This window comes from Pistacia vera, unplaced genomic scaffold, assembly GCF_008641045.1.
Source record: "Pistacia vera cultivar Batoury unplaced genomic scaffold, PisVer_v2 Contig503, whole genome shotgun sequence".
NCBI classification, from domain to species: Eukaryota; Viridiplantae; Streptophyta; class Magnoliopsida; order Sapindales; family Anacardiaceae; genus Pistacia; species Pistacia vera.
Window position 1 is genome coordinate 882609 of NW_022196339.1, and position 72089 is coordinate 954697.

The 72089-nt window shown below is 36.0% G+C and overlaps 1 protein-coding gene and 1 pseudogene across 3 annotated transcripts; both read left to right on the forward strand.

The window, feature by feature from the left end:
* The first annotated feature begins 6273 nt into the window (after positions 1 to 6273).
* LOC116105683 lies at positions 6274 to 7664 on the forward strand (annotated as a pseudogene).
* A 16080-nt stretch (positions 7665 to 23744) lies between these two features.
* LOC116105728 (serine carboxypeptidase-like 1) lies at positions 23745 to 30411 on the forward strand. 3 transcript variants are annotated; one of them, XM_031392139.1, is made up of 14 exons: positions 23745 to 24032; positions 24137 to 24282; positions 26802 to 26875; positions 27188 to 27310; positions 28053 to 28155; positions 28250 to 28287; positions 28388 to 28489; positions 28972 to 29058; positions 29144 to 29305; positions 29472 to 29543; positions 29622 to 29743; positions 29936 to 30049; positions 30146 to 30200; positions 30297 to 30411. In XM_031392139.1, the coding sequence occupies exons 1-14, from the start codon at positions 23914 to 23916 to the stop codon at positions 30378 to 30380; spliced, it is 1401 nt and encodes a 466-aa protein (XP_031247999.1). In that variant the 5' UTR covers positions 23745 to 23913; the 3' UTR covers positions 30381 to 30411. The 3 variants fall into 3 exon arrangements, with proteins under 3 accessions (XP_031247999.1, XP_031248001.1, XP_031248002.1); XM_031392141.1 differs by having other exon boundaries at positions 29625 to 29743; XM_031392142.1 differs by lacking the exon at positions 26802 to 26875 and having other exon boundaries at positions 23894 to 24032.
* Positions 30412 to 72089: the final 41678 nt, after the last annotated feature.

The following is a 72089-nucleotide window of genomic DNA, read 5'->3' on the forward strand; positions in this document are numbered from 1 at the left end:
AACGTGAATTATAAAATAAGAAATCAAAATAGTAATTTTTGTAATTATATCTCTATTAAGTTATAATCTCTTTATAGTAATAAATTAGTTTGATCCCACCATTATAACTATAAAGAGATTTTACTGTATTTTTTATATTTGTTATCAAACTTATTATACATCATTAATCATTTATATATGCCACTTTTTGTCACCATTTTTTTATTAAAAAAATAATCCATTTTTTTTATCATGAATCCTAATAATACATTTTTTTTTTTTTTTTGTCTCCATCAAGTTATATATAACAACACTTATGGTAAATTTATCAAAATTAACATAATTTATTTTCAATAAATAAATAAATATTACGTTTAGATAAGTCTTTTTCAAGTTATAGTTAACTTAAATCAACACGTTTAAAATGTATTCAACTTGGTTCAAATGAGTTCTACATTTTAATATTTCAATAAATGGATATTTCTGTCCACCCCTACTTAGGACATAGGAGCTAGTAGTCAAACTTATGTATAAATCTTAATTGGGTTATTGATTTTTTATTCCAATATTTCGAAAATAATTTTTTAAATTAGCTTTTGGTTCAATAAAAATAGGGCTAGGTTAAAACTTTTAAGTAAGGGATTTGGTATATTCCAAAATTAAATGAACGATATGTATATATATGAGATTATATATTTTGAGTAGATAAATCCCTAAATTATATATTAGGATTTAATTTCCATTATAATTGTTACTATGTGAATATTCCTTAACAAAAAAATATAATATATAGATCAGGGTTATTTTAGTACTATGTTTCCTATATTAGTAAGATTGCTAAATTGATAAAGGAGACATGCTATGGAGGAAGAGAGAGGAAATAAAAGAAGTAAATCTAAGGATTTTAGGGAAACTAATCAATCACTTTAATTAGGAAATAATCTCAAGGTTGCCTATTCCTTCTTAGATTTCTTGTCTCATTAAACTCTCACTTCGTTGAATAAAAACAGGTGTTTTTTATGTTGAAAAAATTGATGTTAAGTTAAACTAACGATTAATTTACGTCATCCATGTTATTGTACCAAACAAAAGTGATATAAAGTTAGGCAAGTTTTTGATAATGAAAGAAACTTACGCACCCACTGATTCAAAATTGATGTTACTTTTCTACATTCAATAATATACGATAATAACTCTGAATAATTTTTACTATAATATCCATATTTGTGCATTAAATTCTTTGTTATGAGTGATAATACAAAATATGATGACTAATTTTTAATCCTTGTTAAAAGAGATTCAAAATTAAACGGTGAATCTCATCCGTCCCTACAGATTGTTGAGTTTCAAATACAGAAACCCTTCAAAAATTTTAATAGTTTATCGTTGCAAGATGTGTGAAACTTAAAAATCTCTTTGGTAATGTATAAGATCAACCCAAAACTTAACCAATAAATTGGAGATGCTTAATGTACATCTTTGTGTCATAAAAAATGAATAAACACATTTTATATTATAAGGTAGTGGGGCTATGACAAAAACCCTTTACATTGTAAAAGCTGGCCTTTACAATAGTGGGAATTTTGTATATGTTTTGGCTTCAAAACGATCATGCTTAAAATTTACATAAAATAAACAAATTTAATTATTCGATTAGGAATATTTAACTATTTAAGATATTTAAAACAACAGTAGCTAACATTATACTAACGTACCTTTCAGTTGAATGAATGAGGAGTGAGGAACGGCACAAGCAAGAATCGCCGAAATTTTTATTATTTAAAAAAAACACGTGAAAGATGTAAAGCACGTGTGGTTATTGAAAAAGTTTTATATTTGGAGGGATGTGTGAGCATATAAGAGATTCTTGAGTTTATCTTTTTATTTTGGATCCCAAATAAGCACGAGCTTAATTTTATGTAAGGCAGAAAAGAAACATAGGCCCACTCCTGCTCCCACCAATTAGATAAACATAGTTTGCACGCTTAATTTAGTGAGGTTCTTCTTGTTTTTTGTTAGATTTATAATTGCGTCTCTGCGGCCTATCATTATATTATTATATAAGGAAACGAAATGAAGAAGAAGACGAAAGTTAAATGTCTGTACCAAATATCACGTGCATCTTTTATTGCATATGAGATTCATTAATAAATTAACTTGACAAATTTTTTTTATTATATTTAAACTTTTAAAATATATTGTTTTGAATTTTTTTAACTTATATAATTAGAGATATATTATAATTGTTTTTTTTTTTTTTTTTTTNAACTTTGTTAAGGTTATTAATTTAATTTTATAAAAGTACATCTTTTATTGCACATGAGATTCATTAATAAATTAACTTGACAAATTTTTTTTATTATATTTAAACTTTTTAAATATATTGTTTTGAATTTTTTTTAACTTATATAATTAGAGATATATTATAATTGTTTTTTTTTTTTTTTTTTTGGGAAAGTGACTCATAATTACAGTATATACGAGTATTTAAATCATTTTAGAAAACCAAGCTAAAGTTAATGGTATTTTAACCTTAAGTGTTCTTTAATTGAGAACTAAAAAAAAAAAAAGTGTCCTTTAATAGTCAGCTTCTTAAAATGGTATCCTTTAATTTTTAAAATGGTCCCCATCTCTACCTTACTGATAGAAACGGAAGCATCCATTGCCGACTTAAAATCGTACGGCGCCTATAATTTTTTTTCAATTCTATTTATATTCTTCTTCCTTCTCACTCATTTTACATTTTAATTTAAATTTCATTATGCGATTTTCTGTTTTTAAAGATGACTGGACAGTGGACAAGATGAAATGAACAAATTTGGTTTTGAGTTTGACTCACTCATGGCTGTGCCGTTTATCTGATTTCTGCCATGGAATCTGTAAATTTTATTATTGTGCATGAAAAACAGAAAAGAAAGGACAAGCAGAATTTTAAATGTGATAAGAGAGTTGTATTTATAGCACGTGCAGTGGCCTACCATTGCCATCAGTTTCAGCTCAGTTGCAGGGGTCCATTGCAACTTATTGAGGGGCAGAAACTTGAGAATAATTAATCTACTGGGGACGACAGTTCTGGATTGCGTGTCCCTAACTCTCGTCTTGATGCAAAAAGTCTTCAAATTTAATCATTATATACATTTTTTTTTATAAATTAACTCCTCTTCACATCCCCTAACATTTGGTAACATTGAATTGACATTTTTCATTGTTAAAAGATTATAGAAGGAAAAATATAAGTAACTTTTCATGTTTAAGGGCACTTTTGCAGCTGCAGTTGAGATGGACTTCTTGTATCACTTGCAATTTGAAGGTTAGCCTACAATCAATTCTGGCCACAACTTTCCTCATTCTGCTTAAAAGAGAAAAAAAGTCGACGCAATCTATGAATTACGGCGCAGAACTTGGAGTGGAGTGGAGAGGAGAGAAATACAATTCCATCACAAGCTCTTCAAGTCTTCATTATTCTTCACTCTTTATAAAATACTTCATTGGCGTTGTGCATAGATTTTGATTCTCTGTTATGTGACAAGCAATTTTGGTGATGGTAAGATTTGGTCAAGTTAGGCATGAATCAAACTTTTAAGTGTGAGGTTCGAGCTGTGTTAACTATACCCTGAATTAAACGGACATCCAGGAACGAAACAATCACTGCCCAACCCTTTTCACTGTAGCCATCCAGTAACATACTCTATCATGGAGACATCCTAAAAGCAGCACACCATGTTCAAGGTTCAAATGTAAAGGCCTAATAATGCTGCTATAATGAAGCTTCCTCTTTGGAAAATAACAGTCATTGTCCAATCATCTTCTTGATCTTTACTAAGTTAAAACTTATATGTGATATATTTATAACAAAATGGAGAAGAAAAAAGAGAGAATGATAGATATACATTACTACGTTGGAAAGTGATTCATAATTGCAGTATATACGAGTATTTAAATCATTTTAGAAGCTAAAGTTAATGGTATTTTAACCTTAAGTGTTCTTTAATTGAGAACTAAAAAAAAAAAAAAAGTGTCCTTTAATAGTCAGTTTCTTAAAATGGTATCCGTTAATTTTTAAAATGGTCCCCATCTCTACCTTACTGATAGAAACGGAAGCATCCATTGCCGACTTAAAATCGTACGGCGCGGCGGCGCCTATCATTTTTTTTCAATTCTATTTATATTCTTCTTCCTTCTCACTCACTTTACATTTTAATTTAAATTTCATTTTGCGATTTTCTGTTTTTAAGGATGACTGGACAGTGGACAAGATGAAATGAACAAATTTGGTTTTGAGTTTGACTCACTCATGGCTGTGCCCAATGGCGGATTTTATTAATGACGAGTGGGGACCACGGCCCCCACTCAAACTTTAAAAAATTTCATATTTTATATATATTTATATTTACTTGCATTTTGCCCCCTATAGAACTTTGATATTTTGGGAAAAGAACAGATTTTGATTTTGATTTTTGAACTCTTACTGGTTACCAGAGCAACAACGCACGCCAACACTTCTCTTCCCTCTTTCTCTCATGGTGCAGGTGCTCTAAAGACTAAACTCTCAAGTCTCTCTCACCGAACTCTCTTTCTAAGTCTCAACCAACACTACTTTTCACCAATTTATCAAAAGGTAATGTCCCTAATCCTGAATCCCTAATTTTCTCTATTCAATCGACGTTTTCCAGTTTCAGAACTTTTGTTATTGCATTCTTCCAATAAAATTGAGTATTATATATTTAGAATTTGAGATTTGAAGTATAACTAAACCTGAATCCTACTCCTAATGGCCAACCAGAGTCGTTGAATGGGCCCTTATCATTTAGCCAATGCGGTAATGCCTAGACGTCCCCACGCCTACTCGTGAATTTTGAGAGACAAGGGTGTTCCTGTAAACCTATTGGCAACCCACATTAGCTGACACCAGCCATTAGAAGTCCCTCTACAGACTGCAGTACCTTTCCCCTGGTGTTTCTCCCTTATAGTCCAGTAAGAGACTAAGAGTAGTGTCAAAGAATCCAAGCCTGAATTTCCTATACAGTATAATATTCTTAATTGAATAATTTTATGAGATAATGTTATCCATAAATCAAATTGAATGATTTAGTGATGATATCTTTATGTTCATGAGATGACAATGAATTATGTGGCTGTTTATAATTAGGTTGTTTGTTGTTGATTATTGTTTATGTTTAGTAAAAAAAAACTGCACAAAGTATATATATATAAAAAAAAAACCTATCATTTTGCTGTATCAAATAAATTATAAGTTATATGGTTTGTGGTCCCTTATGTTTGTTTGTGGTTTGTGGTCCCTTGATGTTTGTTTGTGGTTTGTGGTGCCTTAATGTTTTCTTTATTGCTTCTCTAATGTTTGTAAGGTCATCACATGTTTATTGTTAAACAAATTACCAACCAATTTCAAATATTTTTTCTTGTTGCAGGAAGATCTTTGTCTATTCTTGAAAAGAAAATGAGCACTGAAACAATCCATAGTTGTGAGAATACTTGATACATATATCAGAACATTGACACAAATAAATACAAACATGATCCAGGGACCACAAAGCACAAAAATGGCAAAAGTCCATTGACTTGCATTAAATAAAATACATAAGATTTTTTCAAAACCTCAATGCTCTCTTTTGCCTTCTCCTTGAACTCAATGCAAATGTGCAATTGAAAGTTATACCAAAAGATGCAACAATGATAACAGGTTTATGTTACAAAAACTTATTATCAACATAAACAACAAAAACTTATTACAAAAGCTTACTAAAACTTATTATTAACATAAACAACTAATTATTTCTAGAACTTATTACAAAAACTTATTATCAATTACAAAAACTTAAAAGATGCATATTTAAGATTTTTAATCAAGCACAATGAAAAAAAGGACAAAAAAATATTAGTTCTTTGTTGACAATATCAAAAACTTTTTAAACTTTATAAACATAAACAACTAATTATTTATTGTTTGTAAAGATTAGCTTGAGAAATCATTGTTTATGTACTTTTCTTTCATCCTCATTAAATTACTTGACTAAATCAAATTTTATAAAAAGATTTGACTTCTTTTTTTCTATAAATATGCATGATTCATGTTAAATGAGTCTAAAAGGAATTCAAACCCACAAAATATCACATTCTTATTGTCTTTCCATTACTATGTATGTAAATCACTATGGGTTACTATGTATGTCTTATTGTCTTTCCATTACTATGTATGTAAATCACTATAGGTTATTATTCTTTTACAATTTCTTATTGTTTTATTTGTTTAAAACTTCTTATTAGGTATGCAATATGGATGAATTTCTCAAAAGAAAATCAGCAATAGACCAATCATCCTCATCAGTCCAAGAAAGTAAAGCCAATGATAAAGAAAATGATCCATTAAAAGAAAGTCATGTAGAACTGGAAGCCATCTTGAAAGATCTTCCATCTGATCCAGCTCTACGGCCTAAAATCAATCATTATCATCCTAATTATAGGGATGCAATTTGAAGATTTTACTTGCAAAAGAGTTGTTGCCAGTCTCGAAATCATGCATTTCCATTGACAAAATTTGGAAAAGGATATCGTCGATTTAATCCTGCTTGGTTTGATGTGTATGACGATTGGCTTGAGTATAGTGTGACCAAAGATGTTGCATTCTGTTTGTATTGTTATCTTTTTAGACTTGCCATTATAAGCCAAGTTGGTAATGACGCTTTCGTTAGTGAGGGATTTTGTAATTGGAAGAAACCAGAACTCTTTCAAATTCATGTTGGCCAGCCAAATAGTGCTAATAACCAAGCACGACAAAGTTGTGTGAATTTAATGAATCAAAAGCAACATATCGAAATGGCTCTATCTAAGCAATCAGATCAAGTTAGGATTGAATATCGAACTAGCTTGACTGCATCCATTGTTTGCATTAGATTTCTTTTGCGTCAAGGGTTGGCATTTCGTGGTCATGCTGAAACTGAAGACTCGAAGAACCAAGGTAACTTTCTCGAACTTTTTCATTTTCTAGCTTAGCATAATGAACATTTTAAGAGTGTTGTTTTGAAGAATGCACCTGGGAATCTTAAATTGATAGCACCGGTGATTCAGAAAGATATTGTGAATACTGTGGCAAATGAAACCACGAAAGCTATCATTAGTGATCTTAGAGATGACATATTTTCAGTTTTGATTGATGAGTCTCATGATGTGTCAATTAAAGAACAAATGGCTATTGCCATACGTTATGTAGATAAAAAGGGTCATGTACTTGAGCGATTTCTTGGCATTGTACATGTTAGTGACAAAACTGCAGTATCACTTAAGATGGCTCTTGAGTCATTATTTTGTAAGTATGGATTGAGTTTGACAAGATTACGTGGACAAGGTTATGAGGGGCAAGTAATATGCAAGGAGAATTTAATGGTCTGAAAAGTTTGATTTTCAGGGAGAATGAATATGCTTATTATGTTCACTGTTTTGCTCACCAACTTCAGTGAACACTAGTAGCCGTTGCAAAAATTCACATTTCTGTTACTTCGTTTTTCAACTTGGTTACTAATTTGATAAATGTTGTTGGAGGTTCATGCAAGCGTGGAGATATGCTTCAGGAAAGCCAAGTTAATAAACTTGTTGAACCGCTAGAAATTGGTGAAGTTAGCAAGGGGCGAGGTTTGAATCAAGAGACAAAGTCTAAAACGAGCTGGTGATACACGTTGGGGCTCGTATTATTATACATTGATCAACTTAATTCTTTTGTTGTCCTCTATGGGTGATGTGCTTGAGGTTATTGAAGAAGATGATTTAAATCCTGAACATTAGATTTAATCTATTCCTTTGATTTTGCATTAAACTTACATATGATGAAAAGTATATTGGAAATTACTAATGAGTTGTCACAAGCATTGTAGAGAAAAGATCCAAGACATTGTAAATGCGATGACCCTAGTCAAAGTTTGCAAACAACGGTTACAATTTTTGAGAGATGAAGGATGTGAATCTTTGTTGAGTGAAGTTTCTTCATTTTGCCAAAAGCATGATATTGCCATTTTGAATATGAATGATATGTTTGCAATTCGAGGGCGACCACGACGGAGAGTTAAGCACATGACAAATTTGAATCATTATCGAGTTGAATTGTTTTATACTGTGATAGATATGCAACTTCAAGAACTTAACACTCGTTTCACCGAGGTTAGTACTAAGCTGCTTCTTTGTATGGCATGTTTAGACACAAGTAATTCATTCTCTGCCTTTGACAAGCAAATTCATCATAAGAACGCATGTCAATAACATAAGTCTCAGCTTGGTTCTCAAGTACCATCAACTCAAATGCAGAAAAATCAGATGGATAAAACTAGACAAAACGGTTCTCAAGTACCATCAATTCATTTGCCGCAGTATTCACAATATCTTTCTAAATCACTGGTGCTATCAATTTAAGATTCCCAGGTGCATTCTTCAAAACAACACTCTTAAAATGTTCATTATGCTAAGCTAGAAAATGAAAAAGTTCAAGAAAGTTACCTTGGTTCTTCGAGTCTTCAGTTTCAGCATGACCACGAAATGCCAACCCTTGACGCAAAAGAAATCTAATGCAAACAATGGATGCAATCAAGCGAGTTCGGTATTCAATCCTAACTTGATCTGATTGCTTAGATAGAGTCACTTCGATATGTTGCTTTTGATTCATTAAATTCACACAACTCTGTCGTGCTTGGTTATGAGCACTATTTGGCTGGCCAACATGAATTTGAAAGCGTTCTGGTTTCTTCCAATTACAAAATCACTCACTAACGAAAGCGTAACTACCAACTTGGCTTATAATGGCAGGTCTAAAAAGATAATAATACAAACATAATGCAACATCTTTGGTCACACTATACTCAAGCCAATTGCCATACACATCAAACCAAGTAGGATTAAATCGACGATATCCTTTTCCAAATTTTGTTAGTGGAAATGCATGATTTCGAGGCTGGCAACAATTTTTTTGCAAGTAAAATCTGTTAGGAAACGACCCGGTTGCGCAGCGGAAAACAAAAATTTTACAACCACGAATCGTTTCTTAGAACCCAAAATCAAGGCACAGATTTTACAGTTTATGCATAATAAGAATCTGCAGAAAAATATAAATCCAAAGGTTTAGATTCATACCCACGTTTGGAGGCTCCACCAATGTTGTCTCTGAATGTGTTTGCTACCGATCCAAGTATAGGATCGAACCGTAGAGGTCCACACGAAGACAATCAACAAGAACCAAGGAGGGATTTGCTAGATCCTCCTTGGCCTTAAGAAATCAAAGAACAACAAAGTGTTTGTTTCAATGGAACAGTAAAAGTGGCGTGGGAGAGTTTTGGCTGGAGGTTTTCTTTTCAAAATCAATGAATGAATAAAATAACACACCACACTTTCCAACTAAAACCCTTTTCCTTTTATAGTCTTATTTAAGTTGCCCTATTCCCTATGGAATGGGCTTGGGCTACAACCCACACACCCCAAATTTGCCACACATCCCAATTAGATATTTTAATTTAATTCATCTTATTTCAATTAAAATCAATAATATTTAATTAACATTTAACAATAATGATGATTTATTAAATATGTGTGAACACACATTTAACTGTAATTTCACTTATTTATTTTTAACAAATTAATAAAAGGCTACGACCTCAGCAAATTATTGCACTGTGAAATTAACAAAATCCCTTTCGCCTAAAAAGACAAACGCCCTTCCTTCTTCTTGGCTCTTAAATTATCTTCTTATGTGTGTGACCCATAGCTTCTCATCATACCGGTAGTGTATAGTTCCGATTAACACCAATTAATCGTCTCACTAATACACAGACCAAGATTGGCCCCTAGCAAGGCATCATGGCCACCCGATAGATCGGATTCAGCAAAGTAGCTACCTGTCAACGATATGGTTACCGTACAATACGATCCTTTCATCATTCGTTATCTCGACGAGACGAAGCATAGAAATAGTGTCAACCTTCGGTTACTCTCGATATTTATATTCAGTTTCTGAACCAATGACCCGTATTAATCTGATAGCAACACACTCAATCCCACTGACCACAGTTTCAGTGTCATTGCCATATGAATTGCGCCGTGATAACTTCTCCGTACCCGGGAGTATGAATCCTTTGTCAATCCACCTAGTCTTGATACACTCCTTGAATAGCCAATCACCATCGTACTGACAGCTCTGATAGAACTGCGTTACTAGTAGTGTCAACTGTACCAATCGTGCACAAGGCGCTCCGGTGATCTCAAGTCTAGGATCACATCACCACCATTCGTTAGAGGATTTATTCCATAGACACTGGGGTTACCATCCATATGGAATCCTCTGGTGGGTCAGTCCGTGAACTTGCTGCGGTAATCCCCTACAATAAGCACCCATGTGTCGCACCAGGTTGTCACCAAACAACCTTGACAAGTGAGATCAGTCACTGCCTTTCGACAGGGTCGTTCAACACTATGATAGCCTTACCGTATTATCTGTGCCCTTACTTCAGAATATACTGGGCTACGGACGTTTCTAGAATGGCCACCATATGTGCTCATAGGATTCTCACTATCAAGATTTGAAACCTGATACCCTGTCACAGTCTACCATTCTAAGGACATATATCAATACATATTGCAATAATATGATTTACGCGATATAGAATAAATGCCTTTTATATTGATTAATGAACATTATTACAAAGAGTCAATTCCACAATAACTGATTGGCTCTAGGGCATCTACTCTAACAAGTCTTCGAATTGCATCCTTATAATTAGGATGATAATGATTGATTTTAGGCCGTGAGCTGGATCAGATGGAAGATCTTTCAGGATGGCTTCTAGTTCTACATGACTTTCTTTTAATGGATCATTTCTTTATCATTGGCTTTACTTTCTTGGACTGTGAGGATGATTGGTCTATGCTGATTTTCTTTTGAGAAATTTACCATATTGCTACCTAATAAGAAGTCTTAAACAAATAAAACAATAAGAAATTGTAAAAGAATTAACCTATAGTGATTTACATACTATAATAAGACAATAAGAAATACATAGTAACCCATAGTGATTTACATACATAGTAATGGAAAGGAATAAGAATGTGATTTTGTGGGTTTGAATTCCTTTTAGACTCATTTAACATGAATCATGCATATTATAGAAAAGAAGTCAACTCTTTTATAAATTTGATTTAGTCAAATAATAATGAGGATGAAAGAAAAGTACATAACATGATTTCTCAAGCTAATCTTTACAAACATAAATAAATAGTTTGTTTATGTTTATAAGTTTAAAATTTTTTTATATTGTCAACAAAGAACTAATATTTTTTGTCCTTTTTTTCATTGTGCTTGATTAAAAACTTAAATATGCATCTTTTAGTTTTTGTAATTGATAATAAGTTTTTGTAATAAGTTCTAGAAATAATTAGTTGTTTATGTTAATAATGTTTTGTAAGCTTTTGTAATACGTTTTTGTTGTTTATGTTGATAATAAGTTTTTGTAACATAAACCTGTTATCATTGTTGCATCTTTTGATATAACTTTCAATTGCACATTTGCATTGAGTTCAAGGAGAAGGCAAAAGAGAGCATTGAGGTTTTGAAAAAATCTTATGTATTTTATTTAATGCAAGGCAATAGACTTTTGCCATTTTTGTGCTTTATGGTCCCTGGATCATGTTTGTATTTATTTCTGTCAATGTTCTGATATATGTATCAAGTATTCTCACAACTATGGATTGTTTCAGTGCTCATTTTCTTTTCAAGAATAGACAAAGATCTTCCTGCAACAAGAAAAAATATTTGAAATTGGTTTGTACTTTGTTTAACAATAAACATGTGATGACCTTACAAACATTAGAGAAGCAATAAAGAAAACATCAAGGCACCACAAACCACAAACAAACATCAAGGGACCACAAACCACAAACAAACATAAGGGACCACAAACCATATAACTTATAATTTATTTGATACAGCAAAATGATAGGTTTTTTTTTATATATATATATACTTTTTGCAGTTTTTTTTACTAAACATAAACAATAATCAACAACAAACAACCTAATTATAAACAGCCACATAATTCATTGCCATCTCATGAACATAAAGATATCATCACTAAATCATTCAATTTGATTTATGGATAACATTATCTCTTAAAATTATTCAATTAAGAATATTATATTGTATAGGAAATTCAGGCTTGGATTCTTTGACACTACTCTTAGTCTCTTACTGGACTATAATGGAGAAACAACAAAGGAAAGGTACTACAGTCTGCAGAGTGACTTCTAATGGCTGGTGTCAGCTAATGTGGGTTGCCAATAGGTTTATAGGAACACACTTGTCTCTTAAAATTTACGAGTAGGCGTGGGGACGTTTGGGCATTGCCGCATTGGCTAAATGGTAAGGGCCCCTTCAACGACTCTGGTTGGCCATTAGGAGCTATTAGAGTAGATGTCCTAGAGCCAATCAATTATTGTAGAATTGACTCTTTGTAATAATGTTCATTAATCAATAAAAGGCATTTTACTCTATAACGCGTGAATCATTATTATTGCAATATGTATTGATATATGTCCTTAGAATGGTGGAACCATGACGAGGGTATGAAGTGTTTCAAATCTTGATAGTGAGAACTCTATGAGCACATATGGTAGCCATTCTAGAAACGTCTGTAACCCTAGTATTATTTTGAAGTAAGGGCACATATAATACGGTTAGGTTATCATAGTGTTGAACGACCTTGTCAAAAAGCAGTGACTGATCTCACTTGTCAAGGTTGTTTGGTGACAACCTGGTGCAACACATGGGTGCTTGCTATAGGCAGATACACCGCAGCAAGTTCACTGGACTGACCCATTAGAGGATTCCATATGGATGGTAACCCCAGTGTCTATGGAATAAATCCTCTAACGAATGGTGGTACATGTGATTCTTAGACTTGAGATCACCAGAGCGCCTTGTGCACCGATTGGTGCTGTTTAACATTAGCCTGACGCAGTTTTATTTAGAGCTGTCAATATGGTGGTGATTGGCTGCATCAAGGAGTGTATCAAGACTATGATGGATCGACAGAGGATTCATCACTCCCGGGTACGGGAGAAGTTATCTTATGGAACAATTCAGTATATGGCAATGACACTAAAACTGTGGCCACAGTGGGATTGAGTTGTTGCTCTATCCAATTTATAATACATGTCATTGGTCCAGAAACTGAATACATAATATCGAGAGTAACCGAAGGTTGACACTATTTCTATGCCTTCATCTCGTCGAGATAACGTATGATGAAAAGATCGAATTGTACGGTAACTATATCATTGACATGTAGCTATTTTGCTAAATCTGAATCTATCGGGTGGCCATGATGCCTTGCTAGGGGCCAATCTTGGTCTGTGTATTAGTAAGNAGTATGTATCTTGAATTATTTTAAAACAATAAACCATGTTGAATACTCCCTTTAATGTACCAAATGACCCTTTTACAAGCAGTCCAATGAGCAACAGTCAGGGACTGGAGAAATTGACTTAGTTTGTTTATAGAGTAGGCTAGATAAGGTCTGGAGTGAGTAAGATATTGCAGTCCACCAACAACACTTCTGTACAGAGATGGTTGGTCAAAGAATTCACTATCTTCCTTTCCTAGCTTTACACTTGAAGCCATTGCTGTATTGCAAGGTTTGCACTCAGCCATTCCAGCTTTGACAAGCAACTCTTGAGCATATTTAGATTGAGTAAGAAGTAATGTAGAATCATTTTGATGGACCTCAAAGCCAAGAAAGTATTGTAAGGCTCCTAAATGCTTCAAGGCAAACTGTCTATTAAAGTCAGCAATAATCTAAGTAATTAAACAAGAATCAGATCTTTTGATGAGTATATCATCAATGTATACTAGAAGATAGATCACTTGTGTGCCATTTTTCATGAAGAAGAGACTTGTGTCAAATACTGAGCTGGTAAAACCCCATGAGACCAGAGCATTTTTTATTTTTTCAAACCAAGTTCTGCGAGCCTGTTTCAAGCCATACAAAGCTTTGTGAAGTTGGTGTAACGCCCACATGGAGGTATGTAATTTAATTTATGTTCTTATACCCTTAGTTGAATTTTGTTAAAGTTATTTTGAGAAAAATGTGAAGAAAATCCTTTAAACTTTCATTAGGGGTAAAATGGTCTTTCCTCTCAAAATTAGTTGAAAAATTGGGGAGTGAAAAGAGGCAGAATTTTATGGAGAATGCAATAAAAATGAGGGCATTATTGTAATTGACTAAGGGACATAGATGAAATTTCTAAGAAAGAGCAAGGGCAAAATGGGAAGGCATGTGTTAATTGTAAGATAATAAGGGTTTGCGTTTAGAAAACCCTTCATTTTTTTCTTCTCCACTGCCATTCCTATTCACCACTTCCTCTCAACTCTTCTTTCAATATTTCAAGAATTTTAGAGGGCTTTTTGAGTAGTTTGGGGTAGAAAGTTAATCTAATGCATCCTAAGGTAAGGATTCTTGCTTTAGATGTCAAGTTTTGCTTATAGATGTATATTGAAGTCTTATGGTTTTATTGTTTAAAGTCGTAGAGAAGAGACAAGCTATCAAAGGAAAGGAAAAGTGTTAGTGAAATCTCTCCATTACAAGGTCAGTAAATCCAACCCAAGTTGAGATTTGAGAAATCCTTTGAGTAGAAATTGAGTAGAGATTTATGCATGTATAAGTATGTTATGTTATTGAGATGAGTTGAGATGAATATTTTCTTTGTGGTTGTTGAATACACTTCAATTATTAGAAGTGTTGTTAAGTGATAAAAATGTAGCTTGAGATGAAATTAAAAGAATTGGAGAAGTATTGTGGGAGTATTTGTGCCGTGGGGTTATGATGATGATAAAAGAGAGCTTTTCTCTCATTTTGGATGGTTTAGGAAACAAATTGAATGATAATTAAATTAGGGTTTTTTTGGGCACAATTGTTGTTTGATGAAATGCCTAAGTGAGAACATGTTACCATGGTTGCCCTGTCACAACTGTGACCTTCTGAGTGATTTTTGGGTATCTTACTGATTGAACTGGGTTGAGACCAAAACAGAAAAGTTGTATCCCTGTATCTAAACTTTAAAAAGAGACCAAAATCATAGCAATCTGATTTGTATAACTCAAGTTATGTCTTCTTAAGTGTGACATGTGCAGAATGACTGTCTTGATGCAACATTGCATTTGTGCATTTCATAAGTGCATTAAGTAAGAAATTTTAAGCGTGAACCATCCTTATACATTAATTTTGCATTGAGAAGTAGCTTGAGAAAGAGTATAGAACTTTGTGAATGAACTACTGTAAGAGTAGAGAGAATGAGAAAAACACAAATAGCGGGTTGGTGCTTTGTGAACTCCACCCAGTAGTCACGAAGAGTGGGTTGGTGCTTTGTGAACTCCACTTGGCCGTGCCTCTGGTAAGATGAGGCCGTGACATTCAAGTGAGAAAGAATAAAGAGAGAATGAGTAGAGTCACGAAGAGTGGGTTGGTGCTTTGTGAACTCCACCCGGCCGTGCCTCTGGTAAGATGAGGTCGTGACTTACAATAGAAAATTAATAAAAGAGAGTTGTGTGAAAGAGAAACAGAAGAGAAAATAAATGAGACGAGAAGTGTGTAAGGAAAGAACTAAGAGAAAGAGTTACGGGGACAGACGAGTAGAGGATTTACTTAATGAGCATTACTTTTGCGCTCACCCTGTTGTTTTTCTTTGTGTTTACAGGATCTAGCTGAGGACGTAGTCAGATTGGCGTCGGCAAGCAAGGAGCAATAGCTACACTGTCCACTGTTTTTGATAACTTTTTGTAAAATGATATCTTATTTGGTAATAAGAATGTTTATATGTAATAAAAGAAAATTTTGGGCCCATCTACTTTTGTTGATATAAATGTATTTTACTTTATGTATTTCTATGAGTATCCTAGTATAAAGGAGTTATTACAGTTGACATACATGCTTTGGATATGACACATCAATGAACCCTTCAGGCTGGACCATGAACACTATCTTTGTCAAGTTCCCATTTAGAAAAGCATTGTTTATATCAATTTGTTGGATGTCCCACTAATGATTTACAACTAGGGAGAGCATAACTCTGATGGTGGCAAGTTTAATCACAGGGGAAAAAGTGTCAAAATAGCCAAGGCTTAGTGTTTGTCGAAACCCTCTTGCCACCAGCCTTTCTTTGTGTTTTTGCAAGGTACCATCAAACTTAAGTTTGGTTCTAAAAACCCACTTACACCTCACTAAGTTCATGCCTGATGCGTATCCAAGTCTATTTTGCTGAAGGGCCTAAAATTCTTCCTGCATTGCAGTTTTCCACTCTGGTATACTCAAGGCTTTAGCAGTAGTTTTGGTTTAACTAGAATGTGATGAGTGGCCAGCAAACCTTGCTCTATAGGTAGAGGAATCGACATTTTGATCTAGTAATCATAGGGTGCTCATTGATAGTTGATGAAGTAGGTTTAGTAAAAGGTAGAACCACTTCAAGTTGAATTCTAGTAGAATAATTTGAATAACTGTTGTGACTGGAAATGTCACTTGATTGACTAGGTAATGTGTTTGACTAAGACCTTAGGATGTTCAACTCTAAACTACTAGATTCTGATACATTAGCAGGTTTCTCAGTTGATTCTAGCTCCTTTTGTGTGCCACACATATCAAACTCTAGATTCCTAGGTGCTAAGGCAACAATCGAGATAAACTTTGAATCATGTGTTGTTGGGAACCTCATATCTTGTGTTGATATTCTAGTAGCTATTTGAGGACTACTAGCTTTAACTTCTAGTTTTGCAGTGACTCCAGTAGAAGGGATAAGATGTGAAAAATTCCAAGAAGTTGTTCCAATAATGGAATTAGAAGTTGTAACTAAACCTGCATTATCATCATCCTTAAACAAGAAACATTTAAAACCATCTTTGAAAGGAAACTCGGTTTCATTAAATTTGGCTTGCTTAACAATGTAAAACTTGCCTGAGGAAGAAAGACACTTGTACCCCTTATGAGATGAACTATAAACTAAGAATACAAATTTTTCAATATGGTAGGAGAGTTTATGTTTTTGATAAGGTCTGATGTAAGGGTCGCAGCAACATTCGAAAACTTTAAACTCATTATAGATTGGTTCTTGTCCAAAAAGTTCTTAGAAAGGTGAGATATTTTCAATAGAAGCAGAAGACAACCTATTTTCAAGGTACACAGCAATGGTAAAAGCTTGCACCAAAAGCACAATGGCATGGAAGCATGAGCCAGGAGTGTTAGGCCAAATTTAGTTATGATTCTATGCTTCCTTTCCAGCCTTCCATTTTGTTGATGAAGGTAAGGACAAGGATGCCTAAATGTAATTCCATGAGTCTGTAGATAGCTTGAAAAGGACCTAAACTCTCATCCCCAATCTGTTTAAAGACATTTTAATTTTACATCTAGCTGCCTTTCAACAAGACAATTAAAATGAGAAAAGGCAGTAAAGGCTTCAAACTTCATTTTTAAAGGATAAATCCACACAAATCTATTATAATAATTCACAAACAACACATAATACTTATATCTTTCAGATGAGCACACTAGTGTAGGGCCCCATAAATCAAAGTAAACCCACTCAATAGGGCTTGTAGTCTTGGAATGTGACACAGGAAAAGAAGCTTGCTTTAGTTTTCCAAACTAACATGCTTAGCAAAATGGCATTTTATTTCCAAAAGTTCCACAAACATGTACTTTATTCATTACATATTTTAGTGTTTTCTCTTATGGATGTCCTAGTCTAGCATGCCACAACTTTGTTCTACTAAGCTTTACATTTGAATCATCACCACTACTACAATGGTTTTGACTATTATGATTTGTTGAACCACCAGGATTATTAGGAAACTTACTACTATCACTGGATACTATATAGCAAAGCAATCTCTTTTATTTGGAACTTGAGACAGTAGAGCGGATACAACTTGATCATCAGGACCAGAAATAGACATAAGAAGAGACAATTGCAACTGGTACAATCCATCCTTCAGTGAGCCTTGAAGAAACACCCTTTGAGTGATCTTATCCTTTATCAAGCAATGATTACAATGAAATTCGACAACAACCTCATTATCTTTACTCATTTGGGAAATGCTTAACAAATTCTTGGCTATATAAGACACACATAACATTCTTTTAAGATCTAATATTCGACGAAAATGAGAAGAGGATAGAAAAGTAGTTTCACTATGTGTGTGACAGAAACTGTTTCACCATTGCCAACTTGAACTTGTGAGCCTCCATGATAATTGTCTTTCACTACTAAATTACCTGGTTCAACTGTCATACGGTTAGTTGCACCTGAGTCCACATACCAAGTTTGGTCAATTAGCACTTGTGGTGTGGCAATTGGTACATTAAAAGGTGAACCTCGGTAACCACTGCCTTGAACTAGAGAGAGATTTGAAAGTATTGTTTGTAGGAGATCCAGATTGATAATTCGTAGATTGTTGATATGGTACAAGTTGTTGATATATTTGCTGATATGGTACAGGCTGCTGATACATCACAAATTGCTAAGGTAGGCTAGCTCTAGTAGTACCAGAATAGCCTTGATTAAAAACCATAGGACCATATTCTTGCATTGATTGTCTAGAAAACACTTTTGTTGCCATTAGAGCTTGAGCAAACTTGTTTGGCTGACTTTGAAATTAACTCTGTGGTTAAGCAAGACCAGCAAAGTTTTGATTGTGATTCATGATGCCTTGAAAATCGTGATCAAATCTTTGATAGCACTGAATGGCAAAGTGTTCCCCTTTTCCACAAACTTAGCATATAAGTCGAGGGTTAAAATAGCCGAGACAAATTCTAAGAACTTGAAGAATGTATTTGTAAGCTTACCTAAGCATAGAAGCCTGATAAAAATAAAAGAAAACTTTAGAAATATTCAGAGTACTTTCAAGGATAATATTAAGCTCGGAAACAAATTTCATTGGAAGTGTTTATATAAAAACTATTCAGCCAATGCAAATGGACAGGTGGCCAACAAGAAACTTTATGGTTTCGACTTTATGAAAAGTTTATTCCATTTCTCTTGAGACCATCGACCAATGGAAACAAACATTCCAGCTCACTGAGTAACAAATTGACAAGTGTTATGGACCATAACAAATATCTCATAAAAGGAATAATGATAGCTCATGGGAATATTGAAATACAATACGTGTTGAACCAAAATATCTGCCAAATGCATTGTGGCCACTTAGACTTTTGATGTGCTCACATGATATAACAGAAAAATAACTTGATTGAAAGTGGTTACCTTGATAGAGTGTCGTCACAATGGAAATTAAACAAAGTGATTGTGTAGAGGCAAGATAGAGTCTTGACCCTAGAGATCAATGTCTCACATTGAGTTCATAATTTGACAAAATAACTTACAAACCTGTTATCAAAGAACTAATATTTTTTTGCCCTTTTTTCAGTGTGCTTGGTTAAAAATCTTAAATATGCATCTTTTAAGTTTTTGTAATAAATTTTTGTTTTGTTTTGTTTTGTTTATGTTGACAATAAGTTTTTGTAATAATTAGTTGTTTATGTTGATAATAATTTGTTGTTCATATTGATAATAAGTTTTTGTAACCTAAACTTGTTATCATTGTCACATCTTTTGGTATAACTTTCAATTGCACATTTGCATTCAGTTCAAGGAGAAAAACAAGGCAAAAGAGAGCATTGAGGTTTTGAAAAAAATCTTATGTATTTTATTTAATGCAAGTCAATAATCTTCCTCCATTTATGTGCTTTGTTGTCCTTGGATCATGTTTGTATTTGTTTGCACCAATGTTTTGAGTATATGTATCAAATATTAGCTTGAATCATACATAAGAAGTTTGACAACATTCTTTCTTTGTCTAAATAAAATTGAGAGGCTTGTCCACTACCTTTAGAAAAGTATTTGAAAGGCAACTCCAAAAACTAGATTTTAAGCAAAAAAAAACCTTAAAATTGCCTAACAGGAGGAACAAGAATTTTGTAAGCTAGTATCTCTTTAATTAACAAAAAAATTTGTCGCCATACTTCTAACTATAAAATTATTAGACCTTGATATTTGGCAATTCTATTAATGGTTATGCATAACCTTACTCTCTATACAAAATTGTCAATAAAAAAGGCATGTCCAAATAATAAAGTAGCAACCTTGCAATATCAAGTGCGATTCTCACAGTTGTTCATTGTTTCAGTGCTCATTTTCTTTTCAAGAAAAGATGATGATCTCCTTGCAACAAGAAAAAAGGATTTGAAACTGGTTTGCACTTTATTTAAAAATAAACATGTGATTGCCCTACAAACATGAGAGAAGCAATAAAGAAAACATCAAGGCACCACAAAGCACAAACATCTAAGGACCACAAACCACAAACAAACATCAAGGGACTACAAACTACAGAACTTATAATATTTTACAACTTATAATTTGTTTGATATAACAAAAGGATAGGTTTTTTATAATTTTTTTTTTTTTTAAGTATAATCAATACTATGTTTAGAGAGCCAACAGAGTCGATCTCATTGAAAACCTGATGACAAAACGAGCANTCCAACGTTAGTTTGAGATTGTGTTTGCTTATTCCATTCTTTATTCAATATTCGAATATTCAATGTCGGTTAAAATAAAATAAAAAATTTAATTCAAAATAGGGTAAAAAAAGGTAATTTCATTAGATTCCCTGTCCCAAGAATTAGAATTCCTTATAAATTTTAAAGAAATCCTTTACCCATGTTTTTATGGAATTTATTATTTATAGGATTTGACAGACTATTCACAAGTGTACGAAATCGCGCAGGTAGTATAGCTCGAGTAAACGAGTATCAAATCCCAAGAGAACTACCTACCAAATACTAAACTAGTATATTTTATTGTTATTTGATAAAACAAAATTTTAAGAATAGTTTAATGAAAAATAAAACAAACTAAACACTAAACAAAAATAGAATTGTATTAATACTCTGGTAAAAAGATCAATATAACGACTAAACCTAGGGCATAGATTTCACACCAATTTAATCCTATGCATTGACAATTATTGCTAATCTGATTAAACTTATTTTAAAGGCCAAACTCCCTAATATTCCATTAAATTTTTCTCGAACAATTAGAGAATTAACCCTTAAGTAATAAACCAAAATATCTCTAAGTTTGATTTAGAAGCTAAGAGATTATTAAGTTCTACGGAATTTATAAGAGTCTCACGGATCGTAGTAACTTATCTCTCGCATTCGCTTAATCTATGGTTTTATTACCTTAGACTAATCATGTTTCATCTCTCGATCTCAACCCACCCATGATATCATTCAACTCTCGGATGCATAAGAATTGAAAGCATTAAACACAATAATAAAACTTAGAATTAATGTTCAATTTAAATTAACAACAATAATGTCAACACATATTCATAAATTGGGCTACGTCTTTAGCCCTAGAAAAGAGTTTAGTTCATAATTGCAATAATAAAAACAACCATCATATTCAATAACACGGGTTCAAGAAAGAAAAATATAAAAAACTTCTCTAATTGGCGAACGAGAACTGCAAGAATTCCGATCTCCAAAATAGTAGTTGCCCTTTCTACTTCTCTAATCCACAAAAAAACTAAATAAAGACCCTTATTTATAGTGCTAGGGTTTAGAGGTTAATTAGGAAAGAATTAAATGCCTTAAACCATTCAGATTCGGACTAGGAAAAATACAATTATCTAAATAGGCCTGTGATCCATGGCTGCGGCGATAGAAACAATCGCTACGATGATCATTCTTTCTGTCCCATGAGTCTAGAATCTTCATAATATGGCAAAGTCATGAACACAAACTTTGTAGCTCTCTAAATAAGCTTTCTAATGCCATAAGAATCATCGAATTTAGAATTATACAGCTCAAGTTATGATCGAAACATCGAAATATGCTCATCTTGACAAATTTCCAGGTTTTACGTCTCATCTTCAACGTGTCACAACGTTCTCCTTTCAACTTCAATTCTTTCACTGTTTGTTCCTCCTCATCATAAATTCCATCAACATTATTTTTCTTCATTCAAATATCATTTTTAACCTAAAAATACTCAAAATACACCCGTGACTCATAAAAGGTATTTATAAAGTAATTAACTCAAATTTCACAAATTAAACACATTTTTTCACAAATAATCTAATTGAATCACTAGAAAAATATGTATTTTCAAGCTCTTATTAAGATTCTCATTCTTTACTCAATTCTTAAAAGTAAACATAACTTGAGAATTTTCACCACAAAACCTTCAACAAAAATTATTTAAGAAATAGATCGGAGGAGGATAATGTTCCTATGATGTTGTAGTAATCGGTACAATTAAATAAGGCCCCCAAATTGTTTCTCTTTCACAAATTTGGCTTTTTTAAGGCCGTTAATTGTTGTTAACAAGTGTTACAAAATGACTCAATTCATTGATTCATACTTATCGCTTTTTATTTGTCTCTTGTCCTCTTGATTGCCTAAAGGCATTAGATGAGATCATTGTATACTCACGAAAAATGAAATCAGGCCTTAGCATTGTTGAAAGTTAGTTATCAACTTCGTTCTCTAATTGAATGAAATTCAACATCACTACTTATCTTTATCACAATCGTCAAAACTAAGTCAGGCTGTGGTTTGAATAGTAGAGCTGCTGCCGAGTAATGATAAAGAAAATGTAAACATTATAAAAAATAAAATAAAAATAAAAACAATGAGTTTTACAAATATTATTTAAAAAATAGGAATATTTGTAAATTTTCTGAATTTGTAACATAAAGAAATTACTGCAAAAATATAACCCTTGTTGATTTTTTTTTTTAAAAAAACTTTATTTATCATCTCAACAAGATTAATAAATTTAATTTATTAGGTGACTACTCATATTCCAACTTCATTTAGGTTTCTTTCCAAATAAAACATATATTTTAAATGATAGATTATTATATTAAGTAATTTTTTTTTAATTAATGTAAACTCCTATACCATCAAGATGACAAAATTAATATTATTTTTTATTTATATTAAAAATAATATTTCAGTCCCCCAAAAATAAATTTGCAATTCCTCTACCCTCTAATGAGATTCCAAAATTTTCAAAAAACTTCTGTTCGCAGGCTTCACCTAAAAATCTTTTAAAAATATGAATATTGTAATAAAATAGAGTAAAATATTAATTTTTTTTATAATGTTTTTTCTATTTCAAATTTCCAGCTATATATATGATTATCCATTTTTGTTTTTCTGTAATAAAAATTGTGATGTATGATGATAAATATTACACATTAACAGTGGCATCCAAGTACATTAATTAAGAAAACAAATTCAAAGAAAAGAGATAACATGCAGAATTAATAAGATATTATGTCTTAACTTTATCAAAATGTCATAACGAAAGAATATCTTCCATTGGCTATTGTTTAAAAGTCTACCTTTCTCTAATTTGATCCACAAAGAGAATCCTTTTTAATCTTACTCCTAATGCTTATTAAAAGAAATATACATTTATATGAAGAAAAAAAAAATATCTTTTTTTTCACTATTTATTGTTGGGTTTAATTATCTTACTGTTCCCACGTCAACAATGCGTAAATATGTATTAAATGCAAGTGGCTCATTATAAGAAATAGATTGAAACGAGGATAATATTCCATTTTGCTGGATTACGGGGTACAAACTATTGAATTGAGACAACGATTTTTCATACATTGAAAGTTAGATGTAACCATTCTTTGATGCAAAAGCTATCTACTGGAGACGCCGGTCAAAGCTATCCAAATTATTCTTTTGTTTCCAGCTATATCCTCTGCAAGCATAAAAATGCATATAATAATTCTCCTACTTGTGCTCACTAACGTTGTTGCTTCAGTGTGTGAAGCTTGATCGTTAAAACCCTGCGAGGCTTTCCATAAAAATGCATATAATTATTCTTCTACTTGTGCTTACTAAAGTTGTTGCTTCACACTCATCGATCTCGATCGTTAAAACCCTGCCAGGCTTTCCTGGTAATCTCCCATTCAAACTCGAAACTGGGTGAGTTTTAGTTTCTTTATTTTCTTTTCTATTAATCTGATCATCATCATCAAGAGTTAACATGTATGTTTATAAAAAGAACTTACTCGTGTTTTGAATTGAAGTTATATCGGGGTGGACGATTTGGATAATGAACAGCTATTCTACTATTTCATTGAATCTGAAAGGAGTCCAGAAGATGATCCTCTTATGCTTTGGCTCATCGGAGGCCCTGGTTGTTCTGCCTTGTCTGCCCTTGTCTATGAGATTGGTATTTTTCTTATTCTTTTTCTCGTTCAACTTGGAATATGTTACTTTCAGTAGATTAAAGTACAAAAAGAAAAAAGAAACTCGCAAGTGAGTTATAAAACAGGAGTAATTAGGACGAAAATTATAATATTTTGGAGAGGTGAGGGTTATCTGCAAGGGGGTTCTAAAACTACAGAAATCTTTGTGAATTAGGCCAAATTAGTCAACCAAATTTTTGGATAGTTCATATAATTTTCATTCCTTGTTTCTTTTTCAACTTCGGCCTTCTACATCTTCGCCTTTTTTTTTTTTTTTTCCTCTTTTAAATGAGAAACTCTCTAAAAGTTCATTCTTGAGGTTTGGCCCAACAACACTTGGGTCTAATAAAAATTTTTAATAATATTTTAGTCTCTATTAGTAAGATAAAATTACCTTTACACTGTTTAATAGATGAAAGTTTCATCACCTGATGACCATAATGTTGCTAAAAAGTTGGCCGAACGACTTATGCATACCCAGGGTTTGTCGAAACGATAAGTTGGTACCTAAAAGATTTTGAAACGACAAATAGGTACCTTCCGTCATGTTCTATTAGTGATTTTCGTTAGATAATAGTGAAAAGACTAAAATGCCCTTGAAAGTTTAATTTTTAGTTTTTTTATAAATTTAAAAATTTCTAAAAAAACCCCCTAGTTTGCTAATTTGACTAAACACCCCAATATATAAAAATTTTATAAAATAACAAAAACACTCCCACCTTCCGCAGTGCCAGATTCCGGCTACCACCATCGAAATCTGACCGGAAAATTGCGTTATGACACAAACCCATCGGATCTGTGTCGTAACGCATAGATCTTTCATTTTTCGGCAAGATCCGTGGCTGATCTGGCTAGAAAATGCCAGATCTACGACCGGAAACTTGCCGGAAAATTGTGTTATGACACAGACTCATCGGATCTGTGTCGTAACACGTCGATCTGGCATTTTCCGGCCAGATCCGTGGAGGATCTGGCCGGAAAAGGCCAGATCTGGCCGTCGAGGCCGAAAAAGGCCAGACATAGATCTGGCCTTTTCCGGCCAGATCCGTGGCGTATCTGGCCGGAAAAGGCCAGATCGGTGTGTTACGACACAGATCCGACGGGTCTGTGTCGTAACACAATTTTTCGGCCAGATTCGGGCGGTGGTGGCCGGAATCTGGCACTGTGGGTGGGGGGATGTATTTGTTATTTTATCAAGTTTTTATATATTGGGGTATTTAGTCAAATTAGCAAACCTAGGAGGTTTTTTAGAAATTTATAAATTTATAAAAAACTAAAAATTAAAATTTCAAGGGCATTTTAGTCTTTTCACTATTATCTAACGAAAATCACTAACAGAACATGACGGAAGGTACCCATTTGTCGTTTCAAAATCTTTTGGGTACCAACTTATTGTTTCGACAAACATTGGGTATGTATAAGTCGTTCTCCCTAAAAAGTTTTACCTAACTCAATTACTTAGACCAAACATCATAGACTAAATTGTATTTGTCCCCATTTGAATTGAAAAAGACCTTATTCAAACAAGTAGGCCAAAACTCAAAACTATTATCTTAATTAACCAGTGGTAAATCTCATATTAGTAACTTCTACAAAGTTTAGCAAATAAATTTCTAACATTTGATAATTATTTTTACAACAATTCCCACTTAAATAAATGAATATTATTTTATAGATTTTTTAAATAATTACTTTTTATTTTTTATCAAATAACTATAAAAGTAGGAGGGAACTTTTATAGTATTGGCATTGAAATGATTAGGAGTGTTCAAAAGAACCGGTTGGAACCAGAACCGGAGGGTACCCTGGGTTTGATTCTGGTTCTTACCCAGAACCAGTTGTCAATGGGTAGGTTCCGGTTCCAAATTTTTTGAACCGTTACTGTGCGGTTCCGGTTCCGATTCCTATAGTTAGGAACCGGAATCAGAACCAGGAACCGAGACTAATATAAAATAAAATTAAAGATTAGGGGGTTAATAAAAACTTTTATAGAAAAAGTAATGTGAATACATTTATATTTATATTTCATAACATTTAAAGTAAGTTAGTTTGACTTTTGAGAATCTACCTTTACAAAGTAATGGAGTTTATAATTTTGAATTTATAATTTGTAATTTTATTTTTGTTAATAAGTGCCGGGTGGGGGGGTATTTGTAAGATTTTAAGGATTTTTTTGCCATTTTAAAAACTTTTGGGGGGTCATGAATTTTACAGGGTACCTAGAACCGGAACCGGAACCGTTGTTACAAGTTCTGGCTTTAGGTATCTAGGAACCGGAACCGATGGTTCCGGTTCTAGTTCCAAATTTCAAGGAACCGTCGGTTCCGGTTCCGGTTTCGGTTCTGGTTCCTTCAAAAAGTGCAAGGTACCCGAAACCGAACACCCCTAGAAATGATAGTCGTATTGGCATTGACACCAGATGATGAGAATGAACAATCTTCACACCACGACTACGATGGAACTAGAAATTTGGCTTTGCTTACTTTATAATCCTTCGTTGTAGGCCCATTGTCATTTAACTACAAAAAATCCAGGGACTTTCCAACGTTTGTGTTGAATCCATATTCGTGGACGAAGGTAATCATTAAATTCGCTTTCTCATATATATATATATATATATATATATATATATATTATCCAATAATGTTAGACATACAGAGAAATCTTACAAAGATTTTTATATAAAATAATATAGCAAAAAATAAAAGAAAAAGTAAATATAAAAATTCAAACTCATCATATTCACTCTTCCATTCACTTTTTGTTACATCATTTTATATAAAAAAATTTGTAAAATTTCTTTAATACATGTAGTTTTACTTTATTTTATTTAATTGATAAATAAAGCTCCTTTGATCATCCTCGATCTTAATTATTGTATAAATTCAGGTTGCCAACATAATATTTTTAGACGCACCGGTTGGCTCTGGATTCTCATATGCCAAAAGTTGGCAAGGATTCAACATGACTGATACAATTTCAGCAGCACAAACCTATTCTTTTCTGAGAAAGGTGAGTTCAATCTGTTTTATCAAATGAATAATCGCATATCAAAATAGCTTTATGATTAAAAAATCGAATCAGATTTTAATATTTGAAACTCCTTTATGCGAAACATCTTTCAATGGTTAGAATATTAATAGTTGATAATAATTCTCTTTTTAAACTTTTTATTTTTAATAAAGAGTACATTAACTACAAATGAATTCACATTTACAAATCAAAAGATAAAAATATTTGTATCAAGTGAAAATTTATTATTTGGTTTTTTAATTCTAGCTAAATTTAGTTTGATAAAATAATTTATTTTTAATTAGTTGTAAAATGTAAATGAATTCGATCTAGACCTCTCGTATAGTCGTCATTCCAAAGAGACTGAACTAGTTGAACAAGTAATTATCCACATATATAAATTAATCAATCACATAATATTAAGCATTGCAATTAATTGATAGATTAATGAAAATTAAGTTATATAGAAAATTTGTGTTTTTTTTTTTTTTTTTTTTGTTCTTTTTTTCTTTTGTCTACCTGATCAACATATTCTAAGCTTTAAGTGTATAAGACTGATTTTATTTTAAATTTTAAGTTGTAATTCACCATGGACTGTGGTCGGTAGGCTAGAATAACAATATCCCTTAGATGGACTGTTTAGGATTTACGTTATTTTTTTAACTTAAAAAATATACATTACAATATTTTAATACAGTAACAGTTTATTTTATTTGTATATTTATTAATGAGTTGTTTGCAGTGGCTTAGCAATCATCCCAAATTCCTCAAGAATCAACTCTATATTGCTGGAGATTCTTACTCGGGCAAAATTGTTCCAATGATTGTTCAGGAAATATCTGATGGTAATCTATATTTGGTTTCAACTATTATTCTCAGCAAGTCTCTATCTGTCTCTTTTCAATTTATTTATTTTCTATTTTTTCGTTCTTTTTATAGGTATTGATGCCAGGATCGAGCCCATAATGAACCTCAAAGTACATGAAATCAATTAAATAAATTAATGATCCATTTACATGTAGCAAATTTCAGTGCCTAGATTTCTTCAGTTTTATCAACTTATAAATATTATCACAGGGGTATGTGCTTGGGAACCCAGTTACAGATGACAACAAAGACAAAAATTCAAGAATTCAGTTCGCTTACCTAAAGGCACTTATCACCCATGAAATCTACGAGGTTAGAATCCTTCAAACATGTATATTTCTTTTACATCAACACAGTCATTTAGTATCATAAATTATCTCAAAATTTTTTTTAATAAAAATTATGTATCAGGGCCAGACACATAATTATCATGACTCATATGACAATTCATTAAAAAAACTCTTTATACGTGTAGAAGGACTAAAATTACATATATGGCTTAAGTTATTGTACAAATGTTTGTGCCACAAATTCTTAGTCTTTAATTCAATGTAATCTGATAGGCTTGGATAAGAAGTTAAAGTATTAGTTACTTTTAATGCCAACAAAGTAATTTTCGCGCCATTGAGTTATTATAAAGTAATGACCATAAATTTATGTCACAAATTAATGTTAAAACATATTGCAAATGATTACAACATATCAACATGAACACACTAGTAATTAATTGTATTAATTCGAGGGTCTTAAATAAATTCTGTTATCCAACAATGCTTTTATTTTATTGTTTTCAGTCAGCCAAAACATATTGCAAGGGCGAGTATACAAATGTAGACCCAAGTAATGGTTTATGTAAACTGTATCTTCAAAATGTCACAGAGGTAAGTAGAACAACATTACTATAATCTTTTAATAAAGTCGTGTTCGTATTTAGAAAGATTGAACTTTTACGAATTCAATTTGCAGTGCACTGAAAATTTAGATATCGCCAACATATTGGAACCCGGATGTAGTATGTATGCATCACCTAAACCGAAGCTATTGACTTGGGATCGCTCCATACTCATGGAACAAGATTTCTCAGATTTTCTCCTTTCGCCAGCTCAACCTCCAACTTCCTGGTGTCGGGTAATGAATTATACATCACTTGGCTATGTTGAATTACAACAGGAAAGTTTATATGTGAAGAGACGTCCAAGCATTGCGTATGCATTAGTTGTTAAAATGCACAAAATTTTATAGCTATTTCAACAAATCAACAATATAACTCATGAGCTGTTCTTTATGATTATAGGTTTATAATTACTACTACTCATACGAATGGGCAAATGATAAAACTGTTCAAAGAGCTCTTGGAGTTCGAGAGGTATGTTGTCTGTGAGATAAGTAGCATCCAAAATTGTAAAATTATTTTGCTAATGAAATACATAAAAGGAATGATTAGCAGGGAACTATAAAGGACTGGGCAAGATGCAATCAAAGCATATTGTACACCGAAGATGTACCCAGTAGTCTTTATTATCATCGAAACCTAATCAAGAGAGGTTATCGAGTTCTGATTTACAGGTAAGTGGATAAAATTTTTACCATTATTTACCGTTTGCAGTATTTGCGATTATATGTATATATAATGAAAAAATATCAAACCATTGCGGAAACATTGGGATCTTTTTTGTGAGATTATCGTTTCTCTCCCTTATTAAGTGCCTTTCATTTTTGTTATGAGTAGAGGTAGAGCTAAACTTTCTTAATATACAGCGGGGATCTTGACATGGCAGTTCCATACGTGGGAACGGAAACATGGATCAAGTCACTAAATTTGACAGTTGAGAGCGGTTGGCAACCATGGTCTGTTGAAGGCCAAGTTGCAGGGTAATTGGTTAATTTATATTTTTCATACGAAAATTTTCATTAATTAATCAGCTTTAGACAGTTGATGAATTTATCTCATGATTAATTCTTTTGTAGATACTGGATGCAATACGCTGAAGGCATTTATAGTTTGACATATGCCACAGTGAAGGCAAGAAAAATTTTCTAAATCGAATATATTAATATCTGAATAAGCTAACTAATTTAAGGGTGTAATTAATTTCGTAGTATTGTTTGTTTTGAGAAGGGAGGAGGTCATACTGCTCCAGAGTACAAGCCTAAAGAATGTCTGGCCATGATCAGCAGGTGGTTAGCCTTATACCCTCTCTGACCTACGTTTCTGTATTCATGAATTTTCAACCNGATCCTGCGTGACATTTTATATGCATGTTTTGGATATTATTATTATTATCCTTATATAGATTTTTTCTAAATACAACTCGTTCTCCAGACATGTATCCTCGGGATTCTCATTGAGGGATATTCAGAGGATACCTGACTGGAGGGGGGTTTTACACTAAGTTCATCGTCTTGGTAGACTAGCACGTCACCATGTTGAGTCACGAGATAACCGTATCTCTCGGGCTCATGGCGTACTCTCCCAGATCTACGTAGCTCCTGTGCTACCTGAAGTGGTTCACTTTGATCCACAAGTTGTGGAGTAACCTCCTCTTGATGTTCAACCACCTTTTGTGGCACATCATCCTGTCTTTCGTCTAGTATATTTTGTGGTTTTAGAACTTCATTGAGTTCTACTTTTCTCCCATTAGTACTTCTTAGAAAAAATTCCTTTTCTAGGAAGACACCAGAATGAGCAACAAAATTTTTGCACTCTTCTGGGTGGTAGAAATAGTACCCTTTGGTCTTCTTTGGATACCCCACAAATATAAATTTACAGGATTTTGGGACTAGCTTGTTCGAAGTCAATTTCTTAACATAAGCTTCGCAACCCTAAATCCTTAGATAAGACAAGCTGGGCTTTCGCCCACTACATAGCTTATATGGAGTCTTATCTACAGACTTTGACAGCACGCAGTTCAAAACGTGAGTCGTAGTTTCTAGGGCATAACCCCAGAACAATGCAGGTAAATTAGTAAAACTCATCATGGACCTAACCATATCAAGTAAGGTCCTATTCCTCCTTTCAGACACCCGATTGTGTTGGGGTGTATACGGAGGGGTGAGTTGTGATACTATCCCACATTCCTTTAGGTATTCAGAAAACCATGAACTTAAATATTCACCTCCTAGATAAGACCAAAGAGCTTTAATACTTTTACCTAACATATTCTGTACTTCATTCCTGAATTCTTTGAACTTATCAAAGGCTTCAGATTTATGTCTCAAAAGGTAGACATAACCATATATACTGAAATCATTAGTAAATATGATGAAGTATGAATATCCACCACTGGCTTCAACTGTTAGTGGACCACATACATCACTATGGATGATGCCTAACAGCTAAATAGCTCTTTCACCTTGTCTTGTAAAAGAAGACTTGGTCATCTTACCTAACAAGCCTGACTCGCATACCTCAAATGGCTGAAAGTCAAAAGCGTCCAAAACTCCATCCCTTTGAAGTTTTGCAATGCGGGTCTTATTATCATGACCCAATCTACAGTGCCAGAGGTATGTCTGGTTTTGATTGCTATGTTTAGCTTTCTTGGTTTCAACATTGAGAATATCTTTATTGTTTAAATCAATAACATATAATCCATTATATAACCTTGTAATCCCAAATAGAATACCATTCAAACTAAAGGACAACAACCTATTAGATATGTCAAAATGATACCTTACATTATCCAAAGCGGATACTGAAATAATATTTCTAGAAATAGAAGGTACGTGATAACAATTATGTAGTTCCAACAACAAGCCCGTAGGCAAACATAAACAATAAGTCCCTACAGCCAATACAGCCACATGTGCTCCATTTCCAACTCGTAGGTCCACCTCTCCCTTAGCGAGCAATCTACTCTACCTTAGTCCTTACACATCAGTATAAATGTGAGTACCACATCCTATGTCAATGACCCAAGATGTTGAGGAAGAGAAGTTAATCTCAATCATAAACATACCTGAAGTCGTAGCATCTGACTTCTTCTTGCTTGCGAGGAAAGCTTTGCAGTGTTTCCTCTAGTGGCCAGGCTTGCCACAAAAGAAGCAGACTACTTTGCCTTTCCCTATGCCACTCTCAGGCCCAAGAGCAACCTGTCCTTTGGGCTTGGGCTTGGGCTTGGGCTTGGGTTTGGCCTTGGCCTTACCCTTACTGTTACCCTTTCCTTTACTAGCAACAACCAGTAAAATAGGCTTGGACTTCTTTAAGTCCTGCTCTACAGTCCTTAGCATGTTCAAAAGTTCTGACAGGGTTTTCACCATCATGTTCATATTGAAATTCATTATGAACGGTGCATAAGAGTCAAACAAGGATTGCAAAATCAAATCCATTTGTAATTCTGCATCCAACTAAAATCCCAAAGTCTCAAACCTCTCTATGTGCTCGATCATCTTGAGCACATGAGGACCAACTTGGGCTCCCTCAGTCAGATGACTCCCAAATAGTGCTTTCGACACCTTGTACCTCTCATGTCGAGCATTTCCTTCAAAAAGCTCCTTGAGGTGTAGAATAATGGCAGCAGCATCCATATTCTCATGTTGCTTTCGTAGCATTGATGTCATCGATGTTAACATCAAGCATTGAATGCCATCAGCATCATCAATGAACTTTTGATAAGTATCCTTTACTTCCTAAGTGGCATCAGGATCAGGCCATGCCATGTATGGCTTTTCAAGGATATACAATTTCTTTTCAGACTTTAATATAATCGGAAGATTACAATACCAATCTAAGAAATTGGATCCATCCAACCAGTTTTCTTTCTCGATTATTGGTCGCAGGTTCATTATGCTCATTTTGGTGAATCTATAATTGCAGAAAAGATAAAGTCATTATAACGTTCATTAATATTTAATATCCTGTATAATCAATACTGAGTTTAGGCATACGACAGGGCTAATCTCGTCGAAAACCTGATGACAAAACGAGTAGAAAGCTGCATAGTTTTGGTACCCTGTTTTACTCAGTTTTTTAATCACCGATAATGGATCTCGATTGTGGGTGAATCGAGCACTAGTTTTTGAGCGTTTTCTTTTTTGTATAATCAATATTGAGTTTAGGCAGACAATAGTGTCAATCTTGTCGAAAACCTGATGACAAAACGAGCAGAAAGCCGCTTAAGCCCGATACCCCATTTTACTCAGCTTTTCAGCCACTGATAATGGATCTCAATTGCGGGTGAATCGAGCACTAGTTTTTGACCATTTTCTATTATGTATAATATATACTGAGTTTAGGCATATGACAGGGCCGATCTTGTCGAAAACTTGATGACAAACCGAGCAAAAAGCTTCACAGTTCCGATACCCCGTTTTACTCAGTTTTTCAGCCACCGATAATGGATCTCGATTGTGGCTGAATCGAGCATTAGTTTTTGATTGTTTTCTATCCTGTATAATAAATACTGAGTTTAGGCATACAACAGGGCTGATCTCGTTGAAAACCTGATGACAAAACGAACAGAAAGCTTCATAGTTCCGATACCCCGTTTTAACCAGTTTTTCAACCACCGATAATGGATCTCGATTGTGGGTGATTAGAGCACTAATTTTTGACTATTTTCAATTCTTTATAATCAATACTGAGTTTAGGCATACGACAGGGTCAATCTCGTTGAAAACCTGATGACAAAACAAGCAGAAAGCTTCATAGTTTCGATATCCCGTTTTACTCAGTTTTTTAGCCACCGGTAATGGATCTCAATTGTGGGTGAATCAAGCACTAGTTTTTGAGCATTTTCTTTTTTGTATAATCAATATTGAGTATAGGTATACAACAGGGTCGATCTCATTGAAAACCTAATGACAAAACGAGCAGAAAGCCACATAGGCCCAATACCACATTTTACTCAGTTTTTCAGCCACCGATAATGGATCTTGTGGGTGAATCAAGCAGTAGTTTTTTAGAATTTTCTATTATGTATTAACAATACTGAGTTTAGGCATACAACAGGATCAAACTCGTCGAAAACCTGATGACAAAATGAGCAGAAAGCCGCTTAGGCCCGATACCCTATTTTACTTAGTTTTTTAGCCATCCATAATGGTCTCGATTGTGGGTGAATCGAGCACTATTTTTTGACCTTTCTCTATTATGTATAATCAATACTGAGCTTAGGCATACGACAAGGCTGATCTCATTGAAAACTTGATGACAAAACGAGCAGAAGGCGTCATAGCTTCGATACCCTGTTTTACTCAGTTTTACAGCCACCGAAAATGGATCTCAATTGTGGGTGAATCAAGCACTAGTTTTTTAGCATTTTATTTTTTGTATAATCAACACTGAGTTTAGGTATACAACAGGGTCAATCTCGTTGAAAACCTGATGACAAAAGGAGCAGAAAGCCACATAGGCCCAATACCCTATTTTACTCAGTTTTTCAACCACCGATAATGAATCTCGATTGTGGGTGAATCGAGCACTAGTTTTTGAGAATTTTCTATTATGTGTAATCAATACTAAGTTTAGGCATAAAACAAAGCTGATCTCATCGAAGACCTGATGACAAAACGAGCAAAAAGCCGCTCAGGCCCGATATCCTATTTTACTCAATTTTTCAGCCACCGATAATGGATCTCGATTGTGGGTGAATCGAGCACTAGTTTTTTACCTTTTTCTCTTCTGTATAATCAATATTGAGCTTATGTATACAATAGGGTCAATCTCGTTGAAAACTTGATGACAAAATGAGTAAAAAGCCACATAACCCAATACCCCATTTTACTAAGTTTTTCAGCCATCGATAATGGATCTCGATTGTGGGTAAATTGAGCACTAGTTTTTCAGTGTTTTCTATTTTGTATAATCAATACTTAGGTTAGGCATAGAACATAGCCGATCTAGTCGAAGACCTGATGACAAAATGAGTAGAAAGCTACATAGTTTCGGTACCCTGTTTTACTAAGTTTTTCAGCCATCGATAATAGATCTCGATTGTGGGTGAATCGAGCACTAGTTTTTTAGCATTTTCTTTTTTGTATAATCAATACTAAGTTTAGGTAGACAATAGGGTTGATCTTGTGTAAAACCTGATGACATAATGAGCAAAAAGCCACATAGGCCCAATACCCAGTTTTACTCAGTTTTTATGCCACCGATAATGGATCTAGATTGTGGGTGAACCGAGCATTATTTTTTGAGCATTTTCTATTATGTATAATCAATACTTAGTTTAGGCATACAACAGAACCAATCTCGTCGAAGACGTGATGGCAAAACGAATAGAAAGCTGCATAGTTTCGGTACCCTGTTTTACTCAATTTTTCAGCCAACAATAATGGATCTCGATTGTGGGTGAATCAACCACTAGTTTTTGACCATTTTCTATTCTGTATTATCAATACTGAGTTTAGGCATACAACAAGGTTGATCTTGTTAGGTATACAATAGGGTCGATCTCTTGTAAAACCTGATGACATAATGAGCAGAAAGCCACATAGGCCCAATACCTCGTTTTACTCAGTTTTTAAGCCACCGATAATGGATCTTGATTGTGGGTGAATTGAGTACTATTTTTTGATCGTTTTCTATTATGTATAATCAATACTTAGTTTAGGCATACAATAGAGCTGATCTTGTCGAAGACCTGATGACAAAACGAGCAGAAAGTTGCATAGTTTTGGTACCCTGTTTTACTCAGTTTTTTAGCCAACAATAATGGATCTCGATTGTGGGTGAATCAACCACTAGTTTTTGACTGTTTTCTATTTTTTATCATCAATACTGAATTTAGACAAACAACAGGGTCGATCTTGTTGAAAACCTGGTGACAAAACGAGCAGAAAGCCACATAGGCTTAGCGCCCTATTTTACTCAGTTTTTCAGCCACCGATAATGGATCTTGATTATGGGTGAATTGAGCACTAGTTTTTCTTATTGTTTTCTATTCTGTATAATCAACATAGAGTTCAGGTATACAACAGGGTCAATATCATTGAAAACCTGATGACAAAAGGAGCAGAAAGCCACATAGGCCCAATACCTCATTTTACTCAGTTTTTCAGCCATCGATAATGGATCTCGATTGTGGGTGAATTGTGGAATATTTTTTCAGCGTTTTCTATTATGTATAATCAATAATTAGCTTAGGCATAAAACAAAGCCGATCTAGTCGAAGACCTGATGACAAAACGAGCAGAAAGCTACATAGTTCCAGTACCCCGTTTTATTCAATTCTTCAGCCACCGATAATGGATCTCGATTGTGGGTGAATCAAGCACTAGTTTTTGACAATTTTCTATTCTATATAATCAAGACTAAGTTTAGGAATATAACAGGGCCAATCTCGTCGAAACCCTGATGACAAACGAGCAGAAAGCTACATAGGCCCAATACCTCGTTTTACTCAGTTTTTCAGCCATCGATAATGGATCTCGATTGTGGGTGAATCGAGGAATAGTTTTTTAGTGTTTTCTATCATGTATAATAAACAATTAGCTTAGGCATAGAACAGAGCCGATCTAGTCGAAGACTTGATGATAAAACGAGATGAAAGCTGCATAGTTCTGGTACCCTGTTTTACTCAGTTCTTCAACCACCGATAATGGATCTCGATTGTGGGTAAATCAACTACTACGTTTTGACCATTTTCTATTCTGTATAATAAATACTTAGTTTAGGCATAAACCGGATCGATCTCGTTGAAAACCTGATGACAAAACGAGCAGAAAGCCACATAGACCGTATACCCCTTTTACTCAGTTTTTCAGCCATCGATAATGGATCTCGATTGTGGGTGAATTGAGGAATAGTTTTTAGCGTTTTCTAATATGTATAATCAATAATTAGCTTGGGAATAGAACAGAGCCCATCTAGGCGAAGATCTGATGACAAAATGAGCAGAAATCTCCATAGTTTGGTACCCCGTTTTACTCAGTTTTTCAGTCATCGAAAATGGATCTCGATTGTAGGTGAATCGAGCCCTAGTTTTTGAGCGTTTTATTTTCTGCATAATCAGTACTGAGTTTAGGTAAACAATAGGGTCGATCTCGTTTAAAACCTGATGACAAAACGAGCAGAAAGCCATTTAAGCCCGATACCCCATTTTACTTAGTTTTTCAGCCACTGATAATGGATCTCGATTGTGGGTGAATCGAGCACCAGTTTTTAAGCGTTTTATTTTCTGTATAATCAATACTGAGTTTAGGAATACAACAGGGTCGATCTTGTTTAAAACCTGAAGCCAAAACGAGTAGGAAGCCACTTAAGCCCGATACCCCGTTTTACTAAGTTTTTTAGCCATCGATAATGGATCTCGATTGTGGGTGAATGGAGCACTAGTTTTTGTTCATTTCCTTTTCTGTATAATCCATACTGAGTTTAGGCATACAACAGGGTCAATCTCGTTAAAAGCCTGAAGACAAAACGAGCAAAAAGTTGTATAGTTCTGATACCCCATTTTACTCACTTTTTCACCCACCGATAATGGATCTCGATTGCGGGTGAATCGAGCTCCAGTTTTTGAGCATTTTCTGTTCTGTATAATCAATACTGAGTTTAGGATGGATCTCGATTATGGGTGAATTGATCACTAATTTTTGAGCGTTTTCTTTTCTGTATAATCAATACTGAGTTTAGGAACACAACAGGGTTGATCTCGTTTAAAACTTGATGACAAAACGAGCAGAAAGCCACTTAAGCCTGATACCATGTTTTACTCAGTTTTTGATCCACCGATAATGGATCTCAATTGTGGGTGAATCGAGCACTAGTTTTTGAGCATTTTCTTTTCTGTATAATCAATATTGAATTTAGGAATACAACAGGGTCGATCTCGTTGAACACTTGATGACAAAACGAGCAGATAACCACTTAAGCCCGATATCCCGTTTTACTTAGTTTCTTAGCCATCGATAATGGATCTTGATTGTGGGTGAATTGAGCACCAGTTTTTGAGCGTTTCTTTTTTATATAATCAATACTGATTTTAGGAATACAAAAGTGTCGTACTCATTGAAAACCTGATGACAAAACGAGCAGAAAGCCACTTAAGCTCGATACCTCGTTTTACTAAGTTTTTCAGCCACTGATAATGGATCTCGATTGTGGGTGAATCGAGCACTAGTTTTTAAGCATTTTCTTTTTTGTATAATAAATATTGAGTTTAGGCATTAAATAGGGTCGATCTCGTTGAAAGCCTGATGACAAAACAAGTAGAAAGCTGCATAGTTCCGATACGCCGTTTTACTCACTTTTTCACCCACCAATAATGGATCTCAATTGTGGGTGAATTGAGCTCCAGTTTTTGAGTGTTTTCCATTCTGTATAATCAATACTAAGTTTAGGAATACAATAGGGTTGATCTCGTTGAAACCCTGATGACAAAACGAGTAGATAGCCACTTAAGCCCGATATCCCATTTTACTCAGTTTCTCAGCCACCAATAATGGATCTCGATTGTGGATGAATCGAGCACCAGTTTTTGAGCATTTTCATTTTTGTATAATCAATACAGAGTTTAGGCACAAAAAAGGGTCGATCTCATTTAAAACCTGATGACAAAACGAGCAGAAAGCCACTTAAGCTCGATACCCCGTTTTACTCAGTTTTTCAGCCACCGAAAATGGATCTCGATTGTGGGTGAACCGAGCACTAGTTTTTGAGCATTTTCTTTTCTGTATAATCAATACTGAGTTTAGGCATACAACAAGGTTGATCTCGTCGTAAGCTTGATGACAAAACAAGAAGAAAGCTTCATAGTTCTGATACCCTGTTTTACTTAGTTTTTCAGCCACCGATAATTGATCTTGATTGGGGATGAATCGAGCACTAGTTTTTTAGCATTTTCTTTTCTGTATAATCAATAATTAGTTTAGGCATACAACATGGCCGATCTCATCGAAAAGCTGATGACAAAACGAGCAGAAAGCTGCATAATTTCGATACCCTATTTTACTCAGTTTTTCAGCAATCGATAATGGATTTCAATTGTGGGTGAATCGAGCACCAGTTTTTGAGCGTTTTATTTTCTGTATAATCAATACTGAGTTTAGGAATACAATAGGGTCAATCTCATTGAAAACCAGATGACATAACGAGTAGAAAGCCAGTTAAGCCCGATACCCTGTTTTACTCAGTTTTTCAGCCACCGATAATGGATCTCGATTGTGGGTGAATCGAGCACAAATTTTTGAGCATTTTCTTTTTCGTATAATTCATAATACAACAGGGTCAATCTCGTTGAAAACCTGATGACAAAACGAGCAGAAAGCCAGTTAAGCCCGATACCCCATTTACTTAGTTTTTCAGCCACCGATAATGGATCTCGATTGTGGGTGAATCGAGCACTAGTTTTTGAGTGTTTTATTTTTTGTATAATCAATACTGAGTTTAGGCACACAACAGGGTTAATCTCATTTCAAACCTTGATGACAAAACGAGCAGAAAGCCACTTAAGCCCGATACCCCATTGTACTCAGTTTTTCATCCACCGATAATGGATCTTGATTGTGGGTGAATCGAGCACTAGTTTTTGAGCGTTTTCTTTTTTGTGTAATCAACACTGAGTTTAGGAATACAACAGGGTTGATCTCATTGAAAACTTGATGACAAAACGAGTAGATAACCATTTAAGCCTGATATCCCGTTTTACTCAGTTTCTCAGCCACCGATAATGGATCTTGATTGTGGGTGAATCGAGCACTAGTTTTTGAGTGTTTCCTTTCTATATAATCAATACTAATTTTAGGAATACAAAAGGGTCATTCTCTTTGAAAACCTAATGAAAAAACGAGCAGAAAGCCACTTAAGCCCGATACCCCGTTTTGCTAAGTTTTTCAGCCACTGATAGTGGATCTTGATTGTGGGTGAATCGAGCACTAGTTTTTGAGCGTTTTTTGTTTTGTATAATCAATACTGAGTTTAGGGATACAATAGGGTCGATCTAGTTGAAAACCTGATGACAAAACGAGCAGAAAGCTGCATAGTTTCGATATGCCGTTTTACTCGGTTTCTCAGCCACCGATAATGGATCTCGATTGTGGGTGAATCGAGCACTAGTTTTTGAGTTTTTTCTATTCTGTATAATCAATACTAAGTTTAGGCATACAACTGGGTCGATCTCGTTGAAAGCCTGATGAGAAAACGAGAAGAAAGCTGCATAGTTTTGATACCCCGTTTTACTCAGTTTTTCAGCCACCGATAGTGGATCTCGATTGGGGATGAATCGGGCACTAGTTTTTTAGTGTTTTATTTTCTATATAATCAATACCGAATTTAGGCACACAACAGGGCCGATCTTGTTTAAAACCTAATGACAAAACGAGCAGAAAACCACTTAAGCCCGATACCCCGTTTTACTCAGTTTTTCAGTCACCGATAATGGATTTTGATTGTGGGTGAATCGGGCACTAGTTTTTGAGCGTTTTATTTTTTTTTATAATCAATACCGAGTTTAGGAATACAATAGGGTTGATCTCATTGAAAACCTGATGACAGAGTGAGCAAAAAGCCAGTTAAGCCTAATACCCCATTTTACTCAGTTTTTCAGCCACCGATAATGGATCTCGATTGTGGGTGAATCGAGCACAAATTTTTGAGTGTTTTCTTTTTTGTATAATTCATACTGAGTTTAGGAATACAATAGGGTCGATCTCGTTTAAAGCCTGATGACAAAACGAGCAGAAAGCTGCATAGATCCAATACCCCGTTTCACTCAGTTTTTTAGCCACCGATAATGGATCTCAAATGTGGGTGAATCGAGCGCTAGTTTTTGAGCGTTTTCTTTTATGTATGATCAATACTGAGTTTAGGCATACAACAGAGTCAATCTCGTTGAAAGCCTAATGACAAAACGAGCAGAAAGCCACTTAAGCCCAATACCCCTTTTTACTTAGTTTTTAAGCCACCGATAATGGATCTCGATTGTGGGTGAATCGAGCACTAGTTTTTGAGTGTTTTAGTTTCTGTATAATCAATACTAAGTTTAGGCATACAACAGGGTCAGTCTCGTTGAAAGCTTGATGACAAAACGAGCAGAAAGCTGCATAGTTTCGATACCCTGTTTTACTCAGTTTTTCAGCCACCGATAATGGATCACAATTGTGGGTGAATCGAGCACTTTTTTTTGAGTGTTTTCTTTTCTATATAATCAATACTGAGTTAAGGCATACAACAGGCCTAGGTTGATCTCGTTGAAAGCTTGATGACAAAACGAGCAGAAAGCTGCATAGTTCTGATACCTCGTTTTACTTAGTTCTTCAGCAACCGATAATGGATCTCGATTGTGGGTGAACCAACCACTTCTTTTTGACCATTTTCTATTCTGTATAATAAATACTTAGTTTAGGCATAAACCGGGTCGATCTCGTTGAAAACTGGATAACAAAACGAGCAAAAAGCCACATGGGCTGCATACCCCATTTTACTCAGTTTTTCAGCCATTGATAATGGATCTCGATTGTGGGTGAATTGAGGAATAGTTTTTTAATGTTTTCTATTATGTATAATCAATAATTAGCTTTGGCATAGAATAGAGCCGATCTAGTCGAAGGCCTGATGACAAAATGAGCAGAAAGCTCCATAGTTCCGGTACCTCGTTTTACTCACTTTTCACCCACCAATAATGGATCTCAATTGTGGTGAATCGAGCCCCAGTTTTTGAGCGTTTTCTGTTATTTATAATCAATACTGAGTTTAGGAATACAACAGGGTTGATCTCGTTGAAACCCTGATGACAAAACGAGCAGATAGCCACCTAAGCCCGATATCTCGTTTTACTTAGTTTCCCAGCCATCAATAATAGATCTCGATTGTGGGTGAATCGAGCTCCAGTTTTTAAGTGTTTTCCTTTCTGTATAATCAATACTGAGTTTAGGCACACAACAGGGCCGATCTCGTTTAAAACCTAATGACAAAACGAGCAGAAAACCACTTAAGCCCAATACCCCGTTTTACTCAGTTTTTCAGCCACCGATAATGGATCTCGATTGTGGGTGAATCGAGCACTAGTTTTTGAGCGTTTTCTTTTCTGTATAATCAATACTGAGTTAAGGCATACAACAAGATCAATCTCGTTGAAAGCTTGATGACAAAACAAGCAGAAAGCTGCATAGTTCTAATACCCCGTTTTACTCAGTTCTTCAGCAACCGATAATGAATCTCGATTGTGGGTGAACCAACCACTTCTTTTTGACCGTTTTCTATTTTTTATAATAAATACTTAGTTTAGGCATAAACCGGGATGATCTCATTGAAAACTTGATGACAAAACGAGCAGAAAGCCACATAGGCCATATACCCCGTTTTACTCAGTTTTTCAGCCATTGATAATGGATATCGATTGTCGGTGAATTGAGGAATAGTTTTTTAGCATTTTCTATTATGTATAATCCATAATTAGCTTAGGCATAGAACAGAGCTGATCTAGTCGAAGACCGGATGACAAAACGAGCAGAAAGTTCCATAGTTTCGGTACCCCGTTTTACTCAGTTTTTCAGCCACCCAAAATGGATCTCGATTGCGGGTGAATCGAGCAATAGTTTTTGAGAGTTTTCTTTTTTTATAATCAATACTGAGTTTAGGTATACAACATAGTCGATCTTGTTTAAAACCTGATGACAAAATGAGCAGAAAGCCATTTAAGCCCGATACCCTGTTTTACTCAGTTTTTCAGCCACTGATAATGGATCTCGATTGTGGGTGAATTGACCACTAGTTTTTGAGCCTTTTTTTTTTTTGTATAATAAATACTGAGTTTAGGAATACAACAGGGTTGATCTCGTTGAAAACCTGAATCCAAAACGAGTAGAAAGCCATTTAAGCCTAATACCCCGTTTTACTAAGTTTTTCAGCCACCGATAATGGATCTCGATTGTGGTTGAATTGAGCACTAGTTTTTGAGTGTTTTATTTTTTATACAATCAATACTGAGTTTAGGCATATGACAGGGTCGATCTCGTTGAAAGCCTGATGACAAAACGAGCAGAGAGCTGCATAGTTTCGATACGCCGTTTTACTCACTTTTTCACACACCGATAATGGATCTCGATTGTGAGTGAATTGAGCTCCAGTTTTTGAGCATTTTCTATTTTGTATAATCAATACTGAGTTTAGGAATACAACAGGGTTGATCTCGTTGAAACCCTGATGACAAAACGAGCAAATAGCCATCTAAGCCCCGATATCCCACTTTACACAGTTTCTCAGCCACCGATAATGGATCTCGATTGTGGGTGAATCGAGAACTAGTTTTTGAGTATTTTCTTTTATGTATAATCAATACTGAGTTTACGCACACAACAAGGTTGATCTTAATTAAAACCTGATGACAAATGAGCAGAAAGCCAGTTAAGCCCGATACCCTGTTTTACTCAGTTTTTCAGCCACCGATAATGGATCTAGATTGTGGGTGAATCGAGCTCTAATTTTTGAGTGTTTTTTTTTTTTGTATAATCAATACTGAGCTTAGGAATACAACAGGGTCAATCTCATTGAAAACCTAATAACAAAACGAGCAGAAAGCCACTTAAGCCCGATACCCCAATTTACTTTGTTTTTCAGTCACTGATATTGGATCTTGATTGTGGGTGAATTGAGCACTAGATTTTGAGAATTTTCTTTTTCTGTATAATCAATACTGATTTTAGGCATACAACAAGGTCAATCTCGTTTAAAACTTGATGACAAAACGAGTAGAAAGCCACTCAAGCTCGATACCCCGTTTTACTCAGTTTTTCATCCACCGATAATGGATCTCGATTGTGGGTGAATCGAGTGCTAGGTTTTGAGCGTTTTATTTTCTGTATAATCAATACTAAGTTAAGGAATATAATAGGGTTGATCTCATTGAAAACTTGGTGACAAAATGAGTAGATAGCCACTTAAGCCTGATATCCCTTTTACTCAGTTTCTCAGCCACCGATAATGGATCTCGATTGTGGGTGAATTGAGCACTAATTTTTGAGCGTTTTCCCTTCTGTATAATCAATACTAATTTTAGGAATACAAAAGGGTCAATCTCGTTAAAAACCTGATGACAGAATGAGCAGAAAGCCAGTTAAGCCTCGATATCCCACTTTACGCAGTTTCTCAGCCACCGATAATGGATCACGATTGTGGGGAATTGAGCACTAGTTTTTGAGCATTTTCTTTTCTGTATAATCAATACTGAGTTTAGGCACACAACAGGGTCGATCTCATTTAAAACCTGATGACAAAACGAGCAGAAAGCCATTTAAGCCCGATACCCCGTTTTACTTAGTTTTTCAGTCACCGATAATGGATCTTGATTGTGGGTGAATCGACGTCTAATTTTTGAGTGTTTTCTTTTCTGTATAATCAATACTGAGCTTAGGAATACAACAAGGTTGATCTCGTTGAAAACTTGATGACAAAATGAGTAGATAACAACTTAAGCCCGATATCTCGTTTTACTCAGTTTCTCAGCCACCGATAATGGATCTTGATTATGGGTGAATCGAGCACTAGTTTTTGAGCGTTTCCTTTCTGTATAATCAATACTAATTTTAGGAATACAAAAGGGTCGTTCTCTTTGAAAACCTGATGACAAAACAAGCAAAAAGCCACTTAAGCCCGATACCCCGTTTTACTAAGTTTTTTAGCCATCGATAATGGATCTCGATTGTGGATGAATCGAGCACAAATTTTTGAGTGTTTTCTTTTTTGCAGAATTCATATTAAGTTTAGGAATACAATAGGGTCGATCTCATTGAATGCCTGATGACAAAACAAGCAAAAAGTTGCACAGTTCTGATACCCCGTTTTACTCAGTTTTTCAGCCACCGATAATGGATCTCGATTGTGGGTGAATCGAGCACTAGTTTTTGAGCGTTTTATTTTTTGTATAATCAATACTGAGTTTAGGAATACAATAGGGTCAATCTCGTTGAAAGCCTGATGACAAAACGAGCAGAAAGCCACTTAAGCCCGATACCCTGTTCTAGTCAGTTTTTCAGCCACCGATAATGGATCTCTATTGTGGGTGAATCGAGCACTAGTTTTTGAGCGTTTTCTTTTTGGTTATAATCAATACTGAGTTTAGACACACAACAGGGTCGATCTCGTTCAAAATCTGATGACAAAACGAGCAGAAAGCCACTTAAGAACAATACCCCGTTTTTCTCAGTTTTTAAGCCACTGATAATGGACCTCGATTGTGGGTGAATGGAGCACTAGTTTTTAAGCGTTTTCTTTTCTGTATAATCAATACTGAGTTTAGGCATGCAACAGGGTCGATCTCTTTGAAAACCTGATGCCAAAACGAGCAGAAAGCTGTATAGTTCCGATACGCCGTTTTACTCACTTTTTCACCCACCGATAATGGATCTCGATTGTGGGTGAATCGAGCTCCAGTTTTTGAGCGTTTTCTATTTTGTATAATCAATACTGCGTTTAAGAATACAACAGGGTTTATCTCATTGAAACCTTGATGACAAAACGAGCAGTAGCCACCTAAGCTTGATATCCCGTTTTACTCAGTTTTTCAGCCATCGATAATGGATCTCGATTGTGGATGAATCGAGCACAAATTTTTGAGCGTTTTCTTTTTTGTATAATTCATATTGAGTTTAGGAATACAATAGGGTCGATCTCATTGAATGCCTGATAACAAAACAAGCAAAAATTTGCACAGTTCCGATACCCCGTTTTACTCAGTTTTTCAGCCACCGATAATGGATCTCGATTATGGGTGAATCGAGCACTAGTTTTTGAGCGTTTTCTTTTCTGTATAATCAATACTAAATTTAGGAATACAACAGGGTCGATCTCATTGAAAGCCTGATGACAGAACGAGCAGAAAGCCACTTAAGTCCGATACCCCGTTCTAGTCAGTTTTTCAGCCATCGATAATGGATCTCTATTGTGGGTGAATCGAGCACTAGTTTTTGAGCGTTTTCTTTCTGGTATAATCAATACTGAGTTTAGGCACACAACAGGGTCGATCTCGTTCAAAATCTGATGACAAAACGAGCAGAAAGCCACTTAAGCCCAATACCCCGTTTTACTCAGTTTTGAAGCCACCGATAATGGATCTCGATTGTGAGTGAATCGAGCACTAGTTTTTGAGTGTTTTCTTTTTTGTATAATCAACACTAAGTTTAGGCACACAACAGGGTCAATCTTGTTGAAAGCCTGATGACAAAATGAGCAAAAAGCTGCATAGTTCCGATACCCTGTTTTACTCAGTTTTTCAGCCCCCGATAATGGTTCACGATTGTGGGTGAATCGAGCACTAGTTTTTAAGCATTTTCTTTTATGTATAATCAATACTAAGTTAAGGAACACAACAGGGTTGATCTCGTTGAAAGCTTGATGACAAAACGAGCAGAAAGCTGCATAGTTCCGATACCCCATTTTACTCAGTTCTTCAGCCACCGATAATGGTTCACGATTGTGGATGAATCGCGCACTATTTTTTGAGTGTTTTCTTTTATGTATAATCAATACTAAGTTAAGGAACACAACAGGGTTGATCTCGTTGAAAGCTTGATGACAAAACGAGCAGAAAGCTGCATAGTTTTGATACCTCGTTTTACTCAATCTTTAGCCACCGATAATGGATCTCGATTGTGGGTGAACCAACCACTTCTTTTTGACCATTTTCTATTCTGTATAATAAATACTTAGTTTAGGCATAAATTGGGTCGATCTCGTGGAAAACCTGATGACAAAATGAGTAGAAAGCCATATAGGCCATATACCCCGTTTTACTCAGTTTTTCAGCCATCGATAATGGATCTCGGTTGTGGGTGAATTGAGGAATAGTTTTAAAGTGTTTTCTATTATGTATAATCAATAATTAGCTTAGGGATCTAGTCAAAGACCAGATGAAAAAACGAGCAGAAACCTCCATAGTTCTAGTACCCCGTTTTACTCAGTTTTTTAGCCACCGATAATGGATCTCGATTGTGGGTGAATCGAGCACTAGTTTTTGAGCGTTTTCTTTTCTATATAATCAATACTGAGTTTAGGAATACAACAGGGTCGATCTCATTGAAAACCTAATGCCAAAATGAGTAGAAAGCCACTTAAGCCCGATACCTCGTTTTACTAAGTTTTTCAGCCACCGATAATGGATCTTGATCATGGGTGAATCGAGCACTAGTTTTTGAGCGTTTTCAGCCACCGATAATGGATCTCGATTGTGGGTGAATCGAGCGCTAGTTTTTGAGCATTTGTAATAGCCGCTTTCTACTCAAATACTCATAAAACATGTACATAATAAAATACATATAAAGTAGTATAAAAAGTTAGGCCCAAATTTTTCTTTTATTAAACATATACATTCTTTATACAAAAAGTTGTATCATGTACAAAAGGATCAAAACAAGGTGGACAGTGTAACCATTTCCCTTCGCTTGCCGACGTCCATCTGACTGTATCCTCACCTAGATCCTGCAAAAACATAGAAAACAACGGGGTGAGTACAACTAATGCTCAGTAAGTAAATTCTCTACTCATCTATCCCCGTAACTCTCTCTCTAATTCTTTCTTTATAATTTTCATTTACTCTCTCTTTTATACTTCTCTCTATTGACTCTTTCTCTTAACTCTTTCTACTAACTCTCTTTTGTAACTCACGGCCTCATCTTACCAGAGGCACAGCCGGGACTCGCTCCCGCTCTCCGTGACTTCTACTCATTCTATCTGATCGGACTCGGTTATGCATGGATTCGGAACCCTTGGCCATGTGAGCGTATAAAATCTCTCTTGGGTACTCTCGAGTATAGCCCTCATCCGCATTTACTCTCACGGGCTACACCACTTCTCTCTCTCATACTCATGCCGCTCTCTCAATGCGGCGTACATGCGGGAATACTCTACCCATTACTCACGGGTTCCCCATCGCACAACCTACTCTATTCTCTTTTTCTCTCTTTTCTCTTAACAAAGGTCATACTCAAAGTTCTCTACTCTTTCTATAATTCATGCATATGGATGGTTCATGCTTATTAATGTACTCATGAAAAGCACAAATGCATTATTGCATCAAAGACAGTCATTCTGTGCAAGTCACACTCAAAAAGGCATAACTTGAGTTATACACATCAGATTGCTACGATTTTTGTCTCCTTTTAAAGCTTAGAGACAGGACTATAATGTTTATGTTTTGGTCTAAACCTAGTTCAATCCGTAAGATGCCAAAAAATCACTCAGAAAGTCACAGCTGTGATAGGGCAGTTTGGTCACATGTTTTCACTTAGGCATTTCATCAAGCAACTCATGTGCATATAAACACTATACTATAATTACTACTCTACTTCATTTTCTAGCCATCCAAAATGGGAGAAAACTCCCTCATATAACCATAATCCCTATCAAAGAAAGCACTTCCAAATAGGTTTACACAACATCTCAATGTCCACTTCTCCAAACACATGAAAACACTTCTCATATATGAAGTGTAACCAACAACCACAAAATAGCTACTCATCTCAACTAAATTTCTCATCAAGCATACTACATACTTATTCATGCATACATCTCTACTCAATCTCTACTCAAAAGCTTATTTAAATCTCAACTTGGTTGGATTTACTTATCTTGTGAAAAAGTAACTCCTCTACCACTTTTCCTTCCCCTTGTTGTCTTGTCTTCTCCTTCAACTTAAAACAACAACAATAACAATAACAACAATATAAGACTTCAATATAACCATAAGCAAAACTCACATCTAAAGCAAGAATCCTTACCTTAGGATGCTTTAGATGAAATCTTTACTCAAAATTACTCAAAAGCTCTCTTAAACCCCTTAGAAATCTTAGGAAAATTGAAGGAAAAATTGAGAGACTTTAGAGAATGGGTATGGCGGTGGAAATGAATGAAATGGAGAATGTATTTCACTTAATCCCTTTTTAGCTTATAAGATAACCATACTTCCCAACTTTCCCCTTGCTCTTCCTTGGAAATTCCATCTATATCATTTGATTCATTTCACTCACACCCCCACACTAACCTATTCTCCATGAAATTTCTTTACATTTTACTCCCCACTTTTCCTGCTAACTAGGGGTAGAATGGTCATTATGCCCCAAAAGAAAGAATTCTCTAGAAACTCAATACACTTTTTGTCAAGCCCTTTGCCGCGGCGAAGAATCTTTCTTCGCCCTAGCGAGACTTTACAGAACCTACACCATAGGTTGCAGGGCTTCATCGTTGCGGCGAAGATTCTTCTTCGCCTGACGAAGTCTGTAACACAAAAACTTCACCAAGTTTTACAAAGTTTAGGGCAACCACTCAACCTACTCACAATATCCATTCAACCAAGGGCCAACTAAATATTATGAACACCAACCAAACTCAATTAAAGCTAAATCAATGAATATTTAAGCAATACAGCAAATACTAAATGGGTACCTCAAGTGGGGCGTTACAGCATTTTCTTCTCTGTACAATCAATACTGAATTTAGGCATGCAACAGAGTCGATCTCATCGAAAACCTAATGACAAAATGAGCAGAAAGCCGCATAGGCCCGATACCCTGTTTTACTCAGTTTTTCAGCCACCGATAATAAATCTCAATTGTATGTGAATCGAGCACTATTTTTTGGGCATTTTCTTCTCTGTATAATCAATATAGGTCTAGGGATACAACAAGGCTGATCTCGTCGAAAACCTGATAGCAAAACGAGCAGAAAGAAGCATAGGCCCAATACCCCGTTTTACTTAGTTTTTCAGTCACCAATAATGGATCTCAATTGTGGGTGAATCAAGCACTAGTTTTTGAGCGTTTTCTTTTTTGTATAATCAATACTGAGTTCAGGCATGCAACAGATTTGATCTTGTCAAAAACCTGATGACGAAACGAGCAGAAAGCCGCATAGGCCCGATACCCCGTTTTACTCAGTTTTTCGGCCACCGATAATGGATCTTGATTGTGGGTGAATCGAGCACTAGTTTTTGAGCGTTTTCTTTTTTGTATAATCAATATTAGGTCTAGGGATACAAAAAGGCTGATTTCATCGAAAACCTGATGACAAAACGAGCAGAAAGCCGCATCGGCCTGATACCCTATTTTACTCAGTTTTTCAGCTATCGATAATTGATCTCGATTGTGGGTGAATCGAGCACTAGTTTTTTAGCATTTTATTTTTTGTGTAATCAATATTGGGTCTAGGGATACAACAAGGCTGATCTAGTCTAAAACCTGATGACAAAACGAGCAGAAAGAAGCATAGGCCCGATACCCCGTTTTACTCAGTTTTTCAGCCACCGATAATAAATCTTGATTGTGGGTGAATCAAGCACTAGTTATTGAGCATTTTATTCTTTGTACAATCAATATAGAGTTTAGGCATGCAACAGAGTTGATCTCATTGAAAACCTGATGACAAAATGAGCAGAAAGCCGCATAGGCCCGATACCCCGTTTTACTCAGTTTTTCAGCCACCGATAATAAATCTCGATTGTGGGTGAATCGAGCACTAGTTTTTAAGCGTTTTCTTTTCTATATAATCAAATATTAGGTCTAGGGATACAACAAGGCTGATCTCATCCAAAACCTGATGACCAAACGAGCAGAAAGAAGTACAGGCCCGATACCCCATTTTACTCAGTTTTTCAGCCTTTGATAATGGATCTGGATTGTGGGTGAATTGAGAACTAGTTTCTGAGCATTTTCTTTTCTGTATAATCAATACTGAGTTTAGGCACACAACAGGGTTGATCTCATTTAAAACCTGATGACAAAACGAGCAGAAAGGCATTCAAGCCCGATAGCCCGTTTCACTTAGTTTTTCAGCCACCGATAATAGATCTTGATTGTGGGTGAATTGAGCTCTAATTTTTGAACATTTTCTTTTCTGTATAATCAATACTGAGCTTAGGAATACAACAGGGTCAATCTCGTTGAAAACCTAATGACAAAACGAGCAGAAAGCCACTTAAGCCTGATACCCCGATTTACTTAGGTTTTGAGTCACCGATAATGGATCATGATTGTGGGTGAATCAAGCACTAGTTTTTGAGAATTTTATTTTCTGTATAATCAATACTGAGTTTAGGCATACAACAAGGTCAATCTTGTTTTAAACTTGATGACAAAACGAGCAGAAAGGCACTAAAGCTCGATACCCCGTTTGGCTCAGTTTTTCATCCACCGATAATGGATCTCGATTGTGGGTGAATCGAGCACTAGGTTTTGAGCATTTTCTTTTCTGTATAATCAATACAGAGTTAAGGAATACAACAGGGTTGATCTCATTGAAAACTTGGTGACAAAACGATCAGATAGCCACTTAAGCCCGATATCCCTTTTACTCAGTTTCTCAGCCACCGATAATGGATCTCGATTGTGGGTGAATCGAGCACTGCTTTTTGAGCATTTTCCTTTCTGTATAATCAATACTGATTTTAGGAATACAAAAGGGTCGATCTCGTTGAAAACTTGATGACAGAACGAGTAGAAAGCCAGTTAAGCCCCGATATCCCACTTTACATAGTTTCTCAGCCACCGATAATGGATCTCGATTATGGGTGAATCGAGCACTAGTTTTTGAGCGTTTTCTTTTTTGTATAATTAATACTGAGTTTAGGCACACAACAGGGTCAATCTCATTTAAAACCTGATGACAAAACGAGCAGAAACCCATTTTAGCTCGATACCCCGTTTTACTCAATTTTTCAGCCACCGATAATGGATCTCGATTGTGGGTGAATCGAGCGCTATTTTTTGAGCGTTTTATTTTTTGTATAATCAATACTGAGTTTAGGAATACAACAGGGTCGATCTCATTGAAAGCCTGATGACAAAACGAGCAGAAAGTCACTTAAGCCCGATACCCCGTTCTAGTCAATTTTTTAGCCATCGATAATAGATCTCTATTGTGGTTGAATTGAGCACTGGTTTTTGAGCGTTTTCTTTTTGGTATAATCAATACTCAGTTTAGGCACATAACAGGGTCAATCTTGTTCAAAACCTGATGACAAAACGAGCAGAAAGCCACTGAAGCCAGATACCCCGTTTTACTCAGTTTTTAAGCCACCGATAATGGATCTTGATTGTGGGTGAATCAAGCACTAGTTTTTGAGCGTTTTCTTTTCTGTATAATCAACACTAAGTTTAGGCATACAACAGGGTCAATCTCGTTGAAAGCCTGATGACAAAACGGGCAGAAAGCTACATAGTTCTGATACCCCGTTTTACTTAGTTTTTCAGCCATTGATAATGGTTCATGATTGTGGGTGAATCTAGCGCTAGTTTTTGAGCGTTTTCATTTATTTATAATCAATACTGAGTTAAGGAACACAACAGGGTCGATCTCGTTGAAAGCTTGATGACAAAACGAGCAGAAAGCTGCATAGTTTCGATGCCCTGTTTTACTCAGTTCTTCAGCCACCGATAATGGATCTCTATTGTGGGTGAATCGAGCACTAGTTTTTGAGCGTCTTCATTTTTTTATAATCAATACTGAGTTTAGGAATACAACAGGGTCAATCTCATTGAAAGCCTGATGCCAAAATGAGTAGAAAGCCACTTAAGCCCGATACCTCGTTTTACTAAGTTTTTCAGCCACCGATAATGGATGTTGATTATGGGTGAATTGAGGAATAGTTTTAAAGTGTTTTCTATTACGTATAATCAATAATTAGTTTAGGGATCTAGTCAAAGACCTAATGACAAAACGAGCCGAAAGCTTCATAGTTCCAGTACCCCGTTTTACTCAGTTTTTTAGTCACCCAAAATGGATCTCAATTGTGGGTGAATCGAGCCCTAGTTTTTGAGCGTTTTCTTTTCTGTATAATCAATACTGAGTTTAGGTATACAATAGGGTCGATCTTGTTTAAAACCTGATGACAAAACGAGCAGAAAGCCATTTAAGCCCAATACCCCGTTTTACTCAGTTTTTCAGCCACCGATAATGGATCTCGATTGTGGGTGAATCGAGCACTAGTTTTTGAGTGTTTTCTTTTTGGTATAATCAATACTATGTTTAGAGAGCCAAGAGAGTCGATCTCGTTGAAAACCTGATGACAAAACGAGCAGAAAGCCGCATAGGGCCTATACGCCGTTTTACTCAGTTTTTTCAGCCACCAGTAATGGATGTTGGCTGTGGGTGAATGAGGATAGTTTTTAAAGTGTTTTCTATTATGTTATGATTAAGTTTAGGATCTAGTCGAAGACCTATGACAAAACGAGCCAAAAGCTTCATAGTTCTATATCCCGTTTTACTCATTTTTAACCACCCAAAATGGATCTCGATTGTAGGCGAATCGAGCCCTAGTTTTTGAGCGTTTTCTTTTTGTATATCATACTGAGTTTAGGTATACAAGAGGTCGATCTTGTTTAAAAACCTGATGACAACGAGCAGAAAGCCATTTAAGCCCAATACCCCGTTTTACTCAGTTTTTTAGCCACCGATAATGGATCTCGATTGTGGGTGAATCGAGCACTAGTTTTTGGGCGTCTTCATTTTTTTATAACAATACTGAGTTTAGGAATACAACAGGGTCAATCTCATTGAAAACCTGATGCCAAATGAGTAGAATCCTAAGCCGATACCTCGTTTTACTAAGTTTTTCAGCCACCGATAATGGATGTTGATTGTGCGTGAATGGAGGAATAGTTTTAAATGTTTTTCTATTATGTATATGATTAATTAGTTTAGGGATCTAGTCAAAGACCTGATGACAAAACGAGCCAAAAGCTTCATAATTCTAGTACCCTGTTTTACTCAGTTTTTTAGCCACCCAAAATGGATCTCGATTGTGGGTGAATCAAGCCCTAGTTTTTGAGTTTTCTTTCGGTATAATCAATACTGAGTTAGGTATACAATAGGGTCGATCTTGTTTAAAACCTGATGACAAAACGAGCAGAAAGCCATTTAAGCCCGATACCCTGTTTTACTTAGTTTTTCAGCCACCGATAATGGATCTCGATTGTGGGTGAATCGAGCACTAGTTTTGGGCGTTTTCTTTTCTGTATAATCAATACTAAGTTTTGAAATACAATAGGGTCAATCTCATTGAAAACCTGATGATAAAACAAGCAGAAAGCTTCATAGTTCAGATACCCTGTTTTACTCAGTTTTTCAGCCGTCGATAATGGTTCATGATTGTGGGTGAATCGAGCGCTATTTTTTGAGTGTTTTCTTTTATATATAATCAATACTGAGTTGAGGAACACAATAGGGTCAATCTCGTTGAAACTTGATGACAAAACGAGCAGAAAGTTGATAGTTCAAACACCCCGTTTTACTCAGTCTTCAGCCACGATATGGATCTCAATTGTGTGTGAACTAACCACTTCATTTTGACCATTTTCTATTCTGTATATAAATACTTAGTTTAGGCATAACTGGTCGATCTCATTGAAAACCTGATGACAAAACCAGCAGAAAGTCACATAGGCCATATACCCTGTTTTACTCAGTTTTTCAGCCATCGATAATGGATCTCGATTGTGGGTGAATTGAGGAATAGTTTTAAAGTGTTTTCTATTAGTATAATCAATAATTAGCTTAGGGATCTAGTCGAAACCTATGACAAAAGGAGCAGAAAACTCCACAGTTCCGGTACCCGTTTTACTCAGTTTTTTACCTCCCAAAAGGGATCCAACGGTGGATATCGAGCCCTAGTTTTTGAGCATTTCTTTTTTGTATAATCAATTAAGGTCTAAGGATATCAACAAGGCTATCTAGTCCAAAACCTGATGACAAAACGAGGAAAAAGAAGAATCGGCCCGATACCCCGTTTTTTACTCAGTTTTTCAGCCACGGATAATAGGTCTCAATTGTGGTGAATCGAGCACTAGTTTTTGGGCGTTTTCTTTTTTGTATAATCAATATAAGGTCTAAGGATACAACAAAGCTGATCTAGTCCAAAACCTGATGACAAAACGAGGAAAAAGAAGAATCGGCCCGTATACCCCGTTTTACTTAGTTTTTAGCCACCGATAGTAGATCTCGATTGTGGGTGAATCTATCTCTAGTTTTTGAGTCTTTCTTTTTTTTTTTTTTATAATCAATACTGAGTTTAGTCATGCAACAGAGTCGATCTCGTCGAAGACCTGATGACAAAATGTGCAGAAAGCCGTATAGGCGCGATACCCCGTTTTACTCAGTTTTTCAGCCATCGATAATGGATCACAATTGTGGGTGAATCGAGCCCCAGTTTTTAAGCATTTTCTTTTTTTGTATAATTATATAGGTCTAGGGATACAACAAGGTTGATCTCATCCAAAACTTGATGACAAACAAGCAGAGAAGAAGCATAGGCCGATATCCCCTTTTACTAAGTTTTTCACCACCGATAATAGATCTCGATTGTGCTGAATTGAGCGCTAGTTTTGAGCGTTTTATTTTATGTATAATCAATATTAGGTCCAGGGATACAACAAGGCTAATCTTGTCCAAAACTGATACCAAACATGCAGAAAGATTAGGCTAATACCCTGTTTTACTTAGTTTTTCAGCCACCGATAATGGATCTTGATTATGGGTGAACAGAGCAATAGTTTTTTAGGGTTTTCTTTTCTGTATAATCAATACTGAGTTTAGACATGCAACAGAGTCATCTCGTCAAAAACATGATGATAAACTAGCAGAAAGAAGCATAGGCCCATACCCCGTTTTACTCAGTTTTTCAGCAACCGATAATGGATCCGATTGCGGGTGAACGAGCACTGGTTTTGAGCATTTTCTTTTTTATCAAATCAATACTAAGTTCAGGCCTCAACAGAGTTATCTGTCGAAAACCTGATAACAAAACGAGCAGAAAGCCCATAGGACCGATACCCCGTTTTACTCAGTTTTTCAGCCATCGATAATGGATCTCAATTGTGGGTAATCGAGCACTAGTTTTTGAGCATTTTCTCTTCTGTATAATCAATTAAGGTCGAGGATACTACAAGGCTGATCTAGTCCAAAACCTGATGACAAACGAGCAAAAGAAGCTAGCCCGATACCCGTTTTACTTAGTTTTTTAGCCACCGATAATAGATCTCGATTGTGGTGAATCGAGCTCTAGTTTTTGAGCGTTTTAGTTTTTGTATAATCAATACTGAGTTCAGTCATCAACAGAGTCGATCCGTCGAAGAACCGATGACAAACGTGCAGAAAGCTGCATAGGCCCGATACCCTGTTTTACTCAGTTTTTCAGCCATCGATAATAAATCTCGATGTGGACGAATTGAGCCATAGTTTTTGAGTGTTTTCTTTTTGTATAATCAACATTAGTCTAGGATACAACAAGGCTGATCTCATCCAACCTGCTGACCAAACAGCAGAAAGAAGCATAGGCCCAATACCTCTTTTTACTCAGTTTTTCAGCCACCGATAACGGATCTCTATTGTGTGTGAATCGAGCACTAGCTTTGAGCGTTTACTTTTCTGTATATCAATACTAAGTTAGGCATGCAACAGAGTTAATCTCATCGAAAACCTGTTACAAAACGAGTTGAAGAAGCATAGGCTCGATACCCGTTTTACTCAGTTTTTTAGCCACTGATAATGGATCTGATTGTGGGTGAATCGAGCACTAGTTTTTGAGCGTTTTCTTTTTTGTGGAATCAATACTGAGTTTAGGCATGCAATAGAGTTGATCTCATCAAAACCTGATGACACAAACGAGCAGAAAGACATAGGCCCGATACCCTGTTATACTCAGTTTTTCAACCACCGATAATAAATCCGATTGTGGAAGAATCGCGCACAGTTTTTGAGCATTTTCTTTCCTTTTTAATCAAACTGAGTTTAGGCATGCAACAGAGTCGGTCTCATCAAAAACTGATGACAAAACGAGTAGAAAGAAGCATAGGCTCGATACCCCGTTTTACTTAGTTTTTTGCCACCGATAATAAATCGATTGTGGGTGATTGAGCACTAGTTTTTGAGCGTTTACTTTTCTTTACAATCAATACTGAGTTTAGGCATGCAACAGAGTTAATCCTGTCAAAAACCTAATGACAAAACGAGTAGAAACCGCATAGGCCCGATACCCATTTTACTCAGTTTTTTAGCCACCGATAATAGATCTCGATTGTTGGTGAATCGAGCACTAGTTTTTGAGCGTTTTATTTTTTTTACAATCAGTACTGAGTTTAGGCATGCAACAGAGTTGATCTCGTAAAAAATCTGATGAAAAACGAGCAGAAAGCTGCATGGGCCCGATCCCCATTTTACTCAGTTTCCAGCCACCGAAATGGATCTCGATTGTGGGTGAATCGAGCACTAGTTTTTGAGAGTTCTCTTTTTTTGTATAAACAATATTAGGTCTAGAGATACAACAAGGCTAATCTCATCCAAAACCGATGACCAAATGAGCAGAAAGAAGCATAGCCCGTACCCTCTTTTACTCAGTTTTTCAGCCATCGATAATAGATCTCACTTATACACCATATGAACCATACGCATCCGTATCGGATCCAATTAAATGTCTCAGGTCAAAGGACTACATCGTGCACTGATATGACCAACAATAAATCATTGACTATATGCTTTTCCAAGTGATTTGTCGTTATTCGGTCACGTTCAAAAAATAGTTACCAACTGCTAATCCATACCATGCTCCAGTGAAATGACTATCATCGTCATCCGTACTTATCAACTCATGATATCTTTCGGAAGCATCCGATATGCCTACTGTGCAATTAGTTGCCCAAATTATATTGCTTCCAGAGGAACCCTTTTCGATAATTCATTTACCGATTAAATGAATCATCTAGACAATTGATAAGAGTGTAATTACATATTTTTTATTCCTATCATATTATGTTTTTGTTATGTTTTATGCCTATGAGTTTTTAGAGTTTATTTTGTAAGTTTGGCATATTTGGATAGACTTTAGGAAATAATTGAGAAAGACTAGGAAATTCCAGATTTTCCAGATTTTTCGTTATTCTGACCAGTGCTACGTTTTTCAGGTTTTTCAGGGAGCTAGATTCCTCAATTGCAAAAGTGGTCTTCCGAAATTAAAGTAGACGATCAAGCTTTTCAGGAAGGTATTATGGGCAAGAATCCGAGTTCGTTTGGGTTCAGTAGTTGTTGCAAATCCGGACCTGGAATCCTAGTCGCAGAAGGATTCCTTAGCTGAGCAGTGAATCTTCGAATGGGCCTAACGGAGCGTCAGATATCGAAAACGGGTGATTCAAAAGCCCAGATTCATCACACATCCTAAAACAATTTTTATGAAGTGATGGAGCCCAGAAAAGATCTTTACATGGCGCGAATCCGTTGCAAGTTGGAGACGAATTCTGGAATCCATATCTGATCAGATTTATCAAATCTGGAAGTCTATCTTCTAGGAAACTCCAGGAAAGAATTCCGTGATTCTTGGGAAGAATTAAGGAAAACACATGTTATTTAATTAGAATTTTTTAGGTTAAACGGGGGAGGACAGTAGAGTTTGAATTCTGTAGAGTTTTTGCGTTCTAGATCAAGATGTGCGGCTAATTTCCTTCTTCGTTCAAGGGGATTTTGAAGCCTAAATTCATGTCATTGTGTAGCCTACTTCAGTAACATTGTTCTTAATCTCGTTTTTATTGGAATTGTTTATGTTATTCTGTTTTAATTGTTTGTGATTCTTGTTTGAGTGATTTAGTTTTGGCCTGCTAAATTGTTTAATCAGAATTTACCTGTTAGAATTAGGAATTGTGATCCGTAATTGTCCTTTTTCTATTCAACGAGTGACACATGATGATAGCTGATTATGGACAAGTTTTCGGTCTATTGTCTTGAATAACATAACCTAAGTTAAATAATCCGAGCTTGCGTGATTGTTGCTTAGATTGATCTATTCTCCTAATTCTTAAGGCTGCCATTGAATTAAATTTAGAGAGCTTGTTCTAGGTTGTTCAAGGGTTAGTATCTACTCGAAGAGCTTGTTTCGGTAGTGACAAACTAAGGGAGAATTCGGGTAACAGAGCTTGTTGTTTCCTAGGGTCAGTAGTTTCATAATGATGAGATAGAACAGTGTTACGGTTACTTTATGTCCAATGCATGTTTAGGTGGATCTTGAACCGAGAGCTGATTGTTTAACCTGATATTTTATTTCTCTGTTCTACTTTAGTTTGCTTTGATTTCAAATCCCCCTTCATTACTGTTGTCAAGTTTACTGTTTAGAGTTTAATTTGCGTTTCTGTTGTTTTTAGTGTTTTAGAATATAGAAATTAATCGAGTCTTTCCCTGTGGGATCGACCCTTGCTTGCCCTTTATACAATTCATTAGTTCGGTCAGTAAGGTTAATTAATTTGGTGCATTCGACACGCTACCAACAATTCATATACATACTTTATTTTAAATGCATGACTAAATAAAGGAAGCAATTTATATATATGAATTGAAGAACTTTTTCTTCTATTATTTATGATATATAGATACAAGAAAAAATGCTCTAACACCGACAACACGAATGGTTTCTAGGGCATACACTAATATACACTAACAATCTTGTCCAAAACTTGATGATAAAACAAGCAGAAAGAAGCATAGGCCTGATACCCCCTTTTACTCAGTTTTTTAGCCACCGATAATAGATCTCGATTGTGGGTGAATCAAGCACTAGTTTTTGAGTGTTTTCTTTACTGTATAATCAATATTAGGTCTAGGGATACAACAAGGCTGATCTCGTCCAAAACCTGATGACCAAACGAGCAGAAAGAAGCATAGGCCCGATACCCCGTTTTACTCAGTTTTTCATCCACCGATAATGGATCTTGATTGTGGGTGAATCGAGCACTAGTTTTTGAGCATTTTCCTTCCCGTATAATCAATACTAAGTTTAGGCATGCAACAGAGTCGATCTCGCCGAAAACCTGAAGACAAAACGAGCAGAAAGAAGAATAGGACCGATACCCCGTTTTACTTAGTTTTTCAGCCACCGATAATGGATCTTGATTGTGGGTAAATCGAGCACTAGTTTTTGAGCATTTTCCTTTTTGTATAATCAATACTAAGTTCAGGCATGCAATAGAGTTGATCTCATCAAAAACCTGATGACAAAACAAGCAAAAAGCCACATAGGCCCGATACCCCGTTTTACTCAGTTTTTCAGCCATCGATAATGGATCTCGATTGTGGGTGAATCGAGCACTAGTTTTTGAGCGTTTACTTTCCTATACAATCAATACTAAGTTCAGGCATGCAAAAAAGCTGATCTTGTCAAAAACCTAATGACAAAACTAGCAAAAAGCCGCATAGGCCCAATACCCCGTTTTACTTAGTTATTCAGCCACCAATAATGGAACTCGATTGTGGGTGAATTGAGCCCTAGATTTTGAGCATTTTCTTTTCTGTGCAATCAGTACTGAGTTTAGGTATGCAACAGAGTCGATCTCGTCGAAAACCTGATGACAAAACGAGCAGAAAGTCGCATAGGGCCGATACCCCGTTTTACGTAGTTTTTCAGCCACTGATAATAGATCTCGATTGTGGGTGAATTGAGCACTAGTTTTTGAGCCTTTTCTTTTCTGTATAATCAATATTAGGTCTAGGGATACAACAAGGCTGATCGAGTCCAAAACCTGATGACAAAACGAGCAAAAAGTAACATAGGTCCGATACCCCGTTTTGTTGAGTTTTTCAGCCACCAATAATGGATCGCGATTGTGGGTGAATGGAGCACTAGTTTTTGAGCGTTTACTTTTTTGTATAATCAATGCTAAGTTTAGGCATGCAACAGAGTCGATCTCATCGAAAACCTGATGACAAAATGAGCAAAAAGCCGCATAGGCCCGATACCCCGTTTTACTTAGTTTTTCAGGCACCGATAATAAATCTCGATTGTGGGCGAATTCAGTTCTATTTTTTGAGCGTTTTCTTTTCTGTATAATCAATATTAGGTCTAGGGATACAAAAAGGCTGATTTCATCCAAAACCTGATGACAAAATGAGCAGAAACAAGCATAGGCCCTATACCCCGTTTTACTCAGTTTTTAGCCACTGATAATAGATCTCAATTGTGGGTGAATCGAGCTCTAGTTTTTGAGCGTTTTCTTTTTTGTATAATCAATAATAAGTTCAGTCATGCAATAGAGTCGATCTCATCGAAAACCTGATGACAAAGCGTGCAGAAAGCCGCATAGGCCCGATACCCCATTTTACTCAGTTGTTTAGCCACCGATAATAAATCTCGATTGTGGGCGAATTGAGCACTAGTTTTTGAGCATTTTCTTTTTGGTATAATCAATATTAGGTCAAGGGATACAACTAGGCTGATCTCATCCAAAACCTGATGACCAAATGAGCCAAAAGAAGCATAGGCCCGATACCCCGTTTTACTCAGTTTTTCAGCCATCGATAATGGATCTCCATTGTAGGTGAATCGAGCTCTACTTTTTGAGCGTTTACTTTTTTGTATAATCAATACTGAGTTTAGGCATGCAACAGAGTTGATCTCTTCCAAAACCTGATGACAAAACGAGCAGAAAGAAGCATAGGCCCGATACCCTGTTTTACTCAGTTTTTCAGCCATCGATAATGGATCTTGATTGTGGGTGAATCGAGCACTAGTTTTTGAGCGTTTTCTTTTTTGTATAGTATATATTAGGTCTAGAGATATGACAAGGCTAATCTCATCCAAAACCTAATGACAAAACAAGCAGAAAGAAGCATAGGCCTGATACCCCATTTTACTCAGTTGTTTAGCCACCGATAATAGATCTCGATTGTGGGTGAATCGAGCCCTAGTTATTGAGCGTTTTATTTTTTGTATAATCAATATTAGGTCTAGGGATACAACAAGGCTGATCTCATCCAAAACCTGATGATAAAACGAGTAGAAAGAAGCATAGGCCCGACACCCTGTTTTACTTAGCTTTTCAGCCACCGATAATAGATCTCGATTGTGGGTGAATTGAGCTCTAGTTTTTGAGCGTTTTCTTTCTGTATAATCAATATTGAGTTCAGTCATGCAACAGAGTTGATCTCGTCAAAAATCTGAAGACAAAACGTGCAGAAAGCCGCATAGGCCTGATACCCTATCTTACTCAGTTTTTCAGCCACCGATAATAAATCTCGATTGTGGAAGAATTAAGCACTAGTTTTTGAGCGTTTGATTTTTTGTATAATCAATATTAGGTCCAGGGATACAATAAGACTGATGTCATCAAAAACCTGATTACCAAACGAGCAAAAAGAAGCATAGGCCCGATACCCCGTTTCACTCAAGTTTTCAGCCATCGATAATGGATCTCTATTGTGGGTGAATCGAGCACTAGTTTTTGAGCGTTTACTTTTCTGTATAATCAATACTGAGTTTAGGCATGCAACGGAGTTGATTTCGTCAAAAACCTGATGACAAAACGAGCAGAAAGCTGCATAGGCCCGATACCCCGTTTTACTCAGTTTTTCAGCCACCGATAATGGATCTCGATTGTGGGTGAATCGAGCACTAGTTTTTCGCATTTTCTTTTCTACATAATATATATTAGGTCTAGGGATACAACAAGGCTGATCTCATCCAAAACCTGATGACCAAATGAGCAGAAAGAAGCATAGGCCCGATACCCCGTTTTACTTAGTCTTTCAGCCATTTATAACGGATCTCTATTGTGGGTGAATCAAGCACTAGTTTTTGAGCGTTTACTTTTTTGTATAATCAATACTGAGTTTAGGCATGCAACGGAGATGATCTCGTCGAAAACCTTATGACAAAACGAGCAAAAAGCCGCATAGGCCCGATACCCTGTTTTACCTTGTTTTTTAGCCACCGATTATGGATCTCGATTGTGGGTGAATCGAGCGCTAGTTTTTGAGCATTTTCTTTTTTGCATAATATATATTAGGTCTAGGGATACAACAAGGCTGATCTCATCCAAAATCTGATGACAAAACAAGTAGAAAGAAGCATAGGCCCGATACCCCGTTTTACTTAGTTTTTAAGCCACCGATAATGGATCTCGATTGTGGGTGAATCGAGCCCTAGTTTTTGAGTGTTTTCTTTTTGTATAATCAATACAGAGTTCAGGCATGTGACAGAGTTGATCTCATAGAAAACCTAGTGACAAAACGAGCAGAAAGCCGCATAGGCCTGATACCCTGTTTTACTCAGTTTTTTAACCACCAATAATAAATCTCGATTGTGGGCGAATGGAGTACTAGTTTTTGAGCGTTTTCTTTTCTGTATAATCAATATTAGGTCTAGGGATACAATAAGGCTGATCTAGTCCAGAACCTGATGACAAAACGAGCAAAGAGAAGCATAGGCCCAATACCCCGTTTTACTCAATTTTTTAGCCACCTATAATAGATCTCGATTGTGGGTGAATCGAGTTCTAGTTTTTGAGTGTTTTCTTTTCTGTATAATCAATACTAAGTTTAGGCATGCAACAGACTAAATCTCATCAAAAACCTGATGACAAAACGAGCAGAAAGTCGTATAGGCCCGATACCCTGTTTTACTCAGTTTTTCAGCCATCGGTAATAGATTTCGATTGTGGGTGAATCGAGCACTAGTTTTTGAGCATTTTATTTTTTGTACAATCAATACTTAGTTCAGGCATACAAAAGAGTCAGTCTTGTCGAAAACCTAATGACAAAACAAGCAGAAAACCGCATAAGCCCGATGCCCTATTTTACTCAGTTTTTCAGCCAACGATAATAAATCTCGATTATGGGCCAATCGAGCTCTTGTTTTGGAGCGTTTTCTTTTCTGTATAATCAATATTAGGTCTAAGGATACAACAAGGCTGATCTCATCAAAAACTGATGACAAAACGAGCAGACAGAAGCATATGCCCGATACCCTGTTTTACTTAGCTTCTCAGCCACCAATAATGGACCTCGATTGTGGGTGAATCGAGCACTAGTTGTTGAGGGTTTTCTTTTTTTATAGTCAATACTGAGTTTAGGCATGCAACAGAGTCAGTCTCGTCGAAAACCTACTGGCAAAACGAGCAAAAAGAAGCATAGGCCCGATACCCCGTTTTACTCAGTTTTGTAGCCACCAATAATGGATCTTGATTGTGGGTGAATCGAGCATTATTTCTTGAGCGTTTTATTTTTTGTATAATCAATACTGAGTTCAGGCATGCAACAGAGTTGATCTTATCAAAAACCCGTTGACAAAACAAGCAGAAAGCCGCATAGGCCTGATATCCCATTTTACTCAGTTTTTCAGCCACCAATAAGGGATCTCGATTGTTTGTGAATCGAGCACTAGTTGTTGAGTGTTTTCTTTTCTTTTCAATCGATACTGAGTTTAGGCATGCAACAGAGTCGATCTTGTCAAAAACATGATGACAAAATGAGCAGAAAGCCGCATAGGCTCGATACCCCATTTTGCTTAGTTTTTCAGTCACCGATAATGGATCTCGATTGTGGGTGAATCGAGCACTAGTTTTTGAGCCTTTTTTTTTTTTTTAATATATAATCAATAATAGGTCAAGGGATAAAACAAGGCTAATCTAGTCCAAAACCTGATGACAAAACAAGCAAAAAGAGTCATAGGCCCGATACCCGATTTTACTCAGTTTTTTAGCCACCGATAATAGATCTCGATTGTGGGTGAATCAAGCTCTAGTTTATTAGTGTTTTCTTTTTTGTATAATCAATCAAAAACCTGATGAGAAAACGAGCAGAAAGCCGCATAGGACCGATACCCCATTTTACTCAGTTTTTCAGTCACCGATAATAGATCTCGATTGTGGGTGAATCGACCACTACGTCTTGAGTGTTTTATTTTTTGTACAATCAATACTAAGTTTAGGCATGCAACAGAGTTGATCTTGTCGAAAACCTGATGACCAAACGAGCAGAAACCCTTATAGGCTTGATACTCTATTTTACTAAGTTTTTCAGCCACCGATAATAGATCTTGATTGTGAGTGAATCAAGCACTAGTTTTTGAGCGTTTTCCTTTTTGTACAATCAATACTGAGTTTAGGCATACAATAGAGCCGGTCTCGTCAAAAACCTGATGACAAAACATGCAGAAAGCCGCATAGGCCCGATACCCCGTTTTACTCAATTTTCAGCCACCGATAATGGATCTCGATTGTGGGTGAATTGAGCACTAGTTCTTGAGCGTTTTATTTTTTGTACAATCGATAATAAGTTTAGGCATGCAACAGAGTTGATCTTGTTGAAAACCTGATGACCAAACGAGCAGAAATCAGCATAGGCTCGATACCCCATTTTACTAAGTTTTTCAGCCATCGATAATGGATGTCGATTATGAGTGAATCGAGCGCTATTTTTTGAGCGTTTTCTTTTCTGTACAATCAATACTAAGTTTAGGCATGCAACAAAGCTGGTCTCGTCAAAAACCTGATGACAAAACGACCAGAAAGCTGCATAGGCCTGATACCCCATTTTACTTAGTTTTTCAGCCACCGATAATGGATCTCGATTGTGGGTGAATCGAGCACTAGTTTTTGAGCGTTTTATTTTTTGTACAATCAATACTGAGTTTAGGAATGCAACAGAGTCAATCTCATCGAAAACCTGATGACAAAACGAGCAGAAAGTCACGTAGGCTCGATACCCTATTTTACTTAGTTTTTAGCCACCGATAATGAATCTCGATTGTGCGTGAATCGAGCACTAGTTTTTGAGCGTTTTCTTTTCTGTATAATCAATATTAGGTCTAGGGATACAACAAGGCTGATCTCGTCCAGAACTTGATGACAAAACGAGCAGAAAGAAGCATAGGACCAATACCCCGTTTTACTCAGTTTTTCAGCCACCGATAATGGATCTTGATTGTGGGTGAATCGAGCACTAGTTTTTGAGCGTTTTCTTTTTTGTACAATCAATACTGGGTTCAGGCATGCAACAGAGTTGATCTTGTTGAAAACCTGATGACCAAACGAGCTGAAACCCGCATAGGCCCGATACCCTGTTTTACTCAGCTTTTCAGCCACTGATAATGGATCTTGATTGTGAGTGAATCGAGCACTAGTTTTTGAGCATTTTCTTTTCTGTACAATCAATACTGAGTTTAGGCATGCAACAGAGCTGGTCTCATCGAAAACCTGCTGACGAAATGAGCAGAAAGCCGCATAGGCCCGATACCCCGTTTTACTCAGTTTTTCAGCCACCAATAATGGATCTCGATTGTGGGTGAATCGAGCTCTAGTTTTTGAGCGTTTTATTTTTTGCACAATCAATGCTGAGTTTAGGCATGATACAGAGTCAATCTCATTGAAAACCTGATGACAAAATGAGTAGAAAGCCATGTAGGCCCGATACCCCGTTTTACTTAGTTTTTCAGCCACTAATAATGGATCTCGATTGTGGGTGAATCGAGCACTAGTTTTTGAGCATTTTGCCTTTCTATATAATCAATATTAGGTCTAGGGATACAGCATGGCTGATCTAGTCCAAAATCTAATGACAAAACAAGCAAAAAGAAGCATAGGCCCGATCCCCCGTTTTACTCAGTTTTTGAGCCACCGATAACAGATCTCAATAGTGGTTGAATCGAGCTATAGTCATTGAGCGTTTTCTTTTCTGTATAATCAATACTGAGTTCAGGCATGCAACAGAGTGGATCTCATCGAGAACCTGATGACAAAACGATCAGAAAGCCGCATAGGCCTGATACCCTGTTTTACTCAGTTTTTTAGCCACCGATAATAAATTTTGATTGTGGGCGAATCGAGCACTAGTTTTTGAGTGTTTTCTTTTCTGTATAATCAATATTAGGTCTAGGGATACAACAAGGCTGATCTCATCCAAAACCTAATGACCAAATGAGCAGAAAGAAGCATAGGCCCGATACCCCATTTTACTTAGTTTTTCAGCCACCGGTAATGGATCTCGATTGTGGGTGAATCAAGCAGTAGTTTTTGAGCGTTTACCTTTCTGTATAATCAATACTGAGTTTAAGCATGCAACAGAGTCGATCACGTCAAAAACCTGTTGACAAAACGAGTAGAAAGAAGCATAGGCCCTGTACCCATTTTACTTAGTTTTTAAGCCACCGATAATGGATTTCGATTGTGGGTGAATCGAGCATAAGTTTTCGAGCGTTTTCTTTTTATTACAATTGATACTGAGTTCAAGCATGCAACATAGTTGATCTTGTCGAAAACTTGACGACAAAACGAGTAGAAAGCCGCGTAGGCCTGATACACCGTTTTACTCAGTTTTTTAGCCACCGATAATGAATCTCGATTGTGGGTGAAACAAGCACTAGTTTTTGAGCATTTTCTTTTTTGTATAATCAATATTAGGTCTAGGGATACAACAAGGCTGGTCTAGTCCAAAACCTATTGAAAAAATGAGCAAAAAGAATCATAGGCCCGATACCCCATTTTACTCAGTTTTTTAGCCATTGATAATAGATCTCGATTGCGGGTGAATTGAGCTCTAGTTTTTGAGCGTTTTCATTTTTGTATAATCAATACTGAGTTTAGGCATGCAACAGAGTCGATCTCCTCGAAAACCTGATGACAAAACGAGTAGAAAGCCGCATAGGCCCGATACCCCGTTTTACTTAGTTTTTCAGCCACCAATAATAAATCTCGATTGTGGGCGAATTGAGTTCTAGTTTTTGAGCGTTTTCTTTTCTGTATAATCAATATTAGGTCTAGGGATACAAAAATTCTGATCTCATCCAAAACCTGATGACAAAACGAGCAGAAAGAAGCAAAGGCCCTATACCTCATTTTACTCAGTTTTTCAGCCACCGATAATAGATCTCGATTGTGGGTGAATCGAGCACTAGTTTTTGAGCGTTTTCCTTTCTATACAATCAATACTGAGTTTAGGCATGCAACAGAGTCAATCTCGTTGAAAACCTGATGATAAAATGGGCAGAAAGAAGCATAGGCCTGATACCCTGTTTTACTTAGTTTTTCAGCCACCAATAATGGATCTCGATTGTGGGTGAATCGAGCACTAGTTTTTGAGCGTTTTCTTTTCTGTAGAATCAATACTGAGTTTAGGCATGCAATAGAGTCTCTCTCATTGAAAAACTGATGACGAAATGAGCAAAAAGAAGCATAGGCCAGATACCCTGTTTTACTCAGTTTTTCAGCCACCGATAATGGATCCCGATTATGGGTGAATCGAACACTAGTTTTTGAGAGTTTTCTTTTTTATACAATAAATACTGAGTTCACACATGCAACAAAATTGCTCTCGTCAAAAACCTGATGACAAAACGAGCAGAAAGCCGTATCGGCCCTATACCCCGTTTTACTCAATTTTTCAGCCACCAATAATAAATCTCGATTGTGGGCGAATTGAGTTCTAGTTTTTGAGCGTTTTCTTTTTTGTATAATCAATATTAGGTCTAGGGATACAAAAATGCTAATCTCATCCAAAACCTGATGACAAAACGAGCAGAAAGAAGCGTAGGCCCTATACCCTGTTTTGCTCAGTTTTTCAGCCACCGATAATGGATCTCGATTGTGGGTGAATCGAGCACTAGTTTTTGAGCATTTTCTTTTTTGTACAATCAATACTGAGTTCAGGCATGCAACAGAATTGATCTCGTTGAAAATCTGATGGCAAAATCAGAAGAAAGCCACATCAGCCCCATACCCCATTTTACTCGACTTTTCAGCCACCGATAATGGATCTCGATTGTGTGTGAATCGAGCACTAGTTTTTGAGTATTTTCTTTTCTATATAATCAGTATTAGGTCTAGGGATACAGCAAGGTTGATCTCGTCCAAAACCTGATGATAAAACGAGCAAAAAGAAGCATAGGTCCGATACCCCGTTTTACTTAGTTTTTTAGCCACCAATAATGGATCTCGATTGTGGGTGAATCGAGCACTAGTTTTTGAGTGTTCTCTTTTCTGTATAATCAATACTGAGTTTAGGCATGCAACAGAGTCGATCTCATCGAAAACCAGAGGACAAAACAAGCACAAAGAAGCATTGGCCCGATACCCCGTTTTACTCAGTTTTTCAGCCACCGATATTGGATCTCGATTGTGGATGAATCGAGCACTAGTTTTTTATCATTTTCTTTTCTGTATAATTAATGCTAAGGTTAGGCATGCAATAGAGTTGATCTCGTCAAACCTGATGACAAAACAAGAGGAAAGAGGCATAGGCCTGATACCCCTTTTTACTTAGTTTTTTAGCCACTGATAATAAATCTCGATTGTAGGCGAATCGAGCACTAGTTTTTGAGCGTTTTCATTTCTGTATAATCAATATTAGGTCTAGGGATACAACAAGGCTGATCTCGTCCAAAACCTAATGACAAAACGAGTAGAAAGAAGCATAGGCCCGATACCCCATTTTACTCATTTTTTCAGCCACTGATAATGGATCTCGATTGTGGGTGAATCGAGCACTAGTTTTTGAGGGTCTTCTTTTCTGTATAATCAATAATGAGTTTAGGCATGCAACAGAGTCGATCTCATCAAAAACCTAATGGAAAAACAAGCAGAAAGCCGCATAGGCCAGATAGCCTGTTTTACTCAGTTTTTTAGCCACCGATAATAAATCTCGATTGTGGGCGAATCGAGCACTAGTTTTTGAGTGTTTCCTTTTTTGAATAATCAATATTAGGTCTAGGGATACAATAAGGCTGATCTCATCGAAAACCTGATGACCAAACGAGCAAAAGTAGCATAAGCCCGATACCTCGTTACATTCACATTCTTAGCCGCTGATAATGGATCTTGATTGTGGGTGAATCGAGCACTAGTTTCTGAGCATTTTCTTGTTTGTATAATCAATATTAGGTCTAGGGATACAACAAGGCTGATCTAGTCCAAAACTTGTTGACAAAACGAGCAAAAAGAAGAATAGGCCCGATACCCCGTTTTACTGAGTTTTTTACCCACTGATAATAGGTCTCGATTGTGGGTGAATCGAGCCCTAGTTTTTGAGTATTTTCTTTTCTGTATAATCAATACTGAGTTCAGGCTTGCAACAGATTCTATCTCTTCGAAAACCTGATCACAAAACGAGGAGAAAGCCGCATAGGCTTGATACCCCATTTTACTTAGTTTTTCAGCCACCGATAATAAATCTCGATTGTGGGCGAATCGAGCACTTGTTTTTTAGCGTTTTCTTTTTTGTATAATCAATATTAGGTCTAGGGATACAACAAGGCTGATCTCATCCAAAACCTGATGATGAAACGTGCGGAAAGAAGCGTAGGCCCGATACCTTATTTTACTTAGTTTTTCAGCCACCGATAATGGATCTCGATTGTGAGTGAATCGAGCACTAGTTTTTGAGGATTTCTTTTCTTTATAATCAATATTAGGTATAGGGATACAACAAGGCTGATGTTGTCCAAAACCTGATGACCAAACGAGCAGAAAGAAGCATAGGCCCGATACCCCATTTTACTTAGTTTTTCAGCCATCAATAATAGATCTCGATTGTGGGTGTATCGAGCACTAGTTTTTGAGCGTTTTATTTTTGTATAATCAATACTAAGTTTACGCATGCAACAGAGTTGATCTCGTCAAAAACCTGATGACAAAATGAGCAGAAAGAAGCATAGGCCCGATACCCCGTTTTACTTAGTTTTTTAGCGATCGATAATGGATCTCGATTATGGGTGAATCGAGGACTTGTTTTTGAGTGTTTTTTGTATAATCAATACTAATTTTAGCATGCAACAGAGTCAATCTCGTTGAAAACCTGATGACAACACGAGCAGAAAGAAGCATAAGGCCGATACGCCGTTTTACTTTGTTTTTCAGCCACCGATAATGGATCTCGATGGTGGGTGAATTGAGCTCTAATTTTTGAGCGTTTTTTTTTTTTTTGTATAATCAATACTGAGTTCAGGCATGCAACAGAGTTGATCTCGTCGAAAACCTGATGACAAAATGAGTAGAAAGCTGCATAAGCCCAATACCCTATTTTACTTAGTTTTTCAGCCACCGATAGTAGATCTCGATTGTGGGTGAATCGAGCACTAGGTTTTGAGCGCTTCCTTTTCTGTACAATCAATATTAGGTCAAGGGATACAACAAGGATGATCTCCTCCAAAACCTGATGACCAAACGAGCCAAAAGAAGTATTGGCCCGATACCCTGTTTTACTCAGTTTTACTCAGTTTTTCAACCACCGATAATGGATCTCGATTATGGGTGAATAGAGCACTATTTTTTGAGCATTTTCTCTTCTGTATAATCAATACTGAGTTCAGGCATGCAACATAGTTGATCTCGTCCAAAACCTGATGACCAAACAAGCAGAAAGAAGCACAGGCCAGATACCCCATTTTACTCAGTTTTTCAGCAACCAGTAATGGATCTCGATTGTGGGTGAATCGAGCACTAGTTTTTGAGCATTTTATTTTCTGTAGAATCAATACTAAGTTCAGGCATGTAACAGAGTCACTCTCGTTGAAAACCTGATGACAAAATGAGCAAAAAGAAGCATAGGCCGGATACCCTATTTTACCCAGTTTTTCAGCCACTGATAATGGATCTCTATTACGGGTGAATCGAGCACTAGTTTTTGAGCATTTTCTTTTTTATGTAATCAATATTAGGTCTAGGGATACAACAAGGCTGATCTCGTCCAAAACCTGATTACCAAACCAGCAGAAAGAAGCATAGGCCCGATACCCCGTTTTACTCAATTTTTCAGCAACCGATAATGGATCTCGATTGTGGGTGAATCGAGCACTAGTTTTGAGTGTTTTCTTTTCTGTATAATCAATTATGAGTTCAGGCATGCAACAGAGTTAATCTCGTCAAAAACCCTGGTGACAAAACGAGCAGAAAGCTGTGTAGGCCCGATACCCGTTTTACTCAGTTTTTCAGCCACCGATAATGGATCTCGATTGTGGGTGAATCGAGCACTAGTTTTTGAGGATTTCTTTTCTTTATAATCAATATTAGGTCTAGGGATACAACAAGGCTGATGTCGTCCAAAACCTGATGACCAAACGAGCAGAAAGAAGCATAGGCCCGATACCCCATTTTACTCAGTTTTTTAGCCATCGATAATGGATCTCGATTGTGGGTGTATCAAGCACTAGTTTTTGAGCGTTTTATTTTTTGTATAATCAATACTGAGTCTAGGCATGTAACAGAGTCGATCTCGTTGAAAACTTGATGACAAAACGAGCAGAAAGTAGCA

Excerpts from the sequence above, each read along its gene's own strand:
- LOC116105728 (XM_031392139.1), top strand. The coding sequence starts at position 23,914 with ATGCATATAATTATTCTTCTACTTGTGCTTACTAAAGTTGTTGCTTCA. Across the intron at positions 26,876-27,187 it reads ATCCATATTCGTGGACGAAG|GTTGCCAACATAATATTTTT; the intron begins GTAATCATTAAA and ends GTATAAATTCAG. Across the intron at positions 29,744-29,935 it reads TATCGAGTTCTGATTTACAG|CGGGGATCTTGACATGGCAG; the intron begins GTAAGTGGATAA and ends CTTAATATACAG.